This window comes from Gossypium arboreum, chromosome 2 (genome assembly GCF_025698485.1).
Source record: "Gossypium arboreum isolate Shixiya-1 chromosome 2, ASM2569848v2, whole genome shotgun sequence".
In the NCBI taxonomy this organism is placed as follows: Eukaryota; Viridiplantae; Streptophyta; class Magnoliopsida; order Malvales; family Malvaceae; genus Gossypium; species Gossypium arboreum.
In genome coordinates, this window is record NC_069071.1 from 15363599 (window position 1) to 15435687 (window position 72089).

Genomic DNA, 72089 nt, shown 5'->3' on the forward strand with positions numbered 1-72089 from the left:
TTGCCGAATACTTAACACAACTAAGTTGAAAATTTACTCAATCTCATCTTAATTTATTGCTACTTATTTATCAAAGTTTCCAATACAAGGTATTTAACACCTATGCCCATTTATACCCCATATGGTCAATGCTTCATTCCTTACCCAATTAACCATCCAACAATTTTTCAGCCTCATTACCACCCTTTTCATGTCTAATTGTTTAAATACTCTCAAGCTCATTCACAAGTACTATTATACATCTCATTAAGAATTAATCATTTTGCAACATAAATTCTATAGCATGGCCGAATACTCATGCACACACACACATAACAACAAGAACTCAATGGCACAAAATTTCCTTTTTGTTAAACATTCGAACTCACTCATCTCCATGCTTTCATCACAACAACATCAAAACACTCACCAAGGAAAACAACATGCATGGCCGAATGTTCTAGTCACCTCAAAATCACAATTTCTAACATGGGTCACCTTATTTATGGCTTAGAAACCACATGGTTGCTCTCTTTTTCTCCCTTAGAATCGGCCAAGAAGAATCAAGAACAAGGGCTTGTTTCTTTCACCCATTTCTAATTATTCCTTACATCATAAAGGCAACAACCATCTCCCTTAAACATCCTCCATGGCCGAACACTTGTATTACTACCACCTTCAAATTTTTTTTTTGACATGAGCAAGTAAAGGACTTAGTAACTAGCTTCATACATGCAAAGATTTCAAAGACTAACATGGATTCCATACCTTAGTTCAAGCTCAAGTGACCGAATGCTAAGTCTTCCTTTTCTTCTTGAAGGATCGGCTAAGCTAGGAGGAAGATGAGCCAATATTTTTTTTTTTCAATTTCCTTTCTTCTATTCGCCAAGGCACCCAAGGATGAGCAACAAATTTTTCTTCCCTTTTTCTTCTTTGTTTCTCACGGCAAAAGAGCATCCACACCCATTTTTTTGTTTCATCATTATCTTTTCTTTTTTTATTATTTTATTCTCCTTACATCATGCACTAGGCCAACATGTCTAGGACATGTTTTCCTTGCCCATCACCTAGTCATGGCTGGCCACTCACCTTAGGAAAAGGGGTTATTTGACATGCAAGGACAACCCTTTTCCCACATGTATTAATAGGCCACCTTACATTTGCCTAGCACATTTCTAAATTTTCTCACATAAGTCCTAATCACTAAAATTCACCTATAATTAGGCAAAAATTCAATAAAGAAATTATCACACATGCATATTCATATATTCGAGACAAGAACTATCATACTCAAATAATTTAGTGACTCGGTTTAGCGGTCCCGAAACCGGTTTCCGACTAGGGTCACTTTAGGGCTGTCACACATATGGTCAAAGTCATAATAATAATAATACATATCACAAACCAACTTCCTATACATGCCACTCACTTGATATTTCTAATATTTGAATTAATTCTCCCAAAAATGAGAGCTGAATAGTGTAATTTAGCCTCCGACAATCTCCAACCCCGAGCCGACCTGCCAAAACTGAAGAAGTACAGAGGAGGGGTAAGCTTTACGCTTAGTAAGTCCATATGAACTTAATAAGCAATTACCTACATGTTTTTTTTTAAGGTAAAACATCATAATTGTACAATTTACTCTTGTTTAGGTTAAGTTTTTTTACCGAGTTATAGTTACTAATTCATTTATATCAGGAGCTACGAGACTCAAAATTAAGTTTTGTAAATTTTTTGTGAAACTAGACTCATATGCCTTTCTCCCATAAAATTTCCAGAATTTTTGGTTTAGCCAATTAGTACAGTTTATTCATTAAAGTTTCCCCTATTTTGCTGTCCAACAGTTCTGACCTCTCTTCAGAAAAAAATATTTTTCTCATAGTAAAGAATTCGGATAATGCTCTCATCTATCTTTATAAAGAATAGACTCATTAAATATTTTAATAATATAAATTACAACCCATAATTATTTTTATACAATTTTTAATGATTTTCTCAAATCGAAACAGGGGATCACAAAGTCATTCAGACTCTATCTCACAACAACTTAAATATCTCATAATATAAATTTTTATTGCATATACCATTTATTCTATGTGAAACTAGACTCATTGAGCTTTAACCTCATATTTTATTCAGCCCCTAATTCAATTTCCACAATTTATGGTGAATTTCCAAAGTTGCACTACTGCAATAACCCAAAACTACCAAGGCTAAATTTACTCATTCATTACTATTATTCACAAAATCCATACAATATCATTTCATTCATAATGGTAAGAACACATAATTATGCTTCATAAGCATAAATCCATAATCTCAATGTCATCAAGTATCAAGGACTTATTCCAAATCATGTCATTTTCATAATATTCACCAAATACTATATACATCATAGATCATCACATGTCAAGGCATCACACATAAGTTTAGTGTACATACCTGTACAACTTGTAACATAACTCAAAGACATACTCACAAATGTCTTATCTCATTGGGATCATCAATGAATACTTTGCCAAATTACCCGTTGAACACTCAGAATATAATCGGATACACGGAATGCAAGCACATAAGTGCCATACCCACAACTAGACAAACTCAATAGCCTGCGGAATATATGTGTAGCCAAGCTACCATGTAACCCACCCATAAGTGAACTTGGACTCAACACGACGAGCTCGGGTGTTCGCATCCATAAGTGAACTCAGACTCAACTCAACGAGTTCGGATGCCTAGTTACATCTCACGAACTCAGACTCAACTCAACGAGTTCAGAACTCAAATATCCTAGTGACATGTCACTTGTATCCTAATCTATTCCCAAAGTTCAAACAAAATTTTCCTCAATCACACATCTTTGCCGTCTTCCACGGAATGTTGGAACCGATACTTGGTAGCATTTCATATTTATCAAGTAGCTCACATAATTTGCATATTACTAAATAATAATCCACAAAGTATAATATTTCATGATAATAATCATCATATCAAATAAATATCATTAAATTACTTAAAATGATAATTATGTTACCATATTTACACATGAACTTACATCTCATTTAATATCAAGGCAATAACATTAAATTACACATTGCATTATTAAAAATCATATGAACTTACCTCGTATGCGAAAATGGTCATTTTTACCATTTTGTCCACAACCTGATATTTTTCGATTTTAGCCCAAATTTCAATTTTTCCTTGCTAATCGAGCTTGGGAGTTTGAACAAACCTTAACCATGGTTGCTTCTGGTAGAAACGGTTGAATGAAGAAGGTGATAGCTAATTTGGCCTATTTCCCTTTTTTAATTCTTTTAATTATTAGTTTACCAAAATACCCCTAACTTAAAAATATTTTATTACACCCATTTCATGTCTATTTTTGTCCAGAAATTAACCAATGGTCTAATTACCATTTAAGGACCCTCAATTTGAAATTTCATAACAATTGGACACCTCTAGTATGTAGAACTCAACTTTTGCACTTTTTACGATTTAGTCCTTTTGGCTAAATTAAGTGCCCGAACGTCAAAATTTTCGAATGAAATTTTCACGAAATCGTAGACCATAAAAATATAATAAAAAATAAAATCTTCATCGTCAGATTTGTGGTCCCGAAACCACTATTCCGACTAGGCCCAAAATCAAGGTGTTACAACTCTCCCCCCTTTAGGGATTTTCGTCCCCGAAAATCTTACCGGAAAAGTGGTCTTCACTTAGATTCCTCAATCTCATACTCGATACCAAAGTTCCTTCACTCAGGGTGCCTCCAACACATTTCTTTAATTTCTCATATGATCTGAAAGCTTACGGACTCAACTCCCAATTGTTCTTAAATTTTCAAAGGCTTCTTAGTTTCCCATGATATCATGACATAAAACCCGGATCTCAATTTGGTTTATGGAGACTAGAATTCCAAGAAATCCAACAATCAAAGGGACCTGCACTCTTCCAAAATAATCATACAGATTTTCATCATCGATAAATCACAATCCAATAACATCTGAATCAAATTACAGTACACGTCATTACTCTTTGAATGAATAGGCAAATTTTCACTGTGAGCTTCATATAGTTCTTTCTGTATAAGTCTCGGAATGATAATACCATGAATCAGATCCAATCTAAAATTCAACACCAGAAGTCGATCCTCATTGTACTCTTTTAGTTTACTACTCACTATCACATTTTCCTCTTTCCGCTACGGAAATAATTCTGATATAGCCTCGAAAATAATCCTTCTCATTCTCATCCTAATATCAATACTGGCAGAGATAATTTTGGTAGATCCTGATGCTCGGCTTTAACCCCATCAACAACTCAAATTTTCTGTGACATCAAATGCTCCAAACTATCACATTACCTTATTTTCTTAAAACATATCACCTTTCATACAACAGTGTATTACTAAAAATTAGGAAATCTTTACTCAATGCAGACTAGTCCAATTCAGATGCTTTAGTTAGCAATATTCTCATCTGTCCAAACCTTGCTAACATGTAATAAACTTTTCAGCTTTCGCAAGATGAAAACTTTATCATTCTTAGTAGCTTTAACTCATATCAAAATTTTCTAAAAGATATACACTTCTCACTCAGACTATTTGCCTTTTACCCGTAAAGAAATGAAATTCTATTATTAGACTTGGGAAAAATGATCCTGACATAATTTTCATATGAAATCTTTCAAATAAATAATTCACACAGATTAAACACTTGAGCCGATCTAAACACTGTTGAATGACATTTCAAGTAATCCTTTCTTCTAGTTACTAAACAATTCATCATGCAGTCCTTTACTATTCATTCCTTACGCTAATCAAAACCATCTCAATTGCATTAGCTCAAGTAACCAAAATATCTCAATTGAAGTCATTAATTATAATTGACTTACTTGAGAGAAGTAATCCACCATACCGATTGAAACTCGCGCTTTTATCACTTATGCCTTTATTGTTGTTAAATCCTTACACGGAAATTTGAGAAATTCCAATACTAAAATCACCATATTACCAAAATCAAGTCGGAAGTATAGTCATGCTTGTCATGATTATCACGACTGAAGAACGCACTTCAAACATAAGTCATAATTGACAAATTATGGAATAAAGATAACAAGAAAACTGAATAAAGAAATCCAAGGTACGATACTATGCCGGAAAATTGAAAACCAAACTCATAGGAAAACATGGAAGATCTCAAAAATTCCTTAGAGAAAAGAAGTCCAGAAGAAAACATCATTTAATCTCATTGGAATCAAATATAACAAGAACAATGTATCTTCCCATACATATATATCAAATGGAGCATCAAGTAGAAGAAACAGTATCATAATATCATACATATCCTCTCATCAATTCTTATCAGACGAAATGTAATAAAATGCCTGATGAAATACAACAATACAAATTATAAATTAGTCAGACTATCAATGCTTCTATCTAACACCAGGATTAGAAATCATTCCCATATAACAAGAATTTCTTCAAAAGATCAACATCCATAGAAATTTTTCTGAGAACGGATAAATACATAGAACATCTCAGGAGAAACTGTTAAATCTGTTCAGCCGTAACTATCACACTCAGATATTACACATCTCAAATATCATTTCCCACAACTAGTTTTGCCATCACAAATTTCATGTTAGACCTTTTACTAAAGAAGACCAGTTCTGAATAAATTTTGATTTACACTTTTCTCGACCTTGTACCTGAGTAATTCAATTTACCAAAGTAAATTCATTCTCTAACTGGAACAGTGCATAGCTCCAATAATCTTTATGTCAACCTGATACTTTTCTAGCTCTGACTTTACTTATCAACTCATTCTCAATCTCTAATCATACTTATAATTATTCTATCATTGAACTCTTTGGTTTTTCAATTGGGAACTTATTCAGTACAAATCTCATGAAATTCCATTATAAGCGCCACTTCGATAAGGGGGAGGGGTTGTAGGGCCTCTGACTCAACTTTCTTATACATATACATATGACACAACTTTCATCATCATAGCAACATTGCCAAAATCATGTCATTCGTTTCAGGCAATGCAACATTCATGTTGGTTTACACCAATTTTCCAATTATCCCATTTAGATAAGTATACTTATGCATGCATCTTATGTTTTCTGGATAGCTTTACTTATCCATTCATTTAATCAAATAAGTCATGCTCATGACATCACATAAGGCCCAAACAAACATGAATATTTGCATCACAATCGCAACTTTCACTTTGTGTATCATCATATACATATCATCACAATCATATAATTCAGTCCAAACAATTTAACATAGATAAATTCATTTCGTTATAATTCTTTATCTCATAAAAATATCATTAACATTCATCAACATTCGATGTCCAATCAAGATAATGACATTTTCATTCGTATCATGATATTATGAACCCTTACTCATACCTCTACAAATTTCTATTTATCCCATTCAACTTGTTAAGTAAGCCAAGTGCACTACATCATATAAGCATTAAGTAAATATAAATATTTATCACAACATAAACTTTCATATCACGTGTTATCACATATATATCATAAACTTTTATTCATACTTTTTTGAACCGAGACTTATCATAATCATAATTTTACTCAAATACCTTCAATCACCTTGAACATGGTCGGTACAGCTTGGTTGGAGAATACCTTTGTCTAAATAAGACGGTGCTCTTACGCGTCGGAGACATCACACTATCACGGATCTGTGACATGTATAACTAGACTTTTACACATGCTAGGTTAGTCCGAGAATTGAGTAAACCATAGCTCTGATACCACCAATTGTAACACCTCTTACCCGTATCCAAGGTCGGAATAGGGTACGGGGCATTACCAGGCTTAACCATACACATAGACGAAAATCGAGCCATAAAATTTCATTTAATTTAAAATTTTTTGAACACATGCATAGACTCATATTTAAAGACATATAACATGTCATAAATGAGCACTTACACATGCATAATCATGAAATAATAAACAAAGCTAACTATATGATCACATCAAAACATAGGACATGGCATGATTAATTAAACTTACAAACCATAATGGATAAGGACCACATCTCATGATCATATACGATAACTCAATGCAGACCGATACGTATGGTCAAAGTCATAATAATAATACATATCACAAACCAACTTCCTATACATGTCACTCACTTGATATTTCTAATATTTGAATCAATTCTCCCAAAAATGATAGCTTAATAGTGTGATTTTGCCTCCGACGATCTCCAACCCCGAGCCGACCTGCCAAAACTGAAGAAGTAGAGAGGAGAGGTAAGCTTTACGCTTAGTAAGTCCATATGAAGTTAATAAGGAATTACCCACATGTTTTTTTTTAAGGTAAAACATCATAATTGTAAAATTTACTCTTGTTCAGGTTAAGTTGTTTTACCAAGTTACAGTTACTAATTCATTTATATCTGGAGCTACGAGACTCCAAATTAAGTTTCATGAATTTTTCTTGAAACTAGACTCATATACCTTTCTCCCATAAAATTTACAGAATTTTTGGTTTAGCAAATTAGTACAGTTTATTCATTAAATTTTCCCCTATTTTGCTGTCCAACAATTCTAACCTCTCTTCACTAAAAATTATTTTTCTCATAGTAAAGAATTCGGATAATGATCTCATCTATCTTTCTAGAGAATAAACTCATTAAGGATTTTAATAATATAAATTACAACCCATAATTATTTTTATACAATTTTTAATGATTTTCTCAAATCGAAATAGGGGATCACAAAGTCATTCAGACTCTGTCTCACAACAATTTAAATATCTCATAATATAAATTTTGATTGCATATACCGTTTCTTCTATGTGATACTAGACTCATTGGGCTTTAACCTCATATTTTATTCAGCCCCTAATTCAATTTCCACAATTTATGGTGAATTTCCAAATTTGCACTACTGCAGTAACCCAAAACTGCCAAGGTTAATTTTACTCATTCATTACTATTATTCACCAAATCCATACAATATCATTTCATTCATAATGGCAAGAACACATAATTATGTTTCATAAGCATAAATCCATAATCTCAATGTCATCAAGTATCAAGGACTTATTTCAAATCATGTCATTTTCATAATATTCACCAAATACTATATACATCATAGATCATCACATGTCAAGGCATCACACATAAGTTTAGTGTACATACCTGTACAACTTGTAACATAACTCAAAAACATACTTACCAATGGCTTATCTCATTGGGATCATCAATGAATACTTCACTAAATTACCCGTTGAACACTTAGAATATAATCGGATACACAGAATGCATGCACATAAGTGCCATACCCACAGCTAGACAAACTCAATAGCCTGCGGAATACATGTGTAGCCAAGCTACCATGTAACCCACCCATAAGTGAACTCGGACTCAACTCAAGGAGCTCGAGTGTTCGCATCCATAAGTGAACTTGGACTCAACTCAACGAGTTCGGAACTCAAATATCCTAGTGAAATGTCATTTGTATCCTAATCTATTCCCAAGGTTCAAACGGGATTTTCTTCAATCACACATCTTTGCCGTCTTCCACGGAATGTTGGAACCAACACTTGGTAGCATTTCATATTTATCAAATAGCTCACATAATTTGTATATTACTAAATAATAATCCACAAAGCATAATATTTTATGATAATAATCATCATATCAAATAAATATCATTAAATTATTTAAAATGACAACTATGTTACCACATTTACACATGAACTTACATCTCATTTAATATCAAGGAAATAACATTAAATTACACATTACATTATTAAAAATCATATGAACTTACCTTGTATGCTAAAATGACCATTTTTACCATTTTGTCCACGACCTGATATTTTTCGATTTTAGCCCGAATTTCGATTTTTCCTTGCTAATCGAGCTTTGGAGTTTGAACAAACCTTAACCATGGCTACTGCTGGTAGAAACGGTTGAATGAAGAAGATGATAGCTAATTTGGCTTATTTCCCTTTTTAATTCTTTTAATTATTAGTTTACCAAAATACCCCTAACTTAAAAATATTTTATTACGCCCATTTCATGTCTATTTTTGTCCAGCAATTAACCAATGGTCTAATTACCATTTAAGGACCCTCAATTTAAAATTTCATAACAATCGGACACCTCTAGTATGTAGAACTCAACTTTTGCACTTTTTACGATTTAGTCTTTTTGACTAAATTAAGTGCCCGAACGTCAAAATTTTCGAACGAAATTTTCACGAAATTATTCCGTAAAATCGTAGACCATAAAAATATAATAAAAAATAAAATTTTCATCGTCAGATTTGTGGTCCCGAAACCACTATTCTGACTAGGCCCAAAATCAGGGTGTTACAACTGTATTCTTCGAGGGAACGATATATGTGCTCACTATAGCTATACTATTAATTGATAGGTGCATTTGCCTTAGTCTATTTATTAGTTAGTTTAGTGGACATCAATATGATAATATGAAATTATCTATATCAAATTGAGCTTGATATGATTGGTTATGTATGAAAGTATGAATTGTGAATCATGTATATCTGCTTGAAAATAATTGTACCCTATTAATGGTCTCGGACAGAGTTGGATATAGTTGGTATACCATAGGATTAGTGTATGAGATTATAATCCAATTTAGATTGATGAGGCGTAGAGCACATATTATACTTCAAACATTTCAACAAGGTTCTAGGCACATTTATATGCTTTGGTTTATACCGATGAGATGCGGAGTGCATATTATACTTCAAATGTACCGATGAGGCACTAGGTGCCAGATATATTGGTGTGATGGTTGGATGATTTGCGTATTTATCTCAACCTGTGTCTGATTAATAGAGATTATGGAAATATTTATTCTGTTTAATGTCATTGGTTATTGAATTGCATAATGGTATCTTGATGACTTGATGTTTAAACAATAAATGATGGCATGTGTAATGACACATGATTTGGTTAATACAATCTTGAGTGTTGATCCAGTTGTAAAAATGAATTAGTGGATTTGATAAAGAAATGAGAAAATGAAAATGTAAGGCCTTTAACCCAACTCAATTCTCTGGGTCCGGATCTTGGGTGTTATTACACAATTCACTTAACAAATTTCTAAACAACTTTCTTAGACTTTTAACACAAGATATTTTCCTTAACGCTTACCATAAATCATTATAATTAAAGAAACAAGAAAATGTATTTAAACATAATGCATCATATATATAATAATTTATTACAATACATAAGTTTAATAAAACAGACTCATATGGCATAATTCTACAATACGCCACTTGTCCAACCAAGTCCACTGCATGCATAGTATCCCCGTTTGTAGCATCTTTAGTGCATTCCTAGCGTTGTCTCTCCTAGCACTCGCACTTAAAAAATAATACCTGAAACATGAACATAACACTAGTAAGTTCAGAGGAACTTAGTGAGTTTTGAACGCAACATACCTTTTAGCCTTTCTTGATAAATTCTTTATTCTTGAGTATTTGAATTTTCCCATATCTATCTTTGGTAGATACTTTCACATTGTCAGTTATATAATTTCATACTTATACGCCATCTATAATTCTTACCATATCATCATTCATCCAACTAATGGGCTCACTCTAGGTCTTGACAATTGATACTACCTTTTCTTTTCTCTTTAGGCAACTTTCAACAGTCATTCTAGAACAGTTAATCATAAGTACTATTCTTGGCAGATACCACTTACTGTTCATACTTTTGGTGAATACCCATACCGATCTCGCTAGATCAGAGCATAATTTAGACCATATCTTGATTCAACACAATACATACTCATACTAATAAGGAACACTCTAGATTGTTTAAAAGAATTATGCATATCTTTGTTACAAGCACAAGACATCTAATATTATGAACAGCTTAGATTCCATCAGAGTTTAGAACAAGACATGATACTATACAGATAAAATGAAGATCAGATAGCTCGGAATTCCACCTTAATAATACAGGTAACTCAAACTGACAAACTCTTATATCGAATACGCCCATATACTAAATTGATAGATAACCACGATAGATACCCTCTTTGAACATACTGAATCATACTTCTTTTCAAGAAACTTTCTTAAAGACTTATTCAATTTTATCACAAAATTATTCACTCAAAAACTTCAGATAGATTATATCCTTAACATAGACTTACCAGAATACGTCACCAAGGGTCAAATAGAATATGCCGTAAGGGCAACATACAAGATACACTAAAAAGGCAATTCGTAGAGCACATCAAAAAGGCTAACAAAATGCCACCCATGCACTCCATGAATTTTTGTGTTTGCGATATGGATTTGCTTAAACTCACATCGCATAGCCCATTATCGCCTCGTAACACGCAAAAACCCTAGTGGATAAACGCGGCTCATCCGCCCTTTTCGGAATGTGCCATGGCCATGGAATTTCTTCAAAAATGTCATATCATAACTCTTGTTTACTATCTCGATAAACTTCATCGAATTGCACCACGATGACAAGACTCACATCACAACTTCTCAATACTCAATTCACCCTATTTCATAAACCTTTTTACATACATACCTCGTATATCTACATAAGTATCCATTCAGATAGGCTCTACTCATCTTCTTTACCAAATTATACTTAATACACATTTCACACACATCGACACAATCACACATCATAGTATACATTTCAGGCACACATACATAGTCGTTTCACAAAATATTATACACCCATTCATACAGTTTATTACATACTGAACTCACAAGGATACTATACCAAGATTTCATATTTATTTTAAACAATCATTCAAGTACTCATACATCATTTCTGGAACATCACTCACAAGGACTTGTCTATAAAGATTTGTAGGAGTTGATACTAGAGACTCACTTGAAATTTACCTACTGCAGCTACCAACTCTAAATTTAGACATCCAGCTCAAACCAATTGCAACAACTGCTTAAAGGACATTAATTTACCATTAAATCCCATTTACAGACAGATTGCTAGCATTTCATCTACAAAAAATCCCTATGCAAGGCTTCTTAATCATAACCTAATGTCTATATACTTCATAGCATCCTTACTCTTAACAAGTAGAGTTACTAGACTTACTAGGAGATGGAACATCCTTTGGTTATTTCCAAGAATGCTTAGCTTCCAGTTAACTTAAGAAGAATAACTAGCAAATAACATTTAATATTTAAGAACTAAAGACTCACTTTGAAGGAAGAAGAAACTTTGTTACAAACCTTACACACATATATATAAATAATCCACTTCTGTTTAGTGGAATTTGACAAGTGTCAAGAATTTTTAGAATATGTCCTTCCAAATGACCTACAAAATTTGGAAGAAGCATAACTGACATCTTGCTCAAAAAACTATTTAACCAGGTAGTTGAATTAGTTTATAACCAAATCTAGTTGCCAAGACTTGTTCTTCACAGTGCTTGAACAAACTAGACGAACTATACCTTTGGTGGTAACCTACACAAAGCTTACTTTTTTCTTTTATCGAATTCTTTCTTTTATTGAAGAACACGTCAAAAACTAAATCTTGATATACTTCCATGGGTAGATACGTAATTCGCCAAAATAGTTCTCCAAAAGCTTATAATTTGGCAACCTGTTTACTAAAGTGCGCCAAAATAGACAACTTCACGTCTACGCACCTCTAGTTCAAATCAATCAGATTTGAGGTGTAATAGAAAATGAAAATGAAAATGAAATGAATTTTATAACATGCTATGATATATTTGTAATTGAGATATGATGATAAAATGATTATATAATCATTGTATGAAATGTCAAATGGAATATGGTAAGAAGTTAGGCACATGAGACATGAAATGTAAACTTGATATTATTTGATAGTTGATCACATTTTGATTGTATTTGTTTCTTATTTCTATTTGAATTATTGATTCAAAACACGTTAGCACCACTAAGCCCTATTGCTCAACGTACAGTTTATTTATTTCTATGTGTAGGTATTGTAGATCTCGAAGCTTCAAAGTGATCGATATTATCCAGGTTCAACTCTTGACTCAGCAAGTTTATATAGTTTTGTTATGTTAGTTTCAAGTGGCATGTACCTAATGTTTAAGTTTGTTTTTAGATTCAAGTTGTCACTTTGGTATTTAGGGTTGGAAATGTTAGCTTTGATGGTTATCATATAAAATAGTAGGTATGTGATGTTATAATTGCATTTGGAATGTTGTTCATATGCCAAGTAAATGATAAACATGTTTGAATTTAGTATGAATGTAAATATGTATATGATCACGAGTAAAATCTGTTTAAGTGTACCAAGAATGTAATTTGGCATTTGAATTAACGCTTAAAAATAAGATGTGTTGAGTTTTTGGTTATTTAGATCAGTAGGGTTGGTAGCAGGTTTGTGATAAATGATGTAATATTTGGGGGAACCTGTCTTCATGGTCATGGCATTCCCTTGTTGGTGTCACGACATTGAGCTATATCTTTTCAATGTTGCAACATTCCCCTACTAAAGCCGCAACGTCAAGTTTTTGTCTTCGATGTTGTGACTCGCCTTAATTGAAGTCACGGCATCATGCTTTTGCCCTTAGAGTTGCGACATGCCTCTCTCAATGTCACGACATTACCTCTGTATTTAGAAATTTTTACGTTTTAGTCCCTTGTTTATTATGGGTGTTTCATAAGAGCTTTCTTAAGTTCACTTATAACCTAAATCTAAATAAATAATGTGTTTTACTAAGTTTTGAAACTAAATTACTTGTGTGACTTGTCTATTAAATATTGAAATAAAATAGTAGTTGCTTTGGCAACAAATGTGATATTTTACATCTCAGATTGGATGATCAAGTCAGGAGTAGGTGTTACAAAGAGATTAACTCAGTAGGAAAATAGAGAATCATGGAAATAATGAGTGGCTCAAAATTATTGCTTCTTCGTCATCTCTACTATTATTTTTACGGTCTAAGCTTTGGCAATGACATTAATACTATGAGATCATCGACTCCCATTAAGGATCCTCAAACTTTAACTTCAAACAATGGGGTTTTCTGATTGGGATTCTTCAACCTTTCTAATTCAACTAATGGTTATGTTGGAATATGGTACAATAACTTTTAAATATTTTTAATAATTATAATTTTATATTTTAATAAAATTAATATTTTAATAAATTTTATACTTTTTTATATTTCTATATCTTTATTAATTTTATCTTTCTTTAAATTATAAAATGTAGTAAAGTACATTTAAAAGGAATTTTTTATTTATTATAATTTTTAATAAATTTTGTATATATTTTAAATAATTTTAAATAATTTTATTATATTATTTTTCTAAATTTTAATTAATTTTAATATATTTTTATATATTTTAAATTTTTAATAAATTTTATATTTTTCTAGATTTATTTTATAACTTTTATTTTTTCTGATTATTATTATTATTTTGAAAAAAATTTAAGAGTTAAAATTAATTTTAAGTAATATAATCAAACAAAATTTATATATTAAATTTAAATTAAATTTTCAATACTTAATTTATCCTAAATGTTTGTGTACCTTGTTATTATATTATATTTAGGCATGGTGATAAATTTAACTCTGAATATTTACATTTTCTTTAATTTACTTTTTATTATTTTTTGAGCTAAATTGAATTATTAATCTTTAAAAATAATCAAATTAATTTTATTATTTTTAATAATATTAGTGTAATAAATTAAATGCACTTCATTATAACATGATGCTATATATGCCTGGGTAATAAATAACCTAAATATTATAAAATATTCAAATAAAAATATAAAAATTCATAAAAATTAAAATTTAACATGAAATACATATAAATTATCATGTTTAAAAATTAATATTTTAATTAATTTTTCTGTTAAAAATAATTTAATTATTTTTCAAAAATAATGATTAAATTTGAAAATAAATTAAAAATAGAGATCAAATTAACAAAAATATATAAAGCTAAATTTTATATTATATATTATATATAATGGTATTGTCTCTTTCTAAAAGTACTCGTGTAAATATAAATATAAATATAGTTTACAGATTTATTACACCCTAATTTTTGGTTCATTTATTTGAACAGTCATTTCTCTTTCTTCTATCATCATCTTCCTCCTACCATCATCCCTCTTCTCTCTCTCTCTCTCATCGCTGCAAATCAGTGTTCTTTTCTTTTCTCTTCTCATCTCAGTTCTCACCCACCGCCGTGTCCGCTGGTTTTTTCCGGATCTACCCTGTATCCCGTGTCGGAATCCGTGTCGGATCGTGTCGACACGGGTGCTTCACCCCAAATTGCCGAGTCCGGGTAACGAAGATGAGAGGAGTCTTTATGGTAAAGTTTTAATATTAAGCACTATGTATGATGCTAGGTTGGAGAGTGTGTGATTGCAACTGCAAGTTGACTTAGAGGATGGGCTTTGCGTAAGGTTATATTTATTAATATATGTCATTGTTATTAGGACATGATATGAAGGGGAAGTCTTACTAAACGAAAGTTATGTTCCACAAAGTAAATCTAGGCTGCATATAATTTGATTGCTGAAGTTTGATAAAAACATATCAGAAAGTTAAACAGAAAACATGTAAAAGGACTGAAGGAAAAGATGAGGCAGAAATAATTTCTCAATACAGTCCTACAGAATGGCTTCTGCATGGTCTCATTGATGGGCCTGTCAAATAGCTTAAGATCATACGCTTCTTAGCCTGTCCGCCTCTTCAAGGGTCATACTCTTACATTTCTTGTCCAAAGAGGTATCAAATAAAAAATGATGCTTTGAGTAACAGTTAGATCGATGTTGGATTGCATTAATGTATGTAGTGATGTTCTCTGATTTCAAAACCTTCAAAAATCCATGTATTTAAAACCTATATATCAAGAGATATAAATGGACTGTGGAAATTATTATTTATTATATCTTATTTGTGACTGTCTTTTCTCTTTGTATTTTGATTATTGCTTGTTCTATTTGTATGCATCTCAAGTTGCCTGTTGTTTATCCAGAACCCATCCTTATCTTAAACGAACCCGCTATTTTAGATGGTTCTTAGAATCATTAGGGATTGGATTGGTGCTTTATTTTATTCCTTGTTTTACCTTTCTAGACAATCTCTAGCTATCGAGCTCATTTTCTTGCTAATACACCTCTTTCTTTTGCCAAATTAGAACTTTTGCTATTAGATTTGTTGGATGAAAAGTACATGTCTGTTTAAAGGCATAGATATCTAGCTTTCTGCTTATTTCTATTTTTTTTTTTTACTTAATTCTGCCTTTTTTTCATAGGTACCACCAAAAACTGTGAAAAGATTAGTTAGGCGTTCCCTGAGTCAAAAGGTTCATACAAACGCAGAATCTGGAACCTGCAACGTGTGCTCTGCTCCTTGTTCATCGTGTATGCATCTTAGTATATCTCAAATGGGATCGAAGAAGAATGAGTTTTCTGATGAAACTGATAGTGTTGCTGTGGCAACTCAATATTCTATCAATGACGATAAAACAAATGACAGCTTACAGAATACCCACAGTGAAGCAAGCAATTTACTGAGTGTCAATTCGAGTCATGATTCTTACTCTGAAAATATAGAAAGTAAAGCAACTACAAGGCCATCTGATGCATCAGAAGATGTTGGGATTCAGAGAAACTTCTCAAACAAGTACGATGGTTCCAAAGGTATTGAAGGCCATGATGATAGTTCTTTACTTGCTAGCAGAGCCAGCGGTGCAAACACAGCTTTCAGTTATTGTAACAAGGATTTAGACAGTAACAATTCATCTCGAAGTTCAGTGTCGGTTTGTAGTTTAGGATCTGGAAAAGTGCTTTCTTCCCAGAAGGTAGACTTGTCTGAACTTCCTTCTGTAAAGGAGGTAGATGACAGCAAAGTTTCACTGAGGATCCAAAGTCCATATTCACATTCTCAAAGTGACAAGAGTACTGTTGGAGGCAGTTCTGAGATTTCTACCAAAATCCATTTGAAGTCAGAAGCAGATACTGACAGGAAAGCACTGGATAAAGCTGATAAAAGCTTGAATGAAGATGAGCATGATGAGTCAAATGAGTTGGTCGAGTTGCCTGGCAAGCCGGAGTCTCCTTTGCAAGCAGCTTCTGGAGATGAGAGTTGTGAATCTGTTGCTACTGAACTCGATGTGAGTAAAAATATTTTTTTTTTCTGATTCTTGTAATGCAGAAATTATGGATGCATGACTGGTTATCATAGATTTTTTGGGACTTAGATTGTGGATGTCTTCTGTTTAGCTTAATGTAATGAGCCTAAGAGGAAAGATATTAAAGATGCCATATTTTAATTGGTTTTCCCTTTGCACTTGGAGGTGCTGTCACTAAGAAAGTGCAGGTCCTTCTCATGGTTTAAGAATATTAAGCTGGATTCCATCAAAATTATATCATTAAAGGGAAGCATTCCTTTTGCTTTTACCTTGTACGGCTGCTAGATCTGTTTACCATTTTTAAGAAACTATTAATACTTGTTTCTATATCAATAGTTTTATTGATTTATCTTTTCTTTGTTTGCTCAATTTGTACGGAATAGGTTAAGGTGTGTGATATTTGTGGGGATGCTGGACGAGAAGATTTGCTCGCTATATGTAGCAAGTGTGCTGATGGTGCAGAGCATACGTAAGAATAAACATCCCTTTATCCTTGTGATCCTTAGCAGGTTTTTATTACATTTCTATTTAATTTTTATCTGCATGCTCTATTCATTGGTAGATTTTACATTATTAATGCTATTGACCAGTTACTGTATGCGAGAAATGCTTCAAAAAGTTCCTGTAGGTGATTGGCTTTGTGAAGAATGTAAGCTGGCCGAGGAAACTGAAAGCCAAAAGCAAGGTTAGTTATGAAGCATATGTAATAACAAATGTCACTCTGGCCAGAGCATGTACTAACCTCCTTACACAATTGAATTTTCAAGGTCTGGATTCTGAGGGGAAAAAGGCAAAAAAACTTAGCTCAACTACACAGAACTTAGGTAAGAGACATGCAGAAAATTTAGAGGATGCTTCAGCTTCGAAAAGACAAGCTGTTGAACAAAAAATGGGATCACCAAAATCATTGAGCCCCAGTAAAGCATCTGCATTGTCTAGAGAGGGTTCTTTCAAGAACATGGACAAGGGGAAAGTGAGGCCATCTCCACAACTTTCTCTTGGCAGTCATTCTGGTAACGACATGTTGGAAACCACGTGCTCTCCTGCTTCTGGTCCAAGGCTGCAATCACCAAAAGGTAAGATGATTGATTTTATTGGCTAAATTGTTTACCTTATATATATTTTGACATCAGTATTGGTATACTTTTCTATTTGATACAGGTACCTTACTAAAATCCAATTCGTTTAATGCCTTAAATTCCAAACCGAAAGTGAAGCTTGTAGATGAAGTTGCTCTTCAAAAAGAGAAAATTTTTAGAAAACATGCGTCCCTTAATAGCAAGGAGGAAGCTTCTAGGGTGATGGGGAAATCTATGTCATTTAAATCCACAAACTCAGGACGATTAAGTACTGGGGAATCGAAGTTTAAAATGCTATCATCTAAATATGCTTATGTTCAAGACTTGAAAGGATTAAAGCAAGTTAAGGAGCAGATATCATTAGAAAGGAAGAATTTATCAAAACTAGACCGCTCAAGTTCTACTGTCTCCACACCTAAAGTTGATCAGAAGCTGACAACTCGCACAGATACAATTTCTCATTCGTCTGCAAGCAACAGCCGAGAAACTAAGGCTGTTCGGTCTGATGGAAAACCAAGTACTCTATCAAGATCAACCACCAATCTAGTTCGTAATGGCGTAGAAAATGCAGTTATTTCTGGTATGTTTTGACATTCTGATGGAGAGATTACTGAGTTTATGTTTTATTTTAGTGTTCACCTAAACTAGAATGTCATGTCGTATGTTCCATTTCTTACCTCATCTTTGTCATTGTTTTCTTTTGACTGATCCCAACCAATTAAGAGCATTCCTTTTTACTTTGTAGCTTCTGGAGTTTCAACCACCAATGGGGGCATTTCTTCTGAACAGAAGTTAAACCAAGTTAGCCTGAAGGAAGAACCCTCGTCAAGTACTTCATGGACAGTTGAGAGGCAACCTAGTAATAATAATGTAATTATATCAGATTGGCTGTCTTGGTCATTAGATTTGACAAATCAGAGTGAGAGAATGGGCCATACAGCTGAATATTGCTCAGTCTCTCAGGCATCTGGAGCTGATGAATCAGCTCCCAGGAATTTTAAAGGGGAGATAAACAAAGGCAATAAGTTAAAAGCTGCAATTGAAGCAGCTATCCGTTTGAGGCCTCGAATATGTGAAAGAACTTCTCAAGATCCATCATCAGTTTCTGTGAAGGCAAAGAATATGATTTCCGTTGAAGGTACACATGAAAGCCAAACCAATGTTCAAAATCAGACTTCCATCGGCAATATGAAGTTGCTTAATGCACATTGCACTGATGCTCTCTCTGTAGTTTCTTCTGTTGGCAATGCCCCTCCTTTAGTTGCAGAGTCTGCTGTCTCTGAGATGTCTGCGATCCCAGAACATGAATGCATCTGGCAGTAGGATTCTTCTTCTATTTAACTATTTTCCTTTCTTTTCTTGCATGTTCGTGTGATAAAGATGCTCCATTGTGCTGTATTTTCATTTATTGCTGTGTTCTGTGCCTTGAGATGTTTCTTACATGAGGATGATTCTCTTACTATTATGCAGGGGGGCTTTTCAGGTGCATAAAATGGGAAAACCTCCTGACTTTTGTGGTGGAATTCAGGCCCATCTCTCAACCCTTGCATCACCTAAAGTGATTGAAGTTGTCAACACTTTTCCCCTTGAAGTTCCCTTGAATGAAGTACCTCGCCTGAGCACTTGGCCTACACAGTTTCATAACAGTGGCCCTAAAGAAGATAATATTGCTCTATACTTCTTTGCCAAGGACCTTGAAAGGTAGATTCAAATACACTTTGTTTTTTCCCCTGTTCACACCTTCTGCACCTCTTCTTGTTTCTCTTATTGATTTGATCATTGATGCAATTTCTAATTGGTTTGTTCTTTTTCATAAAAATAAATTCTTCTGCTTATGTTGCAGTTATGAGAAGTATTACAAGGTCCTTTTGGATACCATGGTCAAGAATGATCTTGCCCTCAAAGGAAACTTTGAAGGTGTTGAATTCCTAATATTCCCATCCAACAAACTTCCTGAAAGTTGCCAGCGTAAGGCTTGTTACAAAACAGAGATATTTAAGCACTGTTTATTACCCTGTAATTTTCCTTTTGGGTTGGCTAAATTTTTTGACCAAATCATATTCAGAGTTCTGAGTTATGTCATCTCTTGGTGTTTCAAACATAGGATCCTTATGATGGAGAAAAGGAAGAAGAAATGGCTTTTGGTTATAATCTCTGCATAAGGCAACATTGAAATCCTCTTTAGCAACTAAGCGTTTTTTTTTTTTTTTTTTTTAATATTTGCCTCATCAACTTTGGTTCTGCATGCTTCATTAGAACATGTTTATGGTTGTATAAGTTTAATCAAAGCTTGGAATTCCTATTTAGATTATAGGTGTTTTGACGGATTGCAAGTGGTTACTTTTCTTTAGCACACTTTCCCTTGTTTCATTGGAGGTTTTGGCATTCTTTTTTGGAATTGGTATACTGCTAGTAGAGTTTTTATACTGCACAAGCAGGGTTATGGGAGTGACATGTGGCTGTAGGGTGTAGGGTGTAGTAAATAAATATATATATTTGAAGAATTGTCATCTTTTAACTTCACTTGTGGAGTTAAAAAACTCCATTGCCAGTGTACCAATACAAACCCTTTTGCTTTCTGGTTTTTATTAAATAACACTTACAGAAACGGTATGGAGTTAATAAAGTCTGTGTCGTGGTCTTCATTGCATGACTTCCTATTTCTGCATCAGTATAACCCAGAGTGAATAGCTTCTTAATCATAAAATAGTTGGATGCTGTATAAAACCTTCCATTCCACTTATATGATGTGACATTGTACAGAAATTCTTTGATATCAAATCAGTTTAATGTACTTAAACTCAGAACCATTTTAGAACTGTGATCTTTTATATATCAAATCATGGACCATTTCGTAATCTTAAATTTGCTGAGGTTTCTGTTGCATGGCTTCCTGACTCTGACATTGTATTTGACAGGATCTCACTTTCACCTTTTGAAAAAACTAGCTCATCTTATACCCTTCGAGAACTTTGAATCTTTTAGATCTATTTTGATTTCTTTCTCTTATTTTCAAAAGTCCTTTTTGTTAGTATTCTATTGTTTGCTGTTTTTACGTTTAATATGTTCTATTTTCTTACTGAGAGGGCAAAAAGGATGATAAAATTTGTGCTTTGTTTTTTGCAGGGTGGAATACCTTATCATTCCTCTGGGGTGTTTTCAAGGGTAGAAGAGCAAATTGTTCAGATACCTCAAAGAGTGCATACGTTCCTGATGCAAGTATGGTACATCTGGAGAGAGAGAAATCTACTGATGTCCCTCAGCCAGTGGAGAATGAATCCGCAGCATGTCACAGTTCATGCAATGTAGTAGTAACCAGTGCTGTTGAGAAGACTTGTATCTCAACAGAAAGAGTTTCTGATAGCAAGGTCTCTTCTTTTGGGAAGACATATGTGGGGATAAAAGCAAAGTTGGAGGAGCAAGATGGAAACATTGATAACAAATACTTGTCGAGGATTGCAACAAACAGCATAAAGGTTCATCCAGACATGAAATCCACTAGTCCTCTGGTAATGTGTTCTTCTGTCAATGTATATTACTTGAACAACGTCAAGTTCTTGTTGCTGTAGTTGATTTCTTCTTGCCATTATTTGCTAGTCAACCCTACAATCAGCTAGAGTGTCAGTGACATAATGAAGTCTAATGAATTAACTTACTCCAATACAAGAAATTAAGAATCCAGTTCTCTTCCTAGCTTTTCAATGAATGTGTGGTGCATTTTATGATGAAAATTGCTTATAGATTTACTCATCTTTCTGGAGAAATGTTGTTGGTTCTCTTTTCTAATGTTAATGCTGTTAAAATTTATCTTAAGGTTCTTTTGTGTAAAATCTAGCCTTCTAAATATTTCATAGGACTGAGCTGAAATTTCATGGGGTGCTGTTGCTTGTTATAACACATCCTTAGAAATCAACATGCAGTCAAAATTCCATGCATTCATCTATTATTGTTGCATATCTGATTTCTATGTTTATGTCTTCAATGTGAATCTTTCTTATACGATGGGCTGCAGGTTGCCTCAATTTTTATTGGTTAAATACAGAATGCTTGCCTTGCCTGTAAATAAGGCAGGTTTTTTCTAATGGATGGCGGTAGTCGCAGGACATAGGCGGTAGTTTTATCCTGTTGTCAGTGCATGGGTACAATATCTGGCTGTATATTTGTTCATTTTTCTTGAATCAATGTTTGGCTGTTTATTTGGACTTTGCATGTTTTGTCCCTTTGCTGTCATCCTGCTCCCCCAGAATGGGAAAAAGGGAGGAAATAATACAATATTCCTTTTTTTGGTGGTTTCTATCATGGGTAGTCTATTTCGACCTTCGTTAAATTGGATAAATGCTTCACAGGAATTGTTGAGCCACTTTGTACTGATCAGTGTTTCAACTTCAAATATTAATTATTTTCTTTCTTTTTTCATGGTATGTTGTTATCAATTATCTGCTTATTTTAAGACTTGTATCTGATATATTTTAAGCTAGTATTCTTATTATCTAATGTATTCTCTGTTCTGCTGGACAGCTAAAAACTGAGCCATAAATATGGGAGAAAATGATTTGGGTTGTAGTCCTGATTCTGAGTGATGTTACTGAGCAGATAATTTATGATTCTGACCTTCATCATAGGTTCAATAGTGTCTGAAGTCCATCTTTCCCACCTGAGAAGGACTAGTAATCATTAAAACTTTACTGTTTTTGGTTATTTGTTTCTTCTATTGTGAGGTGGGGAGGTGGGTTGATTGAAAGAAGTGTTAAAATTTGACGATTTTGCCTGTTGATTTGTTTATATTATATCGAACTCGTTGCTGTGGGTTTTAGGCAAACGGGAAAAGGACAAACTCTTTTCCATAAATGTTGACTTTGACATTATTTTGCAGGATGATGGCAAAGTTCCAGATTGTAGATTAGACACAGAACTCAAGCCTTGCCATCAAGCTACAGAAACCAATATCCGGTCGTTTGAAGTTAAGAAAGAGGAAATGCAAATGCCTGTAGAAGAAGATTATCCATCTTTAAAAGATCGCCCTACTGGAAAGCAAGAGGCAGTTATTGTGGGGAAGATTGATGGAGAGTATGTTAAAACTAGAGTGTCTAGGGATGATGGATATGCTGATGTAAATACCTATTCAAAGAGAGATGTTAGCAGTTGGCAGTTGAATCATCGGAAACGCCCATACTTGGATTTTACAGAAGCAGTTCCAGAAATCTCTACCGAGTCAAGTCAAAGAATGCCATGGAGTGAAGTAAGGAGAGTTTCCATAGATAGAGGAAGTGATAACAAAAAGCTGAAGACGGGTTTCACTGGAATATACAAATATAACGGTGCTAGAGATGAAGGCACATTTAGTGATAGTACCGCATCAGATAGACATGGTCTGGGTTCTGGCTCTTGTGTTAAAGAGAGGAGATGTAACATTGCTTGCGAAGAAAAAGGTGTCCCCAAGGACATGGGAAGTGGCGAAAGGTTCTTTCCCATGGGGTCAGATCGTGTTAGGGAAATTCGGATGGACTGGAGGGAAGAGCTTCTGGTAAAAGATGAGAACAGAGCTGGGGATGCCTCTCCAAATCTTGAGCTTGCTTTGGGGGCTGAGATGAGACCACCAAATAAGGGGATCCTGCCTTTCTTTGTTGGAACAGCAGACAAAAGTGAGAACCTGGATAAGGTAACAGGAAAGGAAGAGGCGGATGATGTGTCTGCCTCGCTTTCCCTTTCCCTGTCGTTCCCATTCCCAGAGACAGAAGGGAATGTGAAGTCTGTATCTAAAACTGAGCAGCTCTTGCCGGAAAGCCATGGTGTGAATACTTCCCTACTACTGTTTGGGGGATTCCCTAACAAATAGTATGATGGTGATCCTAGGTTTGTTTATAAGCGTTACTGTTGGCGGCCTTACATGAATGTTGTAATACTTTATACCAGGTCACTAGCTCATGTACCTTCTTCCATTGGGGCATTCTAGGAGAAACTCACATTCCATCTGTTCATAACCCATATAATTACAGAACTTAGCAATAAACCCTCTCCCCCACTCTCTCTTAACACTTAAAAAGGAACAATTATTATTAAATTATTATTAAACATAAAGTTTTGCTTAGTGTTGAAACCAAGGTAAGTTAGGTAATTCATAATTAAAATGTCATTTATTTAGATTAAAAGATTTAGTTGTTTGGACAATACAGAGTAATTGAATGAATGTATAATAATTAAGGTAGTAATTATGTTTTTTTTAATAATGATAAAATCTTCATAAAATAATACTCTTGGGGCTCGAAAAATTATTATTTTATCAATAAATTAATATTTTTTAATTTATCGATAAGTTAATATTTATTAATTTAGTAATTTTTATCAAAATTCAATATGCATGTAGGTTGAATGAATCGAGGTTAATTGGTTCATGTAACAAAAAAAAAAGAGTTAATTAATTGGTTTATGTAACCAAAAAGAAAAAAAAGAAATGATGGTTTCAAAATTCAATATATATATATATTCAGTAGATGGATTAAAAAATTATTATAAATTAATATATGTACGTATTAAAATATTGTAATTTATATGTTCTTTTTCTATGTGGCTTCTCATTTGAAATGTGTAAAAAGTCTACATTGATAGATGAGATGAGAAAAATATTATGTGAGTACAAAATGAGCATCCTTTTCAAGTAAAAAAGATTTACAGTAGTAGATTAACAAATATTTGATCTCTCTATTAACCAATCAATAATATCAAATACTCATAAAATGTCATCTAAATATTTATCAAAAGAGATAAAAGAATAGCAAAAAGGCACAAATAAGCCAAATATCCCAAATTAGAGAATATATTGCATGAGTGGTTCTCCAATATAAAGAGAAAGTAAACATGATTATGATTCAAACTAAAGCAAAAGGGTTTCTACAGAAAATGTATGGTGATGCAAATTTCGAATTTAACTTCTCAGCTAGAACGATTCAAGGCAAGACATGATATTAAGTCTTATAGAAAATTTGGTGAAAGTGATTCAATTGTTATGGAGAATATTGAAGATGTTTTACCTCAAATAAGAGCTAAATTGGAAAATTTTGATTAGAAGGATATCTATAATACAGATGAAAAAGACTTATGTTATCGTTTGCAAGCAGATCATTTACGGGATACAAAACAATTAGAAGGACGAAAAAAAGATAAGGAAAGACTTACTATTGTGGTTTGTTTTAATGGGGATAGTTTAGATAAAGTGTCTCTTTAGGTTATTGGTAAGTTTGCTAATCCTAGATGCTTTAAACATGTGAACATTGACAATCTTAACTGTCATCATCGAGCCAACAAAAAAGCATGGATGACTGGATTACTTTTTTCAAAATTTTGTTTGCTGGTTTGATGCTAGAATGATTGGTAGAAAGGTGTTGCTTATAGTAGACAATTGCCCATCCCATCCCAAGGTTATTGAAGGCTTGAGAAACATTGAATTATTCTTTTTACCTCCAAATTCAACATAAAAAATTCAACCATGTGATGCTAGAATAATTAGGGCAGTTAAGATTTATTATCGGCATCACTTTTATTCTAGCATCTTGGAAGGTTATGAGAAAGGAGAAATAAATCTTGAAAAGATTAATGTATTGGATGCAATCCATTTTATTAATGCTACTTGGATTATTGATGTGAAGCCTACAACTATTTCAAATTGTTTCTGACATTGCAAAATTCAATCTGAGGGGGATATGCCTCTCGAACAAGAAATTGGTGATGTTCAAGGTATTCATAAATTAAAAGAAGTAATTTCTGATTTATACTATAGAAATTCCATGGATGTTGAGCAAATTTTGAATTATTCAAGTGAAAATGAATATTTGATGGAGTCATCTACGAATGAAGAAATTATTCAAGGAATAATGGATGTGCTAGCTGATAACCAGTAAGATCCAGATGACAGTAGTGTTTTACCACGTGTTTCTCCAAAAGAGGCTTTTCTAGCTGTGGATATCTTGAAGAATTATTTAATACAACACGAGAGGAATATAACATATTTGGTTTATACCCTTCTAAATGTTAAAGATGAAATTGTATTTGATTCACATGGAAAGAAGAAACGGTTAATTATAGATGCATCTTTTAGCAAAGAATAAAATTGAAAAAAAAAAAGAGTTCTCTAGAAAACACTTTAGTTTTATGTATTGTATATAAAATTTTAGTATATTTAGTGAATTGTTATTTTATATTTTCATTGGGCCTTAAGGATTTTTTAAAAATTATTATCTTATGCATTTAACAAGGTTATTATTTTATTCCCTTGGCCCAAGTCAGGACCAAAAAATTATTATTTAACCGAGATTATTAATTTATCTTATATTCATTTATCGAGGTTTTACTGTATAAAGAGTTTTATTTTCTTTAGATGTATTTAGCTAACAAAATGTAACTAAATTACAATTTTTATGTTATGTTTGGTAATACAAATTATAATTATATAAGTTATATATTTTAAAAATATTAACTACTACAAAATAATATTAATACAATAATTTTTTCTAAAAGAGTAACAAAAATTGAAATTAAATCATTCTAAGTAATATGTTAGTTTATGAAAGTAATCGATGATACTATTATCTATATAAATAATCAGAAAAATTAACATCATATACAATTTTATTTAACTGCTTTAACATTTCTTATTTGGAGTATTATTTTCCTTTAACATTTAATATGTACTTATCATCGTTTGAATTTGAATTTATATCATTAAAATTATCAATATTTCTTTCTTTTATATACTATTTTACCTCCGAATGAAGTTATAAAGTATACAATATGTTAATATGATTTAACTTTTATTTTTGAGGTAATGTTAATATGAGAAATTTTTTTTTAAGAACACCAAATGTTTTCTCAACAACATTTCGAAGTTTTGAATGTCTTAAATTAAAGAGTTCGTAAGATATCTTTAGTACTTGTGTTTAGCTCAATTCTCTCAAATAGTATCATACTTCATAATACGGTGTAAGAAAACCTTTTTATTTGCATAACTAATATCTACTACATTATATTTGAATTCACAGTGCAAACAATCGTAGTTTTGATTATAGAAACTTATATACACTTAATTTGGAGAAAAATTATGATATGTTATAACACTTTTATAATAAGTAAATCAAGTTAAAAATATAAAATTATAATATATAACATTTATAAAAAAATGTTTTGTAAAGTGTCCAGAACTTTCAAAACACTTCTTATAAATAATATATATATTTTTTATAACTTTAGGAAATTATTTTTATCAATAAATTATGACAAAAATTATAACGGTTTTTATAAATAATTATATTATTTTTCATAATAAATAACATGAACATGTAAATAAGTTATGTCTATACTTTTTAACCATAAATTTTTATAAATAAGTATATATTAACACTTTTATAACATGTAAATTATTTTTATAATATTTTTATTATATTTTAGAAATTTTATGATTTAAATAATATTTTTATAGCTTTATAAAATATATATAAATTTTTTATAATATAATCTTTTAGGATTTATAATATAAAATTTAAATATTTTTGGTAATAATCATCCCAAATGCTCATATGTGCTTATGCTTATAATATAATTTTTATAATTTAAACTTGTATAAAAATAATTTTTAAAGTTAAATCATGTACACGTATTTGGAAAGCTATAGGGTAATTAAATTTTGGAGTAATTACTTGCAAAATTATTCCAATTCTCACTCTCCCTTAAGAATTATAAATTGTAATTGAGATGTTTCAATTACACCCAATTTAGTGAGATCTACAAATTATAATGATTACTCAAACATAAAATTCCTATGTAATTATAAGTAATAACACCCAAATCCAATTATTAGGTGACTTTCTAAATATTATGTTAGGGTTAAACATTAATTTGGCTCCAAAATAGTAAATTTAGAGTAAAAATTAAACATTTCTGTAAATATAAATATATATAAGGTTTTCTATTTTTCTTAATTTATATTTATATTTTTCCAAATATTTTGTAATTAATTTAGAGTTTTCTTCAAACAATCTTATATAAAAATATAAAAAGCTTTTAATTAATAAAATCATAAATTACTATATTAATTTTTAGGATAGAACATATTATATTAAAATATAAATTTTTTATTAAAGAATGTGTTATATTTTGCTAATTTATTTTGCAATTAGCGTCTATAAGTACTCCTACCATTGACATTATATGGGTGTATACAATTTCATTACAAATAAAAGTTCTACACATGCTAAAAAATTGGGAGTTGAGAGGCTTTCACTATGTTCCTTTGATAAACCTATGCTTAATTCATCAAATTTTTTTTTTTCCATAATTCGTATGTTGAATCATAAATGCTTGGTTTTATTCACTATTTTTTCAATATTTTTTCGGTAATGTCTATAAGAAAAATATGAGGTTTGTATAACTTTTTGGGGGCTTAGGAGTGAGATTTTACATGCTTGTTGTAACATCTCTAAAATCACTATAACAAATAAGGGTGCTATACCTACAACATACATAATGAATTCCTCGAGTAAATGAAATGAGATATATCGGTGTTAGTACTGAAGGGTATTGGATATCAAAGAAAGTTGAAACAATATTATATTGTCAGAATTAATCTGTGGTATAGACTAAATTGTAAAGATGTGAAAAGTAACAATGTCAAATTATAAATATTTAAAAGTTGAAGGTTAAATTAACAGTAAGAAAGGTTGAAGGACCATAAATAAATTTTATCAAAATTGTGAATGCCACAATTGTAAATATTAAAAATTGAAACGGGCAAATTGATCATTTTGTAAATGAGATAATCTTTGATCAAATTACAAAAATGCCTTTAGACATGTTAAATTTGAACCATTGAATTTGCTTAATGACGAAGGATTTGATATGAGCCATTGGATTAAAAAAAAAAACTATATTCCTTATTTTTAGTTCATGAAATTATTGGCAACATAATAACTATTGAATCTTATTGGGAAATGAGATGAAATATAAGTTCTTGGATTGAAATTATAATGTTGGATAATTTTATTATTTTTATTATTTATTATTAGATAATTATCAAGCAAATATAAAGAAAAACTTTTATATTTCCCATGTTACCAAAATGTAAGAGAAAAAGAAGAAAAGAGAAACTTTCATTTCCTTGCAATGTGATCTATCTTCATCAAATTTCACTATTTCAACCCAAAACCTTAAGAATTTCCATAGAAACCAAATAGAAAAGGTTAGAAAAGGTTATGTTGAGACCTTAGTGAACTTATGTTGAAGAGGCTAGCTATTTTTAAGAAGTGAAAGCCTTAAAATTCTCTCTCCTATGACCAACCCTTTGTGTTAAGGAAGGATGGTGGATGACTTTGCTAAATATAGCTAGTTTCATGCTTGATTCATGGGAGAATGCACCTTGAAATGGGGAGGGGAGTTCAACGGACACATGGAAAACTTTTGTGGCTTATTTTGTATATTTTACAAAGTCTTGGGTGCCTAAATTAAACATCTCTATGGACGGTTGGACCGCCTATGGCCAAATTGGGCTCTTTCCTCCCTTAGTGGACGGTTTGAACTTTATACTTGGCAACAGGCTTGTCCACTTTAATGGCCCATTTGAGAGCTGGGTCAAAATGATTTGAAAGTCCAACAAATGAATTTAGGACGTCCCATGTTGATCAGCTACCATCCTACGTCTGTACCGAATTGGAAAAAATATGTAAAATTAACATGTAAATAAGTAATATTACAAATTTAACTTTAATTATGTCCTGCTTTACAGATTTGTAATACAAGTACAAAATTTGCTATCAAAATACTCAAATTTTGTATGAATTACTAGTCAGAAGGGGTTGAATGTTTATATAATTTAGAGTTATCACACCCCTAAATTTAATTCATTGTTCATCTTGAGTGATGAGATAATGCTAACTTACATTAGAACTCAATGAGTAACTTTTGCAAAAATCCATTCAAATGAAATTAGTCCTTCTCATTGATAAGTTATAAAAGTAATATATTTTAATCTCATTCTTAATGCATTTTTGGATGATTAATTATAAAAATTAGTGAACTTGATGTTCCTAATCCTTTAAATTCATGTTTCTATACTTAAGAGAACATTTGGGAGCGAAAGGAGTGAAAAACGAGCCAAAATCGGACAAAAAGAGTTGTTTTCAGGATCCACACGGGCAGGCCACACGCCCGTGTGAGCCATACGAGCTGGCCACACGCTCATGTGCCAGCCCATATCAATTTCGCAACCTGCTTCCCAAATACACTGAAAAACCTAATTTTTAGGTTTTCTGAGCATTCTAAAGTCTATAAATACCTCAAAGAAAACACTCAAAGAACACCATCGGAATCAACTTGGAAGCAGATCTCCCTCAAGATCAAAGATCTCCATTTAATTTCTTTCAAAATTTTATTGAGTTTCATTATGTCTTGTGGTTATCCTAAATTTGAAACGTTTCTATTCTAGATTATGAACTAAATTCTCTAAATACCTAGGGAAGATGAAACCTATGATGAATCTTATTATTTGATTTCTAATTTACATGATAAATACTTGTTTCTTGTTCTCAATTATGTATGCTTATTTCTTGTTTTAATATTTTCGGAATATTAAATTCATGTTTAATGCGCTTATTTTAGTGGAGCAAAAGTCCCTGTTTAAGAGTATATCTAGCAAATCTATCAGATTAGAGTCAAATCTAATAGGGGAATCCATAGATCGAGTAATAGAACAATAGGGGTTTTAATTAGAAAGAGATTTTAATTAATCAACCTAGAGTTAGTTGTTCTTACTCTCGAAAGAGGTATTAACATAATTTATGGATTTCTACAAATCAAAACACAAGTGAATAAATCGTTTAATTTAGATTCATGATAATAGGTGAAGTCTAGGCGGATTCTTTCCTGTGTATTGTCTATCTTATTGGTTATCTTCGATTATTTTCCTATTTCATTCTCTATTGCGTTCTTAGTTAGATTTGTTTAGTAATTTTAGCTTAAAAAAATCACTCCAATTTGTCGGCTAAATAATGGAAAAAGGGTAATTACTAGTACTTTTAGTCCTCATGGATACAATATAACACCCCTAACCCATATCTATCGCCGGAACAGGGTTATGAAGTATTACCAGAGTTTACAGAATATTTACAAATATTTCATATCAATTACTATTCATTTTCTGAGATTATTCTTAACGTCCCTTAAATGGACCCTCGAAGCCCAAATGGACCCTCGAAGCCCAAAACGAGTATTAGAATCAAGTCAGGACTTAATTAAGAACTCAAAGAATTTTTTGCAAAATTTCTAAAATTTTTCCTAGGTACAGGGCTCACACGCCCGTGTTCGACCCCATGTAACTCTCTGACTTGTGCCACACGGCCAGCCACACGCCCATGTGGGTAAGCCGTGTGATCAATTTAATTTTTAAAAATTAGGTGCAGGGTTCACACGGCCAAGACACGCGCCCATGTTCTAGGCTGTGAAGCACATACAGTTCAGACACACGCCTGTGTCTCTACCTGTGTGCTAAATTTTGGGCATTCTATTTCTCGAATTTAAGATGCAGAGGACACACGGCCTAACCACACGCCCATGTACCAGGCCATGTGTCACACACGGTCTAGACATACACTCGTGTGTCTGCTCGTGTGGACAAAATAAAGCCATTTCTAGCTTCATTTCTCACCCAAAATTTTACCAATAACTTGCACCAAAACTTATAACCAAATACCAACCAATTCAAGAATTATATCAGGACCAATTCAAACATCTAAAACAATATATCATTAATTTATGATTTTATTTTTAATAATCGTATTCATTTAGCATAGCTCAATCAAATCATAATATATATACTCATGATAATACCATAAGATTACCTTAATAAATATCCCAAAATATAAATCATTACTAGCCATCTCAAATAGCTAGATCATAAACAACATTTATATGCCAACATTTGTCTAAGTTACCTATGCATGCCATTATACCAAAATAAGGTTACTATTTATACCAAAACAAGCTAGCGGATAATGTGATGATGCTCCAACTGTTCACCAACCTTCGCAAGCTTCCAAGCACTATAAAACAAAGAAAAGTAAACTTAATAAGCATATTATGCTTAGTAAGTTCGTATAACTGGAATTAAACTTACCAATCTCATTTATTAAAATTAAGCTTATAATAACATGTTTCCATCAACTTGGAAAAATTGCCTAAACACACGCATTCAATCAAACAAGTGAGTAACTTAATTATCATATACATTAAGTAAACATAGATGAGCTCATCATGATATATTCTTTCAAGACATTATTCATTTCGTCTCATAATTCTCATAACATGTCAAGTATTTTATCCGTTGAATCATTGAAATTCCGATGGATACTCAAATAGTACACTCAAGGTGTACAATTCAATAACCAGTCATTTCATATTCAAGAGTACCCATTAGGGCACATAAACAGTGAGCACACTCTCGAGCCACATATCACATAACAGGGTTACTTGTACAAGCTAAATCTTATTTCCAACATATGCTCACAAGAGCTTAATCAGGATTACCCGTTCGGGTTAAATCCTATCTATAACATATGCTCAAGAGGGCTTATATCAGGATTACCAGTCCAGACTAAATCCTTTCTGTAATGAGGTCAATAGGATTACTCGTCCGAGCTAAATCCCATCAGCAACAAATGTCGGACCTCATTCAATAAGGGAAATCACATTTATCTATTGAATTTCAATATTCAAACGGAACTTAATCCTTTTCAAACAATTTCAAGTATGCATTCATTTCTTATATTGTAACATCCAAACAATTTACATACAAATAAACTATATTCTATACAAATACAACTTCCAATTCAACATATTTACGTGCTCAATTAAGTTACACGAACTTACCTCGACACTTGTTCGCGTATATAAATCTACTAATCTGAAACTTTCTCCTTTCCTCGTTCTAACTTTGAATTTGAGTTATCGTGATCTATATAAATGAATTTAATCATCAATTTATCACATTTCAGATTCATTTGGACTCAATTTACATCCTAGGCAAAATTACCATTTTGCCTTTAAATTTTCAATAAATTCCAATTTTGTCCTTAGGCTCGGAAAATGAAATTCATGCAATTTACTCTTTTTTCTAAACCTAACCAAAATTTCAATATAAAATTTAGCACATACATTCTATAAAATTTAGAATTTTTCTTCAATTTTCATAACTTTACAAATTAGTCCCTAAATCATGTTTTCATCAAAAATCACTTTGTAAAAGTTGTTTATCTATCAACAACCTTTCATTTTCTACCATAAATTTCTAATTTTCAGCATATTCATCCATGACATAACTTCTATACTTTGATAAATTTTCAAATTAACCCCCCAAATAGATAGATTAAACTATCCCGGTTTCAAAAATATCAAAATTATTAAAAACGAGACAAGAAAACTTACCCAATTAAGCCAAGAAAGATTGTTTTCTCTTTCCTAGGGTTTTTATAGAATATTTGGGGGAATAAGATGATATAAAATGATTTTAATTCTATTTTAATTATTTATCATATTTAATTATTTTTATTTCCAATTTAGTCCTTGCTCTTTTGCTAAATTTCCACGGATGAATTATCAAAAATATCTACTAAATTTTGATTAATGGTCTAATTACCATATAAGGACCTCAAGTTTTGAATTTCATAGTTATTTAATCCTTCTAGCTACTAGAATTTAATTTTTGCATTTTATGCAATTTGGTCCTTTCCGTAATTAAGCACATAATCGGTAAAATTTTCTTATCAAAATTTTCACATGACATCTCTATCATAATATGAACCATGCAATAAAAATAAAATAAAATTTATTTTCGGCTCGGATTTGTGGTCCCGAAACCACTATTTTGATTTCACTGAAAATGGGCTATTACATGCGATATTCCCTACACATCATAACTATATTATTGTTCGATAGGTGCGTTTGGCTTAGACGTATTTATAGTTAGTTTAGTGACCATCAAGTTTTTGGCACCGTTTTCGGGGACTAAAATATTAGGAACACTTGATTTTTATTAATTTAGTCATATATTTTTATTGAATTTTATTTTTGCTTTTGTTTAATTTTTGTTTTCTAATTTTTCTTCTATATGCTTCTGGCAGGTTCCTCCAGTTTATGACTAAAAGAAACCTGTTAGGACCATTACTATTTGACAGTGAAATTGAAAGTATTGCTTGCATAAACTGTAGAGAAGCAAGGCAGAGTCGACATAATATAGTAGACGGGCAAGATGACATTATTATTATTACTGAGGAGATGGGTGATAATCAGAATAATCAACTACCTCCTGCAGTTGCTGCAAATCCCGCAAATCTAGATCTTGTTCCTTGTACTATGTACGATTATGCCAAGCCCACTCTGACTGGGGCTAAATTGAGTATTCTGCGTGTAACACCCTAAACCCGGCCTAGACGTTTCGACTGGATCTGACATGTTGCATCAAAGTGTTGTTCAAAAACCGAGCTTGTCGATTAAAGATCGTTATTGAATTTTCAATCCATTTTAATTAATTGCTACTGAAAACGTTAATGTTGTAAAATCAGAACATGTTGTCCAATTACTGGTCATATCAATTGTTATAAGTTTGTTAATCTGATTTAAATCGCAGAAAATTTTCTAATTGAAAACCTTAAAGTTTTAAAATTTTGAATCTTGTTGAAAACAGTTATTAACTTGGAAAAAAAAACCTGTTTCTCCTAATCTAGCAGTTTAAAGGAAGAAATCAAAATTCAACTAAAAGTTAAATCCTCAAATAGCCTTATTACATAAGTAAAACCCAAATATAAAATCTTTAAATAAATAAAGTCATAAGTAAATCATTTGCAATCGTATGGCTACCTCTGAGTCCCTCGCAGCTCTAAATTGTCTAAGGCTGGGGATTACCTGTATAATTAAAAGAAAGGGTGAATTTGCAAAAACTCAGTGTGTAATCCCCCAAACAGTTAGACAGTAAACGGTACATGCAGAACAATCTGGGCCGTATCCCTATTTAGTAATTGAACAGTCTAGGCTTTAGCCCTATACAGTAACGGTGTGGGCTTAAGCCCAATTCAGTATCAGTACAGTGTAGTCATGTAATCCATCCCAATCCAACCAACACACCACCCGTACCAACCAACACACTATGTGGGGATTAAATCAACCCACCCAACCAACACACCAATATTGCAGTGAAGCTGCTAACAATAATGCAACAAAGCTGCTAATATTAGTAAACGTGGCAAAGCCACCAGAGCAGTAATTACGTGGCAAAGCCACTAATACAGTACTTCCTCCAAATCAGAAACCCAACCCCATGCAGTATGTCGTGTCATAAATATTACATGTATGCAGTATGTCATATTCAAAACCATTCATACAAATGTCATACACACATCAATTAACCTACCACTAGGGGTATAATGGTCATTTTGTCGGTTAGGGGTAAAACAGTAATTTTACCCCTTAGAGGTATTTCGATCATTTAACTAATTTTTGGGTGTTGGTACAGATAATGACCCTTCAAAAGGTCTACAGTTGTCTCGAACGACTTAGATAACCCATATGGCTAAAACAGTGTGAATGGGCCCAAGGCCCACTCGGCCCAGGCCGGCCCACACGCTCGTGTGGCCCATTTAGCCGAATTTTAGTCGTGACTATGCAATCCCCATAGCCCACTCCATTATTTGTCACTTACGGTAAATTTTATCCATGTAGGGCCCACGAGCCCATTGGGCCCACACGACCCATCTTGGCCCAACGAGGTCCATAACGACCTAAGCCCACGAGAACACTCGTGGCGGCTTCTACAGTCTATCGCTCATGATTTTTGGGCTTGATTTACCGCACGAGCGTTCGCATGCTCGTGAGGCCTCAAATGCCGAAGTTTTGGCTTTTCTGCTCTTGCTGATTCACAATAACATAGTGGTACGAATACACACCTTTATCCAACGTTTTGAAAGTAGCAAAATTGGGTGTACGACTACACACTTTCTAGAGACCCCTTATGAAATACCAAAAGCACCAACCTAGATTCAATCCAAATATTCAATCAGCCTTAAATCGGTAATAATAAGATTCACAAACCCTGAATCTCTATACTATCCATACCACTAACCTTGATAAACAGGAATGTAGCCTTAAACCCTTAAATTGCTTGGCTAGACTCCCACAATTGTTGATTGACCACTAACTGCATAACAACAGATCTCGTTAGAGTGTTGATTAAGGATATAGTTTACACCCATCAACAATAACTTGAGCAAGATAGAGGATAACTTACCGTATCCTTCAGAACCGAATACTGACTTAAGAGGCGGCACATGTGAGTAGAGTATTGCGTTCGATCTAAGAGAGTAAACTGAAGGAAGATCATTAGATAGAAGTAACGATAATCCTAGAAAGGAAAATTGCAAAGTAACAAAAACAAAACTTAATTACCTACCACCAATATTCGGCTTGGTAACAAAGAGAAAGGGTAATGATAGATTCGCAACAGAAGTAGAGTGACAAAATGAAAGTATGAGGTGGTCTATGCTGTGATCGGCTTGTCAGAGTTTTAGAAGGTGTGAGGAGAAAATAAGATATTCAGCTATTACTTAGGAAGAAAGGGAGAGACAGAAGCAGAGATGATCCAGAGATAGCATTTTCAGTCAAACACCAAGAGCGGGATTGAAGTTCTAAGGTATTCGATTTAGAAAAGAGGAGAAGAAGAATGCCAATTCAGTAGAGAGAAAATGTGAAGAAGAAAGGGAAAGGTTTCAAAAGAGAGTTTGGCACATGCTATCTTGTATTCGGCAAAACAATCGAGAAATAAAGTTGAAAGAAGAAAGACCTGAATGGTCAGAAGCATACCAAAAACAAAATGAGGAAACAAAAGCTCAAGAGGAATGCTACTGAAAACAAAATGAAAAACCCTATTGTTCCTATACCAATTCGCCACAACCAAAGGAAAAGAGAAGTTCCCAAAGTGCCAAATACACATCCTAAAGAGTCTCAAATTCGGCCAACACCTTCTCACCCAAACTCCACGATTTTCTCCCTCTTCTCTCTCCACCTTTTCCTCCTCCAAATCTCTACCAACCTTCATCCAAATCTCTTTTGACCAAGTCTCCAACCACCTCTTCAGAGTTTGACTCAAACTCTACCTCTCACACTACAGAGACATAAAATAAAATCCCTTTTGCATTACCTGGGATTCGAACCCATGCCCTCTCAGATGCTCCACATGCTACTTGCCACTAAGCCACAAGGCTTTTTGTGACATAAAACAAACACAATTATTTATAAAGCCCATGTGCCAGTATCCAGATTCTTTTAAGAGTAAAATCAAAAATTTTGCAAAAGCTGGAGCTTGAACCCAGGACTTCCCAGACACTCCCAAACATACCCAAATCACCTAGCCATTAAAGTAAACATGGAATTTATGCCAAATCACGCAAAATTGCAGACCTTATATTTTTGGGGCGTTACAGTGCGACCCACTATGCTGCAAATAATTTCGAACTAAAGCCAAACACTATTCAGATGATACAAGAATTTGTTCAGTTCGATGGTTTGGAAGATGAAGATCTAAATACTCATTTGACTAATTTTCTAGAAGTCTGTGATACTTTCAAGATAAATGGCATTTCTGATGATGACATTCACCTACGGTTATACCCTTTCTCATTGAGAAACAGAGCTAAACAGTGGTTGAATTCTTTACCATGAGGTTCTATCACTACATGGGATCAAATGACCGAGAAATTCCTACTAAAGTACTTCCCACCGGCTAAGACAGTCAGTTTGAGGAATGATATATTTTCCTTCATTCAGATAATGATTTATTGAGAAGGTGCCCTCACCATAGGTTACCTCTATGGTTACAGGTTTAAACCTTTTAGAACGGTTTAAATCCCTTAACTACATAGTTGATCGATGCAGCAGCCAGTGGTACAGTTAACAATAAAACACCCGAAGTGACTTATGAATTTATAGAGAAGATTACACTGAATAATTATTAATGACAAGTCATGACGACGAAGCCGATAAAAGCAACCGGTGTCTTTAATTTAGATATAGTCACTATGTTATCAAATTAGGTAGAAAAATTAAATAAGAAAATTGGTGGTTTATATGCTTCTACACAGGCACATCCGATGATGCAATGCGATACAAATGGAGGAGGAATGAACAATCCATAATGTTTACCCTACGGTCCTAGCACAAAGAATAAACAAATCAATTTTATGGGTAATAATTCTATGCCTCAAAATAACCCTTATAGTAATACCTATAATGCAGGTTGGAGGAGCCATCCCAATTTTTCTTGGGGTGGTCAAGGAAATCAGAGAGCATAACCCCCTCTGGGCTTCCAACAATAACCTTACCAATAAGAGAAGAAGCTGTCCCTTGAGGTGATGTTAACCAAGTTTATCTCGGTGTCAGAAACCTATTTTCAGAACACTGAAGTAGAGCTTAAAAATAAACAAGCATCAATTCAAGGGCTCGAGAACCAAATAGTCCAACTTGCTCAGTTAATCTCAAAACGACCATAAGGTAGTTTGCCTAGAAATACCGAAAGTAACCCAATGGAGCAACTTCATGCAATTACTATTTGAGATGAAAAAGGGTTAGTTGAATCTGAATTAGAACCAAGGTAAGAAAGTGTGGTAAGTAACGGTAAGGTTGAGGCAAACCAGAATGAGCAAAAGCCAGTTGCTATAGAATATAAATGTAATGCCCTCACGCCCGAGACTGTCTCCAGAGTCGAGCTTGAAGTGTTACTAAACTTAATTTATCATTTAAAGAATTTTAAATCAATTATTCCAACTTTTGCAATAAACTGTCAATCTGCGACACTGTAGCTTAAATTTCGAGTTTCGAAACTTGAAATTAAGATCCGTAAATTTTCCCTGAAACTATACTCATATATCTATCTATTAACTTTTTTCTAGAATTTTTGGTCTGACCAATTAGTACAGTTTATTAGTTAAAGTCTCCCCTGTTACAGGGTTTGACTACTCTGACCCCTGTGTATTACGAATCAGATATCTCCCTGTATAGAGTTTTAATGATTATGCCATTTATTTCTCATAAAACTAGACTCAATAAGGATTTCATAAATGTAAGGTAAAACTCCTAATTATTTTTGTAAAATTTATGGTAGATTTTTAAATTCAGAATAGGGGATTCAGAGATCACTCTGACCCTGTTCCACCAAAACTTAAATATCTCATAAAATATAACTCATTTACCTGTTTTGTTTCATACATATGAAAATAGACTCATCAAGATTCGATTTCATACTTATTCATATTTAATTCTATTTCTTACTATTTTTAGTGATTTTTCAAATTCACATCATTGCTGCGGCAATATTCTGTTTTATAGCAAATTTTACTTTACTATAGATTTTCATGGACTAAATAGCATTTTAAATATACATGACATCAAATATGATTTAGATTGGCCATTCCAATGGCTAATCATTTACAAACCCTTTTCTTACCAAACCATAACCATATCATAAGATCATTTACACAAAGTGAGTATAGTGCTATACATGCCACATTCAAAATATACAAGCCATTTTACCAATTTAGGCCTTCAGATAATGTCAACGAGCCTTCGACCTATCCCGATTCTCAAGCCGGCTTGTCAAAACTACAATGAGTGAAAAGAAGGGAGTAAGCATAAATGCTTAGTAAGTTCACATGCAAATAACAAGTAACATGATCATGCAATCCAACATAAACATCATTAAGATACTCATGTCATAAGAATACTTACTATCTTACCACAATTTTGTCTTACCAAATTCTCAACCAAGGATTAAATTCATACCTGTTCATTTTCACTTCTTCAACACGTTCCTCATCGAATCACTTTCATTTTAAGTACTCTCTCTATTCTCTTATGATTCTTCCGTTGAACACATTGGAATATAATTTTGGATAAGCGGATAGTGTGCACGTAAGTGCTATACTCATAGCTAAACAAGCTCAATAGCTTCTGAAATCTATGTAGTCAAGCTACCATGTAACCCGCCCATAAACGAACTCGGACTCAACTCAACGAGCTCGGATGCCTAGTTACATCTCACGAACTCGGAACTCAACCATCTTAGTGACATGTCACTTGTACCCTAATATATTCCCAAGGTCCAAATGGGATTCTTCTCAATTTTACATTTTGATCACCTTCTTCGAAATGTAAAAACCGATACTTGCTAACATCTCATACTTATCAAGTTGTTCACATAATTTGCATATTACCAAATAATAATTCACAAAGCATAATATTTCATGATAATAAATATCATATCATACAAATATCATTAAATAACTTAAAATAAAAATTACGTTACCTTATTTACACATGAACTTACTTCGATACAAAATATTAGCAATCGAGCCTATTCCTCGTAAACTTTATTTTTCCCTCGATCACGACTTGAATCTTGTTTCTATTGATCTATAATACCAAATTAATTTTATTTAATACATACATTCATCAAAACAGCCCCTAATATGAACTTTGGAAAAATCACCATTTTGCCCCTAAACTTTCACATATTTACACTTTTGCCCCAAGGCTCGTAAATTAAACCTCATCCTATTTTATTATGTTTTATGACATGATGATCATTTTTCCCTTCTATAGAAACATCAAATTCACACTCTAACATGTACTTATGAATATTAGGTATTTTTACCGATTAAGTCCTTTTACTCGTTTTCACTTAAAACCGAGTAGCACAAGTTGTCTAACATAATTTAAAACCTCATATTCTATCATAAAACACCAAAATACACAAATTTCACCTATGGGTGTTTTTCCAAATATGAACCCTAGGTTGACTTATTGCTAGCATAAGCTAAATCGAGCTACCGGGATTTCAAAAACATAAAAATCATTAAAAACGGGGCTTGAAATCACTTACTCTGAAGCTTGGAAGTTGAAGAAACCCTAGCTATGGAGAGAGGTAAGGTTCGGCCAAGGCTTGATGAAGATGAACACATTTTGGCCTTAATTTCCCTTTTAATTAATTTTAATTACAAAATGACTAAAATACCCTTAATACATTTCTTTGAAAATTTTGATGTACAAGCCCATTTTTGTCCAAAATTTTAGAAATTGGTCAAACAACCATTATGTGCTTCATGCAAAATCTTTTGAATCAACTTATCATTTTTCGGTACACCAATCCGGTTTTTAAACATCAAGCAACCATCAGAACTGATTCTGAAATCTGACCCTGTATCAACCTCACATTGTTTTCTTTTGGCTTGCAAATCTTCATCGATTTTCTAAGCTTCACAAATCTATTGTAAAAACATCGGTCTTGCTCTTAACTCTGCTAAAATCGAACGATCATCTGATACCTTTAACTGAGTGTTCATAGCTCTCAAAGCAAATAGCAACTTTCTGCTTAAAGCATCGGCAACCACATTCGCTTTTCCCGGATGGTAGTCAATAACAAACTTGTAATCTTTCAATAACTCCAACCATCTTCGTTGTCTCAAATTCAAGTCTTTTTGTGACATCAAGTACATAAGACTTTTCTGGTCGGTATATACTCGACACTTTTCACCATACAGATAATGTCGCCAAATCTTCAGAGCAAACACTATAGCAGCCAATTCCAAATCATGAGTCGGATAATTCCTTTCGTGAGATTTTAACTGCCTCGAAGCATAAGCCACCACTTTTCCTTCTTGCATAAGTACACATCCTAAGCCATTTCGAGAAGCATCACTATACACCACAAATTCTTTACCTGATTCGGGTTGTACCAACACTGGTGCTTCAGTTAATAACTTTTTCAATTCTTCAAAACTCTGTTGACATTCTTCCGTCCACTCAAATTTAGCATCCTTTCGGAGTAGTCTAGTCATAGGAGCAGCAATTATAGAAAATCCATTTACAAACCACCGATAATACCCAGCTAGCCCCAAGAAACTTCTAACCTCGGTTACATTTTTTGGTGGTTTCCAATCAACAATGGCCGAAATTTTTCTAAGATCAACCCGTATACCATCGCCTGAAACAACAAGACCCAAAAATCCAACTTTCCGAAGCCAAAATTCACTTTTACTAAACTTGGCATATAATTGCTTATTTCTCAAAGTTTGCAAAACTATCTTCAAGTGTTCGGCATGTGCTGTCTCATATTTCGAATAAATTAAGATGTCATCTATAAATACCACAACAAATTTATCCAAATATGGCTGAAATATGCGATTCATCAGATCCATAAACACAGCAAGAGCATCTGTTAACCCGAATGGCATAACTAAAAATTCATAATGACCGTACCTTGTTCTAAAAGCAATTTTAGGCACATTCGACTCTTTTACTAGTAGCTGGTAGTACCCAGATCTCAAGTCAATCTTTGAAAACCATGTCGCTCCTTTCAGCTGATCAAACAAATCATCAATTCTCGGTAATGGATACTTGTTCTTGATTTTCACCTTGTTTAATTGCCGATAGTCAACACACAATCTCATAGAACCATCTTTCTTTTTCACAAATAATACGGGAGCACCCCAAGGTGAAAAACTCGGTCTCACAAAGCCTTTATCAGTCAACTCTTGCAATTGCAACTTTAGTTCTTTCAACTCTGCTGGTGCCATTCTACTGAGCAATCGAAATCGGAGTTGTTCCCGGTATCAACTCAATACCAAATTCTATTTCCCTGACTGGAGGCAAACCCGACAACTCTTCTGGAAATACATCCGCGAACTCACACACAATCGGCACTGATTCAACTTTCTTTTCAATTTCTTTTGTATTAAGTACATACGCCAAAAAAGCTTCATAACCCTTCCTCAAATATCTCTGAGCCAACATCGAAGAAATCACACTAGATAATGCCTCTGATTTGCCTGGTTCAACCCGCAGAATTTTACCACTTTCACACTTTAATTCTATAACCTTTTCTTTGCAATGTACTATAGCATCGTGCAATGTTAATGTGATAGCCCAAAATTGACCCTAGTCGGGAAGTGGTTTCGGGACCGCTAAACCGAGTCACCGAAATGTTTGAATGTAATATTTATTGTCTAGAATATGTAATTATGAATGTGTGAAAATTTCAAGTTCCGATTTAGCCGATTGCATGTGAATTCAGTTAGTAGGACTTGTGTGACACTTTTGAAAAGTGAAAGGCTAATCTATAAGGACCTAATAGTGCATGTAGTCAAAGGGAGGACTTGCATGTCAAATCCCCCAAGTTGTAGTGGCGCCATGACAAGGAATCATGGGCTAAACATGTCATGAAACATGTTTTGTTGGTGCATTAGGGAGAAACAATAAACAAATAAGTACGGGTAATAAAGAAAGAAAAAAATGTGTGTGTGTGAGTGAAACCCCCATTGCCGTGCATTGTGGAAGAGAAAAGAAAAAATTGTTCATCCATCTTTTCATTCTCTCTTGATCGAAAATACTAGAGGAAGGAAGGAATTTTGCTTCATGTTTGTTTTGGAAGAGGATTAGGAAGAGGTTGGCTATACTTGCATCAAGATTAAGGTATGTTTGAGGTTGTGCCATGAGATTCATGCATGTTTTAGTTGCTAGCTTGATGTTCTTGGTAGCCCATGGTTCAAATCTTTGCTATGTCATGGGAATGAAATTCGCCAAAGTAAATGTGGTGTTAATGCCATTGCATGCTAAATATCAAGCTTGATAATGATACATGTGATGGGGATTGAGGACTCTTAGATTTTCTTTTAGCATTTTGAATGAGATACTAAGTTCTTTGTTTAATCATGACCAAAATTATGGTGTTGTGATGTATTCGCCATGGTACATCCATAAGTGTGATTTATGCTCATTGCATGGAAAGTAAGATTTGTGTATTGAAATTTTGTTCATGTTTAGTTACAATCAACTTGAGATTCGGCTCTAGCATATATATATGTATATACGCTTGCACACGATGTATTGGTATGACATATATGCTATTTCAAGGTGTATATTTGCTTGTGATGATGTCTCGATTATGAAGTAAATGAGAGATGTGTATTGAGCTACGATATGTAATGCGTTAGTAGTAAAATGTATGCTGTTTTTGTGTGGTATTAAGTGTATAATTGGCCTCAACATGGACATGTATATTCGGCCACATGAGGGGAAATTGGTGTGCATGCATTCGGTTAGAGGCAAGCATATTGATGCCTATTCTTGGCTTAGAAAATTGCTAAGAGGAATATTAACTAATGTGTTGAGTTCGATTCATGATTTCGCATATATGCGACTTTGATGCCTAATGAGTATATATATTGGCTAAGTATCTTGAATTCTCTTCGATGCTCAAATGATAAAACCAATTTATTTGTTAAATTAAGCTCAAGAGCAAAGGGAGCTAAATTCGATAAGGGAAGGAAAAGTCGTCGGATAGTCGTCGAAATCGCTCGACCACGTCCGAGGTAAGTTCTTGAGTAATAGAGCTTAAATTCGAATTGATTAGATCATGTTTAAAGCAAATTAAAATCATGCTCTTTGTGTGTGGCTATTGAGCCGAAATTGCAAGTGTAAAAAGTGCCTTGTGTTTGAGTTTTGCTATTGAAAATGAAATACTGAATGTGTCATAATTTATTGATAATTGTGCTCGGTTATTCAATGATGTCCGGCTAAGTCCCGAAGGCTTTGTGCTAAGTGACTATATCCGGACTAGGATCCAAGGCATTCGTATGAAGTTAATAAATCGGGCTAAGCCCAAGGCATTGTGCAAGTTACTAAACCCGGTTAAGTCCCGAAGGCATTCGTGCGAAGTCGCTATAACCGGCTTCGTCCCAAGGCATTTGAGCGAGTCGTTATATCCGGTTAAATTTCGAAGGTACGTGATTCTAGAATAAGCGATCTTGCTGTAAAATTTCAGTTAATGCGCTTGAAAAAAATTCCAGCAATGAGGTATGTTCATATGAGCTTGAATTAGTTGATTCCTTCAATAATATTCGCCATCGAGTAATGAGTTTCCGGTATTTGACTAAGGTGATCCCTTATGTATGAACATAGGGGTTGGAATGTGAAATGAGTATGATATTGAGAATTTGTGCATATGAAATTATCCGTTAGCTTTATGAATGCTATGCTTTTGTTGTGCTGGAATTTCTTGCTCAAACTTACTAAGCATAAATTGCTTACTCCGCTTTCTCTGCTTTCTCTGCTTTTATAGATTTTGCTCGTTAGCTATCGGATTCGGGATTATTGAAGTCAAGTCATCCACACTATCAAAGCCTCCATTTTGGTATAATTTTGGTTGAACTTTGAAATGGCATGTATAGGACTACCCTTTTGTTGAAGGTCATGTACCTTTCGGTTTTGTGTAAACTTGGATAGCCATGCGAAAATGGCTTATATACGCTTTTTAGTATAGTACTATAATCGCTTGTATGTCGATCATTATGAGGTATGGAATTGTTTTGAAACGATTAGCCATTGGAATGGTTAATCATGATCACACTTTGTGCTATGTATGCAAAAGGGCAATTGAATCATGGAAATCATGAAACAGTAAAGCCTACCTTAAAGACAGATGCTGACTGCAGCAGTGATGTGGATGTGAAAAATCACTAAAAATAGTAAGAATGGTATTAAATAGTGAATAAATTATTTAAATGAACCTTGATGAGTCTACTTTCATATGGAAGAAACGAAACGGTCATAGGAGTTACATGTTAAGAGATATTAAAGTTCTCGTGAAACAGGGCCAGAACGGTTTCTGGATCCCCTGTTCCGACTTTGGAAATTCATTGTAAATTAACCAGAGATAATTAGGAGTCATGCCATATATGTATAGATTCCTCTCTGAGTATAGTTTCTATAGAAATAAACGGCATCAGTATTAAAGCCCTGTACAAGGAGATATTCAATTCGTAACGCACAAAGGTCAGTGTAGTCGAACCCTGGGATAGGGGAGACTTTAACAAATAAACTGTACCAATTGGCTTGACCAAAAATTCTAGAAAAAAATATGTAGATGGACATATGAGTCTAGTTTCAGGGAAAAATTATGAAACAAATTTTCGAGCTCTGAAACTCAAGATATGATTTTTAAGGCGACAGTGATGCAGTAACCAGCTTGTCTGGAAATTTCTAAATGGACTGTGAAAATAGTTAAGTCTGTGTGCACCTTGTGTTCGATTCCGGTAACGGACTCGGGTACGGGGTGTTACAGTTAACCAATCCATACCCAAAATAACATCAAATTCATCAAACAGCAACAACATCAAGTCAGCCAGAAAGTAATGACCCCGAATCATTAAAGGGCATTTCTTGCATACTTTATCAACTATCACACATTTGCCTAATGGATTCGACACTCTGATCATAAATTATGTGTACTCAATAGGTATATTCATACTAGACACCAATTTCATGCACACATATGAATGAGTAGAATCGGGATGAATCAAAGCAATAACATGAACATCATAAAGAGAAAATATAACAGTAATCACGTCGGGTGATGAAACATCTTCACGTGCCTTTATGGCATAAGTTCTAGCTGGAGTCCTTGCTTCAGGATTAGCTGCTGAATCTCTGATTACGTTCTTGCTGCTTGCTTCATTTCCAGCTTTTCTCGAATATCTTCCCTTCAAGTCTGCACCACTAGCTTTTACACTCTGAAATTTTTCTTTTTCAACTCTCTCTAGGTAGTCTCTAATAAAATGATCCGGAGAACCATACTGAAAACATTCATTCGCTCTACATGGGCCAAAATGATTTCCGCCACACCGCTGGCACTCGGGATTAACAAATCTCGAATTCCCCATACTAGCCATGGAAGTAGTCTGAGATTTAAGACCCACATTTTGCTTCTTAAAACTTCCATATGATTGTCCGGCCGAAACCTGAGAACGAGGATTCATATTTCTAGATTTTCTAGATTGCTGTGAGAATGAACTGCTCGTCGATCTTTTCTTCCAATTTCTAGTCTCAGCCTCTACTTTTTTCTTCTCTTTAAGTAGTTTTTCAGCCTTATAAGCCCGATCAACAAGTACTACCATTTCTTTTAATTCAAGAATCCCGACAAATACTTTGATGTCTTCATTAAGTCCGTCTTCAAATCGTCTACACATTTTAGCCTCTGTAGGAACATATTCTCTAGCATACTTACTCAACCTGACGAACTTCCTTTCATATTCAATAACTGTCATGTTGCCCTGCTTCAACTCAAGAAATTCTTTACGCTTTTGATCAACAAATCTTTTACTAATGTATTTCTTCTGAAATTCTTCTTGAAAGAACTCCCAAGTTACTTTCTCTTTCGGTACTACTGAAATCAATGTCTTCCACCAATGATAGGCTGAATCCCTCAACAATGATATAGCACATTTCAAGCATTCCTCAGGTGTACAAGACAATTCATCAAATACCTAAATAGAATTCTCAAGCCAAAACTCTACTTTCTCAGCATCATCATCAACATTTGCCCTGAATTCTTCGGCCCCTTGCTTACGAATTCTGTCAACTGGAGTTCTGTGAAATTTTATCAGATCTACACCTTGAGGCATCGGGGGTAAAGGTTGAGGAATTGGCGGAGGTGGGGGAAGTTGTGCATTCGGGCTCGTACGAACGAACTCAGTATACGAGGCATTCATCATCTGGAGAAAGGCTTCCCGAGCCCCTTACCCTCCTCCTTGACCAACAGTAGGAGGTGGATTTTCAGTTGGCACCACCTATTCACTGGTTCTCCAACTACGACGAGGGGATACATAGCTCCAGGTTAGAGGGATAGACTCATATACCAGCACTAGGGGTTAGAACGTAGCCTGACTCTATACTTTTGGGTTATAGGGTTTGAGCTTGGGATTACTTAAGAACTACACCTACAAGGTGATTATCTGTCTTCCTTTCCTTTAACGGTAACTATAGCCGGAGCTGGTGCATTACTCTCTACATCATCAGCCACAGCTGGATCAGGATCCATTTACTATAAAAAAAATCATTTAAAAGGTCAGAAGTCGTCACACTATCACAATATATATATGGCATGTATAGCAAAAACCGTACATACAATACGTTAGTCCGAGAACAGACTAAACCTGCTCTGATACCACTAAATGTAACACCCTCACGCTCGAGACCGTCGACAGAGTCGAGCTTGAGGTGTTACTAAACTTAATTTATCATTTAAAGAATTTTAAATCAATTATTCCAACTTTCGCAATAAACTATCAATCTGCGACATAGTAGCTTAAAAATTCATATCTCGAGTTCCGAAACTCGAAATTAAGATCCGTAAATTTTTCCTGAAACTATACTCATATATCTATCTAATAATTTTTTTCTAGAAATTTTTTTTGGACCAATTAGTACAGTTTATTAGTTAAAGTCTCCCCTATTACAGGGTTTGACTACTCTGACCCCTGTGTATTACGAATCAGATATCTCCCTGTATAGAGTTTTAATGATTATGCCATTTGTTTCTCATAAAAATAGACTCAATAAGAATTTCATAAATGTAAGGTAAAACTCCTAATTATTTTTTTAAAATTTATGGTAGATTTTTAAATTCAGAACAGGGGATTTAGAGATCACTCTGACCTTGTTCCACCAAAACATAAATATCTCCTAAAATAAAACTCATTTACCTATTATTTTTCATCCATATGAAAATAGACTCATCAAGCTTCAATTTCACAACTTATTCATCATTTAATTCCATTTCTTACTATTTTTAGTGATTTTTAAAATTCACGTCATTGCTGCGGTAATATTCTGTTTTATAGCAAATTTTACTTTACTATAGATTTTCATGGACTAAATAGCATTTTAAATATACATGAAATCAAATATGATTTAGATTGGCCATTCCAATGGCTAATCATTTACAAACCCTTTTCTTACCAAACCATAACCATATCATAAGATCATTTACACAAAGTGAGTATAGTGCTATACATGCCACATTCAAAATATACAAGCCATTTTACCAATTTAGGTCTTCGGATAGTGTCAACGAGCCTTCGACCTATCCCGATTCTCAAGCCGGCTTGTCAAAACTACAATGAGTGAAAAGGAGGGAGTAAGTATAAATGCTTTGTAAGTTCACATGCAAATAACAAGTAACATGATCATGCAATCCAACATAAACATCATTAAGACACTCATGTCATAAGAATACTTACTATCTTACCACAATTTTGTCTTACCAAATTCTCAACCAAGGATTAAATTCATACCTGTTCATTTTCACTTCTTCAACACGTTCCTCATCGAATCACTTTCGTTTTAAGTACTCTCTCTATTCTCTTATGATTCTCCCGTTGAACACATTGGAATATAATTTCGGATAAGTGGATAGTGTGCACGTAAGTGCTATACTCATAGCTAAACAAGCTCAATAGCTTTTGAAATCTATGTAGTCAAGCTACCATGTAACCCGCCCATAAACTAACTCAGACTCAACTCAACAAGCTCGGGCGTTCGCATCCATAAGTGATCTCGGACTCAACTCAACGAGCTCGGATGCCTAGTTACATCTCACGAACTCGGAACTCAACCATCCTAGTGACATGTCACTTGTACCCTAATCTATTCCCAAGGTCCAAACGGGATTCTTCTCAATTTTACATTTTGATCACCTTCTTCGAAATGTAAAAACCGATACTTGCTAACATCTCATACTTATCAAGTTGTTCACATAATTTGCATATTACCAAATAATAATTCACAAAGCATAATATTTCATGATAATAAATATCATATCATACAAATATCATTAAATCACTTAAAATAAAAATTATGTTACCTTATTTATACATGAACTTACCTCGATACAAAATATTAGCAATCGAGCCTATTCCTCGTAAACTTTGTTTTTCCCTCGATCACAACTTGAATCTTGTTTCTCTTGATCTATAATACCAAATTAATTTTATTTAATACATACATTCATCAAAACAGCCCCTAATACGAACTTTGAAAAAATTACCATTTTGCCCCTAAACTTTTACATATTTACACTTTTTCCCCAAGGCTCGTAAATTAAACCTCATCCTATTTTCTTATGTTTTATGACATGCTGATCATTTTTCCCTTCTATGGCAACATCAAATTCACACTCTAACATGTACTTATGAATATTAGGTATTTTTACCGATTAAGCCCTTTTACTCGTTTTCACTTAAAACCGAGTAGCACAAGTTGTCTAACATAATTTAAAACCTCATATTATATCATAAAACACCAAAATACACAAATTTCACCTATGGGTATTTTTCCAAATATGAACCCTAGGTTGACTTATTGCTAGCATAAGCTAAATCGAGCTACCGGGATTTCAAAAACATAAAAATCATTAAAAACGGGGCTTGAAATCACTTACTCTAAAGCTTGGAAGTTTAAGAAACCTAGCTATGGAGAGAGGTAAGGTTCGACCAAGGCTTGATGAAGATGAACACATTTTGGCCTTAATTTCCCTTTTAATTAATTTTAATTACAAAATGACTAAAATACCCTTAATACCTTTCTTTGAAAATTTTCATGTACAAGCCCATTTTTGTCCAAAATTTTAGAAATTGGTCAATTTTCTATTTAAGACCTCCTCATTAATATTCCAAAGTAATTTCATACTAAAAACTTCTAGAATACAAGTTTTGCAAATTATTCTATTTAGTCCCTAATCTCAACTTAAGCACTTTATGCATCGAATTTCATCACGAAAGTTTCAAACAATCATGCAATCATATCATAAACCTTAAAATAATTATAAAATAATTATTTCTATCTCATATTTGTGGTCATGAAACCACTATTTTGATTAGGCCATAATTCGGGATATTACAATAAACCTCGAGTGCCATATCTTAACGTGATGAAGAAAGACCACACGAATGAACAATTTGGTAAATTTCTTAAACTTCTGAAAAAATTACATATTAACTTACTGTTTGTTAAAGCTTTTTCACAGATGCCCAATTCTGTTAAATTTTTAAAGGAGCTTTCGGCAAACAAAAGGAAGTTAGATGATTTGTCGCATATGGAACTAAATGTAGTTTGCTCGACCATATTGAAAAATAAACTACCCAACAAGTTGAAAGATCCAGGGAGTTTTTCTATTCCTTGTTTAATTGGTAGTTTGAATATTAACAATGCTTTGGCTAATTTAGGGGCTAGTATTGATGTCATGCCCTATAAAATGTAACACCCCTAACCCGTGTCCGTCGTCAGAATAGGGTTTTGGAGTATTACCGAAACATTCAGAATATTTTTCTATTAATTTACATAAATTACTATTCATTATCCGAGATTATACATATCATCCCATATATAGACCCTCGAGGCCCAACATGAGTGTTGGAATCAAATCGGGGCTAAATCGGGAACTCAGAGAATTTTCACAAAATTCCAAAATTTTTCCTAGGTGCAAGACTCACATGCTTGTGTGTGGTCTAGGGACACATTCGTGTGGTCAGGCCATGTACTACACACGCCCGTGTCCCTACCCCATGTAACTCTTTAACTTTTAAAGCATGAAGAAATTGAAGTCACACGGCCAAGTCACATGCCCGTGTGGTAGACCATGTGGCAAATTTTTATTTTCAAAATTTAGGTGCAGTTTTCTCATGGCCGGTGTAACACGCCTGTGTTCAAGGCTGTGTCAACTACACGGCTGAGACACATGCTCGTAAGATAGGGAAAAATATACGGAGTAAGCATTTTTGCTTAGTAAGTTCGTATAACGGAAAATAAACTTACCGGTCTTATTTATTAACACAAGCACACATAAATATATATTCCATCAATTTTGGGTAAGTTACCTAAACACATACATTTATTCAAACAAGTTAGTCACGTAATCTCATATGAATATTAAGTAAACATAGATGACTCATCACATTACGAGTTCCATAAAATTTTCACCTTTCCTTGATTCAAGATTCCTTTTTCTGTTGAACTATTGAAATACTGATGGGCTTCCGGTTAGTATACTCAAAAGTACCCTTTTGGGCACAAATTTAAAAGCATACTATCGAGCCACATGTAACACCCCTAACCCGTAACCGTTGTCTGACTAGGTTAAAGGTGTTACTAGATAAATCAAAATATTTTACGAACAATTCATAAACATTATCTACAATCATAGTCAAACATTATCATAGAGTCCCTTATATAGGTCATCAAGACCTTAAACATGCATTAGAAAGTGGTCAGGACTAAACCAAGTTCATACAAAAATTTTTGAAACTTAAACAAGTTTTCAAAGTTGTACAGGTCACACGCCCGTGTGAACAGGCTGTGTGCCTTACACGACTTTAGACACGCCCATGTGTCTAGGTCGTGTCAAAACAGGGCATACATACTGACTTGTCCGCACAGCCACATGACACGCCCGTGTGCCAGGCCGTGCAAAAATTAGGGAGGCCAATGACTTGGCCACACGGCTGACCACATGCCTGTGTGTCTAGTGTCATGGGTTGTGAAGGACAAGGAGCAACCATGACGGACTTGTGCGATCCATCGCATTTGAGGGAGGTCATTTGGCCCAATCAGACTGGTCCAGTGCTTGGAGAGATTGAAAGCCCATCTCCAGAGCTTGGCAAATATGGAAAGTAATCTTCAAAGATATGCTTGGCAAATATGGAAGGAGATCTTCAAAGATATGTGATCCTAGACTTTAATGTAATCTTTAGAAGATACGATTTTGTAATCTTGGAGATTTGATATCTAGTTAGCTTTGAATCTTAGCCATTGATGTATTTCGATCTGTACCGTTGATATTGGGAAGGCTCAACTAAAAATAGAGGCCTCTCCCCCTTATTGTAATTCATTCAGTGATCAATAGAATTTTGAGAGTATTCACTCAAACTTTTCTCTCAACTGTTCTTTTTTTTTGGTGACTTTTGTTCATCTTTCGAGATCGTTCTTACTTCGTTCTTCTGCTATTCTTCGTGGGTTCTGGAGAGGAGTTTTGTTGAATCCTCAATTGTTGCGAGATAGGCTGACTTAGGCATTTTTGAAGCGAAGAAATGCTTAAGGCCGCACAGATTGGTTGTGAAAACTCTAAGTCCATGACACTAGCCCATGGTAGAAAACTGACTTGGCCACATGGCCGAGCACATGCCCGTGTGTACGACCGTGTGGTCTACCCAGGCTCATTTCGAAGTTTTATTGAGTTTCTTTATATCTTATGGTTATCCTAACTGTGAGCTGTTTTTATTCTTATTATTTGTTTTCTAATTTACATGATAAATACTTGATTCTTGTTCTCAATTGTATGCTTATTTCTTGTTTTAATATTTTCAGAATATTAATTCATGTTTAATGTGCTTATTTCAGTTGAGCAAAAGTACCTGTTTAAGAGTAGCTCTAGCATAATTAAGTGGAGTTGCATGCAACCCTAGAAATAGGATGACATAAATCTACTGGATTAGAGTTAAATCTAATAGGGGAATCCATAGATCGAGTTAATGTGACAATAGGGGTTTTAATTAGAAAAATATTTCAATTAATTAACTTAGAGTCAGTTGTTCTTACTCTCGAAAGAGATATTAACATGATTTAGGGATTTCTACGGATCAAGACACAAGTGAATAAATCATTTAATTCAGATTCATAATAAAGGTGAAGTCTAGGTGGATTCTTTCCTGGGTATTGTCTATCTCATTGGTTATCTTTGATTATTTTCTGATTTCATTCTCTGTTCCATTCTTAGTTAGATTAGTTTAATAATTTTAGATTAAAAACAATCACTCTAATTTGTTAGCTAAATAATAGAAAAACGATAATTACTAGTACTTTTAGTCCTCGTGGATATGATATTCCCTACTCACCATAACTGTACTATTGTTTGATAGGTGCGCTTGCCTTAGTAGTATTTATAGTTAGTTTAGTAGCGATCACCCATAGTCATGTGTTTAGCAAAATTATGCTCAAAAAATAATAAATTTGTGAACATACAACTTGAGTAGATATATCACTCAGTTATTTTCAAATATTAATATGCTAACAAAAATATGTACTAAATGTCTTCCCTTAATAGGTTTGTACTTAAAATTTTCCAATCAAATTTTATTTTCCTTGATTGAACTAAGTAGCAATCCTAAAGTTTAATTATGTCTTCATATGTTGTGTTCAATGATTCCTCTCCACTAATGTAGTCGGCATAAAAATCTAAATCAATAGGTCTTTAATATAGTTGTAAAATGGCTTAGGTTAAGGTAGGAAAAAGATAGATAATTTTTAGGCTAAACCTTAGACTCAGCTTGCCTCAAACCTTCCAATACAATTATTCCCAAGAACACCAACTCTTTTGAGTTTGAGTACACACGCTCTCTGTACATTTTTCTTCAATGACTGGATTTCTTTTAGCAATCATAGATGGTTTCTTGAGTATACAACTCAATATTTTGTCCTTGAGCATTCCAATACTTCTCTCTAACTCCCCCAAACTTAATCACAAAAAAATATTTTAGATGAACTGATTCTAAGATTTGGGACAAGTAGAGATAAATTTTAAGGAAGGGATGTCTTATTAATGTATGGTTCAGAAAAAAATTAGGCCATATAGCTCAAGGTAGGGTTTCAAGGGATAATTATTTACTAAGGTTGGCTTAAAAGGCTCAAATGATCCAACAAAAATTTTTCCTAAATCATTTTCAAACTACCATGCCTCTTAGGATTTCGCCTTTAAGGAAATTACTAAGTCAATTTTAAAGGCTTAAACTTTCATGCATGCTTAGTTTTTCTAAGGAATTAAAAATTCTCATGATTTAACTTATACACATTTACTAAGTTCAGTATTTTTGTCATAATTAAGCTAACATAAAAATAATTGAAACAATAGAATTTTATACATACTAAAGCTAACAAAATTAAGCAAAAATTAAATTTTCGAGCAATATTTTCTATAACATAAATTGATGGAAAGAAAATAATTTTCATTAAAAAAATCTCAGAAAAATTTCTAGTCCCCACTAAAGAGAATCAATGTCCTCGTTGTTTAAAACATAAAATTAAAGGGACAAAGTTAAAATAGTAAATGGAAACTGTGCAGCAGGTAGGATCGCAAGAAAGAGAGATGAGTCAAATTTGACTACTTAAATGCCAAGCCTTTCCTTGACAGATCCAATCCTAAACATGCATGTATCCATTACCACACTTCTCATTTTTCATGGAAAAAATAATGTGCAAGCTAGCTCAATTTTATTCATAATTGTAACTCAATATTTATTGAACTAAAAATGTAAAATAGCAGTAGAGAAAAACAATGAAATAAATGACAGCTGAAAATATAAAATAACGATAGAGAAAAGTTAAGAGAACTCCCTCAATGTTATTTGGAATTGTTATTGACTGAAACTGTGTTAAAAGACCACCTATCATACTAACCATACTCATGAACAAAGTAATTATACTTTTTCCCAGCAAATCTGTCTAACATATGATTAGGGAAAGAAAATTGGAAATGATCTTTCTTAGTGGCCTCATTTAACTTCCTGTAATTCATGCAAATCCTCCAACTTGTGACTCGAATATATGAAATAATCTATCTGATAGTCTTCTTGTGCCTTTCCAAAACCACAAGTGACTCTTATTCTTGATTCTTGGTGAACTCAACTAAAATAATGATAGTTAAATTTGAAGATAGACCTAAATAATCATATTCCAAATGAGGAGGCAAAATCTTCAGTTCCAATTCAACTAGCTTTTCAATCAACGCTTTTGGTTATGTGTACTCACGAGATGATAACTTTAATGATTCGAGTGGAACTTCTTGAATGAATCCCTTCGAATTAGCTTTTAACAAAGGCAAAAATTCTTCATCTTCATCATCACTTGGCGAATCCACTAGTAGAATATGTTCTAATGGATCATTTAGAGAATTGAGTTCTAATTTTGTATAAGCCAACGATTCTATCTCAGAATTAGCAAAGCAATCTTCAACTACATCTGGGGATTTAGTAGCATTGAAGTCATTAATAGTTACCTTGTCCTCCAAAAGTTTCTTAAATTGAGTATCCTACTGCTACTTCAGGAATCGTTGAGGATATAAGCAATGTAGAATTTTAAATCTATCTAGACTACTCTGTTGCGGTACAGCTACAACCTTGGTCTTCGGTGTGGAACTCTTAAGATTAAATTGTTGCACAAATGTTTTGGTAGAGGTCGTGGGAACAACCTTTTAAAATGTGGGGATTTTTTCTTTGATTGGAATTTTCTCTTTGCTTTGAGAAACAAATGGTTCACTTTCAGCTTCAACATCCTTGGTTTCTAATTTCTTCCCACTCCTCAAGGTTACGGCTTTGAAATTCTCCTTACTCGTATTTCTTGGGTCTTTTGTATCACTTAACAAAGCACCTTGGGGTCTATTTCGAAGTCCATTAGCTAGCTAACCTGCTTGATTCTCCAAATTCCTTAAAGTGGCATCATTCTTTTCCATGTATGCTTTCAACAAGTTTTCCAAAATATTGGATGATTCAACTTGCATTGTATTTTGAACTTGTTGAGCGAACGCTAGCAGTTGATTGGATTGAATGTAATTGTTGCTAGGACCGACTCCTTGGTTACTCCATGAGAAATTTGGATGATTTTTCCATTAAGGATTGTAATAGTTCAACTGTAGTCTCGACCCATTTCTGTTCTAATTCTAATTACCCATGTAGTAAATAGACTCTGGGTTTGATAGGAAATTCTCGAAAACATGGCCGTCTCCATAATAGACATAAGAAACATTCTGAAATTAACTTGACTTCTATCCTGTTAGATTACCATTGAATCCATTAGTAGTAAAGTTCTTAAGCATAGAAGACATGAATGATACTTGAGATTCGAAAGAGTAACTGCATTAACTTCATGTACTCCTATCACTCTTCTTCCTATGGTTGTTTGGTTGGTTGGCCACTAATAATTATTGCTAGAAATTCTTTCAATAATCTCATACGTTTCATTGTAGGACTTTGAAAGAAGTGCCCTATTTGCAGAGGCATCTACCACCATTCTTGTGTGTGCATTAAGACCAGTATAGAATGTCTCCATTTGAATGTAATAAGGAATACCATGGTGAGGACACCTTAGCAATAACTCTTTAAACTTCTCCCATGCCTCGTGTAACATTCTTCATCGAATTGTTGGAATGTAGTGATCTCATTTTAAAGTTTGGCATCCTTACTGGGAGGGAAATACTTTATCAAGAATCGTTTGGCCAATTCTTGCCATGTACTTATGGAACTGGATGGTAGAGAGTTCAACCACACTCGTGCTTTATCTCTCAAAGAGTATAGGAATAATTTCAATCTCAAGGCATCTTCTGTAACTCCGATCAATTTGAACAAGTCACTTAGTTCCATGAAAAAGTGAAGATGAATATGTGGATCTTCAGTAGGCATCCCATTAAATTGACCCACAATTTGAAACATTTAGGATATGATTAGATTTAGTTCAAATTGTTGTGCCTCAATTTTGGGCCTCATGATACTCGGATTGAGCTCATCGAAGAGAGGAATAACATATTGTCAAAAGACAAAGTTTTTGTCATCGGCAACAATGATCGAACTGCGAGCATTATAGGCAAAACTATTAAAGTAAAAACAATGATCGGATTGAGCTCCTCCTTGAACATGTTGTAGAGGATCCATTGTCACTTGAATAATAACCAAAACTATTAAAGTAAAAAAAAAAAATTGAACCATATTGCAAGATAATTAATTTCACAACTATTTGAACAAAATAACAGTCCCTAGCAATGACACCAAAAACTTGTCTCAAAATTGTTCGGTTGATTTGCAAGTAAACACAGTCACTGACAAGTAATAAAGTAGTAAGTAAGAGTTATTGTCCATAGGGACTATTTAAGCAAATCATGTTGGAAAAAATCCGGTTTCAAAAACGGGTTTCTTGCATAGTGAAAAATTAAAAATTTGAAAATTGAACCGACTTGTGATATTTATAACAATAAATCTTAAACTGAAATCATACATGTGTTTTCGGATTAGTGGATTCTTGATGTTTTCTAACTTTCAACCAAACAATTTTCCCCGTTATTTTTGGACCGCAAACTACTTTGAGTGTGGGCTTGAACTAATTGAATCAAAACACAGAATTAGAAAAAGTTTTTTTTTTATCTTTGGGGTGAAAACAAAAATTCTCTCTTCTTTAATAGAAATCGATAGAATTGTTATTCTGGAAAAATATATTTAATAGTCGAGAATAAATTCTCTCTATGTTTCGACAGAGTAACAATATCTCTGAGTTATGTAAATAGCTCTATCAATGCCATCTATTTATAGGGAGAAAAGATAGAACCCTTGTTGAATTGTAGAGATTTATTCCAAATAGAAAAAACAATTTCCTAGTCCAACTAAGAAAAGGAAGTAGGGCTAATAGGGTGTGCTTCTCCTCATATGTATTGTGATGGGGATTCGGGCCTCTCATTGTATTGTGCCCAATTATATGCGTTTTCTAGACTTTTAATCCTGCACTTTATAATTTAATCCAACCTAATACATATTTTTCTATTTTCCAAAATAAACATTAATTTTACAATTAAATGATTTTCTCATCCCAATTTTACCCCCGTTAAAATTATAATTATTTTACCCTTGGTAAAATTTCCAAGAAAATATATTTAATATTTCACAACTCAATTTGTTCACTATGACTGAATGGTTTATTTTCATTTTCGGGCTTTAAAACTACTCAAAAACATAAACTCATTCTCCTGATCATTTCTCTGTTTCATTTCCATTTCCATTTTGAGAAAACCATATTCATTCCCAAATGATTCCATTTCTCCATTTTGGAGAAAATCGTAATCATTTATAAATGTTTTTCATTTCTCTATTTCTATTTATTCTGTTTATTTTCGATTCAAACAAGCAATTCATTTCTGATTTCAACAGGCTAGCAGAGAGACCGATTGGACATATGCAATTAGGGCTCAAATAATTTATAATTAAGTTTCAACTTTTCGCCTATTAATTATAAACTCATTTAGTCATGAAGTCATTCCACTATAGTATCGTGACTGAGCTCTCTCTAACGACATACCATTACGAAAGTAACTATTCAGTACTCGTCCAATGGCCTTTCGTAATTGTGTTACCTTCATAGTATATCATTGATCTCTTTTGGATAATATTCATTCTGTAACACCCTTAACCCATTTTTGTCACCGAAATAGGGTTATGAAGTATTACCTTACAAAATGAAACATTCAATTTCAAAACATAAAAAATTATGTAATTTAAATATTATCTTTTAATAACTTAATTTATGTAACAGCCCGATTTTAGCTAAATCGGAATAGTGGTTTCAGAACCACAAATACAAAGTCATAAAAATTATTTTAATATTATTTTTGGTATTTACAGCATGTGATTATATATGTGTGAAAATTTCGTGAGCTAATTTTATCGTTTCATAGCTCAATTTGATGAAAGGACTAAATCGCGTAAAATGCAAAAGTAGCATGCTATAAGTTAAGAGTGGCTAATTGCTATGGCTACTTAAATTAAAGGTACTTATGATGTAATTAGACCATTTATGGTAGAATTTGACATAAATGGGCATAAAATGGATGTTTTTAATGGTTTTTACTAAGGTTAATTTTGTAAAATGTTAAATAACTTAACATCAATTAAAACATAATAAAAATTAAGCTTCATTTCATCTTTCTTGGCCGATTATGAAGGGGAAAGAATACCGTTGATGGCGTTTTAGGTTTCAGCACTTATTAAGCTTGATTAAGGTATGGTTTTGACTCGGTTTTTGATGATTGTTATGTTTTTGTGATCGTTGCTTTGAGTACTAGCTAGCCTAGGGATTAATTTGCGAAATTTCTTAATGTTTTGAATGTTTCAATTGATGAATTCATGTGTTTTTTGAATTTTTTATGATGAATTATGAAAGCTTAGTGATGGATATCTATGTTTTGTAAAGTGATTTTGAGTAAAAATGCATATTAGGGATTAAATTGTGAAAAGATGAAAATGTGGGGTTAAAAGTGTGAATAAATGAAAAAATGGGATACTAGGGACTAATATGAAATTTTTATAGGCTTGGGTTTAATGAAATTTCATGAATTCTGTGTATTTGTGAAATAGGGACTAAACTGTAAAAATGTGAAACTTAGGGGCTAAAGTGTAAAAATGCCCAAATATGTGTTTGTGGATTAAATTGAATGTGTTGATGAATAAAAGAGTTAATTTTGAATGAATATAGATCAAGAAAGAAAGAAATCAGATTTAGATCGGGAAAAATCGAAGGTTATCGATTAGTCGATCCAGTCCCTCTATTCCGACTATGAGGTAATTTCATATGCAAATAAATGTATTTAAATTGAATTATACATGTTTAATTGTCATTGAATCATTATGAATGTTGAACGAGCAAATACAAGCAAGAATCGACAGAGTTACGACATCCGAAAGTCCCGTACGAACCTGAGGAATAGTATAGGATACAAATGTCATGACATTAGGTTACCGAGATGTGATTACATGTAAGATCATATCTGGGACATTGGCATTGTATTGTGATTACGTGTAAGACCATGTCTGGGACATTGGCGTCGTTATTCGATTTTGTGTAAGACCCTGTCTGGGACAATGGTATCGATATGTGATAACATGTAATACCATATCTGGGATATGGCATTGTATGAGCTTTATGTGATTTCTGAGTATCCTTAACGATTCTTAATGGTTCAATGGGAAAAGTGAAGTTAAGAAAGAATGTGTGAATGAAGATAAATGACTCAGGTACGTACGAGATTCATACGAGTAATGAAAAGTAAGTATTTGATGAATTCAATTGTGATACTGAATATGTGTACAAAGAGAAAGGTTTGTGTATTTATATATGCTTACTCATACTTTGCCTATTGATGGAACTAATATTGATTCATGTGGAAGATTATTTGTGTATGGCTTACTAAGCTTTTAAAGCTTTCTTTGTGTGTTATTTCCTTGTTTTATAGATAAATCGAAACTAGCTCAGACTCTGGGATCATCAGGAACATTGTCACACTATCGATCATCTTGTTGGTACTTTTGAAGCTTTGTATATATGATATATGGCATGTATAAGCTAGTGTCATTTTGATATGTTTTGAGTTATGATATTAGTCATGAGATTTGGCTTGTAAATGGTGATGTGTATGGCAATTTAAGTTGGCTTGAATTATGTGTTTGATAAGTGATATATGTGGTGTATATATATATGGCCTTATGTTTTGGCATATTTTGTGATGGTTATATATTTGCTTGTGTATCTAGTTGATAATTGGTGTATTAATGTTTGGAAGATAGCATGTTGTGGCTTGATTTTGAGATAATGAAATGGTATATTTTGTGACAAGAATTAGTAATTGAAATGATGCAGATATGCATTTAGAAATTATGCAAATTTTATGATTTGGACATATTAATTTGGTATGTTTTGGCCATGTATTTGAGTAGTGTAATGGTTGTTGATAATAGCATGAATTGTATACAAATTGGCATGTTTTGGTTGCCTATGAATGTATTGAAATGGTACCATTTTAGTTGCTAGGTGTGCATGAGAAAAGGGTGGCAAATTAGCTTTGCAAATAGCCTATTTTTGTCCACACGGGCAGAGACACGAGCGTGTGTGACACACGGTCATGCTACACGGTCGTGTGTCCCCTGGGGTAGCCCTTTGAATTAAGTTAGTATACATTACAGGTTTGGCACAGCCTCAACACACGGGCGGGTCTATTGGCCGTGTGTGGCACACGGGCTGGCGCATGGGCGTGTGGCTGGCCGTGTGACCTAAGTCAGTAACCCCTCCAGATTTCCCACAGCCATGGCACACGTGCATGTCCTCAGCTGTGTGCTGCAAGTCAGTATGTATGCCCTATTTTCACACGGTCTGTGACACAAGCATGTCTGGTGGCCGTGTGAGGCACACGGCCTGTTCACAAGGGCGTGTGACCCTTGAATGATTAAAAATTTTATAAGTTTCTCAAAGTTTGCAAATGTTATCGGTTTAGTCCCGAGTCACTTCTAACCATGTTTTAAGGTCTTGTAAAACCTTATAAGGGACATTGAGATTATATTTAATTGATGTTTATGTGAAAATGTATGAGTTATGTTGTGATTGATTGGTAATGCCTCGTAACCTTATTCATGCTATGAATACGGGTTAGGGGTGTTACAATTTAAATATAACAAAAATATGGTTATTGGCCTTAAATCGAGCCTACGAGGCCCTAAAGATAGCTTAGAACATTATAGGATCAATTTGAAACAAAACATAAAATTTTGGAAAAAGTTGGAAACAGGGGTTACACGGCCGTGTGCTAAGCCGTGTGACATAGCCCTGACCGTGTGGACATTCAAAGTCTAGACACATGGTCATGTCCCAGCCTGTGTGTCCGTTCATGTGGGTATTCGAAATAGGGCAACACGGCCGTGTGCTAAATTGTGTGTGCATTCGATGTTGGGTCACATAGTCATGTTGTAGGCCGTGTGCCAGACCATGTTACATATGGACTTGTGACACACGGCTGTGTCACAGATCGTGTGAAACCTGCACCTAAAATACTATTGACACACAACCGTTTGAGGTGGTCGTGTGTGGCACACAGCCGTGTGACTACCCGTGTCCCAAGCTGTGTATAGCATAAGTTGCCCCTAAATCAAGTTATTTCAATCCCAATTATTACACACCAAGACTCATGATTTCCACAAACATTTATATGACCAAAACACATTTTAAACACACTTAAAACATACCAATTCCATCAACTTATAAAACTAAACAATGTACCAACAAAATGTACCACAATCACAAATCAAACATAATTCCATTCAACATTACAAGTTCATTCAATAAACTTAGATCAAACATACCAACAACCATTTCAAAAACAAACCATTCAACCATGACTCACTTAATATAAGGTAGAACATACACAAGTGCAACTTCACCTATTTACATTATTATTTACAACACAACACCTCCTAAGCACTTGATCATAATAAGCTTATCACAAACTCAAAACATCAAAGGAATCAAGATTCCATTTAAGCCCTTTACATTCCATTTATAACCATAAGCCAAAAATAACCAAAAGATACCAAAATGATCAATGGATAGTGTGATAGAGCTCTAACAAGAATCAGTCAAACTTTCTGATGATATACAAGTTAGAGAAAAATAACTACGTAAGCAACTAGTTCTTAGTAAGCTCATGTAAAAGAAACTTAACTTACCATAATAAAATGATAAACCATTCAACAATGCTCATTAAATCATATGGATATTTTACTTTCCTATCCATAACAAATCACATCGTAACTAAACTTAAACATATATTATAAAACATGACACATATCATGAAATGAATTTCCATATAATACCATTCATCATATGTTTAATTAGTTCCCTTTTCAATCATTTGCACATACAAAACTTTCCATTTCATAAACTCATTAACATAAACCAACTTATATACATGCCTTTCCATTAAACCTTAATTACTTGTTGAACCATATAGAATAACATTGGATACTCGGGAAATGCTCACACAAAGTGTGCGTTTACATGTAACTGTATCCATATCCATAATGCTCACACAAGCTGTGAAAAGGGTCTGCACACACGAGCTGTGGGTTGGGATGTTAGCTACACGATGTTGCTCACACGAGCTATGGAGAGTTCGCAATAAATGCATGACCTCATCCATCAGTAGGACATATCAGTCTTTCAGTAGAAGACACCACTACAAATATTTATGAGCAATAAATATTTATTGGACTTGATAGAAGACATATCAGTCTTTCAGTAGATTTTCTCATTTTTTATTAGACTAAAGACATGCTTAGGTCAGTCTACTAATATAAGTTATCTTTTTGCATTAAGATTCAACCACATAATACCACTTAGTATTAGTTTAAACATTATAGAACCAATGAGAAAAATTTGTTTTCATTTTGCTTTGCGTGCAAAAATCATATGAGGAAAATTATACAAAGCATATTAATGTGATCAATGAAATTTTTTTATTAACCAATTTGTTTGAAAAAATTACAAGTGTAAATTGACGAAAATATTGCACTTAAGGCACCAGATCTAACAAAACAAGAATTGCAAAATTAGTACTTAGAAAATTGGATAGTGATGCTATAAATTAAAGTGTGATAAATTTCTAATTAAACTAAAAGTAACCTAGGTATGATCAAAATACAAAAGAAATAAGTATGCAAGTTTTTAAGTGTTAATCACAATAACATGCATGTGTAAGAATAATTTTCCTTCCTAACTCAAACTTATTTAAATAATGTTAAGAGATGTTCGTGACAAATTGATAATTTACTAACCTTATCTAATTAAGTTATAATGTTAGACTTATTTAATTACCAAGTCTATCTAGCATATTTCTATGTTTAATAAACTTACAACTTCATAAGCAACATCATACAAAGGTTATGTAAAGTAATAACATTGTTAGTATTATTACTAATTTAATCACTAAATGATCAAACATACACCATAAAAATACTGTCTTGATTAATTAAAATATTGATCGGATTAGTTAATTAATTCAATTGTTTCCCTTCATTCATAATGCATGAGAAACATGTTCACAATTTTACTTGCATAAGTAAATAGATCAAATGCATAGAACACTTTTAACAAAGTTAAATAATTTAAGCTAAAAAATTTAAATCATTCTAACCCAAACAAAATTAAGCTATCATGATTATATTTAAAGAAAAAAAATTAGTTGTAATCATGTTTCCTGAATTGAACAAAAATAAAAGATTGAAGGGGAAGAAAAATGTTAAGCCGTTTCTGGTGGATCTCCGTGGCATAGCTCACTTTGCTCCTCCTTCGTTCTTCTCTTCTTGCCGTGACTACCAAGCTTATAAGCTCTCAATAATTCCAAAAATGGTTGCTCTCAAAACCTTGCAAACACTCTCTCAAGTGGGAAGTGAAAGAAGAGAGAAATGGGAGAAAATATGATGAGTGAGGGATGAGTAAAATGGGTGAATGGCTAGGGGTATTTATACTTGAAGAGGCTAGCTATTCTTAGGAAATGAGAGCCTAGTAATTCTCTCTCCTATGGTCGGCCCCTTGTATTAAGGAAGGAGGGTGGATGGCTGTGCTAAATCTAACTAGTTTCATGCTTGATTCATGGGAGAAGGCACATTGAAATGGGGAGGGGAGTTCAACGGACACATGGAAAACTTTTGTGTCTTATTTTTTATATTTTAAAAAGTCTTGGGTGACTAAATTAAACACCTCTATGGACGATTGGACCCCCATGGGTGAATTGTCTATTTCATCCCTTAGTGGACGGTTTGGGCTTCATACTTGGTAGCAGGCTTGTCCACTTTATTGGCCCATTTGAGAGCTGGATCAAAACGAAATTGAAAGTCCAAAAATTGAATTTAGGATGTATCATGCTAATTAGCTACCATCCCACATCTGCATGGCCTCTGCTATAGGAATGTTACAACATCGAGCATCGAATAAATGAGCTTTAAGACTAAGTTTTCTTCTATTGCACCAAACCACGTCAAATTGGAAAAATAAATATGTAAAATTAGCATGTAAATAAGTAATATTAAAATTTGAAATCTAATTATGTGCTACTTCACAAATTTATAATAAAACTACAAAATTTTCTATCAAAATACTCAAAATTTGCATGAATTACTATAACAAGTAGGTTTGTGCAAGTGTACACAGTCGTTATCAAGTAATAAGTAAGTATAAGAGTTATCGTCTCCACAGGGACTATGTCTATTAATCAAATAATTGAAGAATTATGAATTTACAAGTTGGTAAAGAAAACACAATAATTTGGGGTTATAGATGTTAAAATTAATTTAGTTAACTAAATGCAAATTAACCTAATGTAACAGCCTGATTTTGGGCCTAGTCGGAACAGTGGTTTCATAACCACTATTCTGAGGCCAGAGAAAATTATTTTGATGTTATTTTATGTGATATAGCATGTTTATAAAGGTGCATGAAAATTTTGGTATATTAATTTTAGAGATTTCTAGTCCAATTTCGAAAAAGGACTAAATCGCGTAAAAGGTAAAAGTTGTGTTTTGATGCCAAAAGGTGTTAAATTGTTTTGTATCTTAAATTAGGGGTCTTTAATGTGAAATTAGGCCATTGAAAGTGTGATGGCCGGCCAAGGGAGACAAGATTGGTCAAAAATCCATATTTTATGGGATTTAAAGTGACTTTTTGGATAATAAAATAAAATAAAGAAAAAGTTTTCATTTTTCTTTCATTTTCTTCTTCTCTTTCACCGAAAATGGAAGCAAAGAAAGGGTTTAGAAGCTGGAAAATTTCAGCAAAGAAACTCCCATGCTAGTAAGTGATTTTTAATGTCTTTCTTGATGATTTTTACATTTTTGGAACCCCTAAAGCATGAGCTTTCAAAAGAGGAGACTATTTTGCAAAATGATTAAGAGTCTAGGGTTTTTCCATAAAATCATATGTGTTGTTTTCTGAGTTTTTATGGAAAAATATGAGTCTTAGACGTTTTATAAACAACTTTTATGAAAGAAGTTTGCATGAAAACACCTAAAATGGGGTATTTTGCAAAGTTGTAAAACAAGTTGTAAATGTGTGAAATAATTGAATTTGTGAGTTGCTATAGCTATGAAAGTGGTTTTTCTAGGCTTAATGAGTAAGAAAATGTGATACAAATCATTTTACGAGCCTAGGGACAATTTAGTAATTATGGCAAAGTATAGGGGCAAAATTAGAAATTTTGCCAAAATGTGTCATTGGACTAATTTGGTTAATATATTGTGTTAATTAGTTAAATGTGATGTTATAGATGATGAAAAATGAGATTCGGGCTTAGAACGAGGAAAAATGAGAAATTGATGTTTAGGCCTCTTTTACCAATTTGGTGTCGAGGTAAGTTGTATGGCAATAATAATGCAATATCATGCTTGAATTAAAATTATTTATTGTTATGGCATTAAGTGTATGATTTAAAATATAAGAAGTTTGATGGAGTATGATGTTTCTTTAAAACGAGTAAGTTGGTATGAAAGTAATTTATCGACTTCATTATCATGTGCTTAATACTTGATATTGTACGAAATATGGATATATGCCTTTATTGGAATTAACTTGTGTTGATTCAATGAAAATGTGATGATATCTGTGCTAATATAAGACCATGTCTGGGACATGGCATCGACACTGACATGAGGCCTTGTATAATACCATATCCGGGATATGGCAATGATATGTGGATCCATGTAAGACCATGTATGAGACATGGCTTTGGTATTCTATTTAGTGTATGATAATTCCAAACATCCTTTAGCATCCCGAGTGTTCAACGGGTAATGTAATAGATGATGTGATGAAAGCCCTAAGGAGAGCATGTTAAAGAAGGTATGATTATATACTTTATTACGAGTTGGTATAGGTATGTACACTAAGCTTATGAGTAATGCCTTGATATGTGATAATCTATGATGTATATAGTATTTGGTGAATAATATGAAAATGGCATGATTTGGAATAAGTCTTTGATACTTGATGACATTGAGATTATGGGTCCATTCTTATGATGCATAGCTATGTGTTCTCGCCATGATAAATGAGATGATGTTGTATTAATTTCGTGAACAACAATTGTGAGTGAGTAAATTAGCCTGGACAGTTTTGGGCTATTGCAGTGGTGTAATTTTGAAAATACACAAAAAAGTAGTATAAAGTGAATTAGAGGCTGAATAAAATATGAAGTTAAATCTTGTTGAGTCTAGTTTCTTATAAAAGAAACCATGTAAGCAAAAGAATTTCCTATAATGAGATATTTGAAGTTGTGTGAGATAGAGTCAGAATGACTTTGAAATCCCCTGTTCTGATTTGATAAAATCATTATAAATTTTAAAAAAAATAGTTAGGAAACATAATTTATATTTTTATAATCCTTAATGAGTCTATTTTCAAGAGAAATAGATAGGAACATTATTCGAGTTCTGTGCTATGAGATAATTGAACTTTAGTGCAGAAGGGTTGGAACTGTTAGACAGTGAATCAAGGGTAACTTTGAGGAATAAACTGTACTATTTGGCTAAACCAAAAATTCTAGAAATTTTATGGTAGAAAGGTAAATGAGTCTAGTTTCAATTAAAATTAATAGAAATTAATTTCGAGTTTTGTAGCTCCAGATATAAATATTTTATTGAATGTTGTACAAGAAGACAGCTTATCATGAACTTTAGAATATGATGAGAACATTGATGAAACATGTTAATGAGTTGCTTATAATTTTCATATGAACTTACTAAGCGTAAAGCTTACCTCCCCTTCCTTTTCCATGTTCTCTAGTGTTTCAAGGTTAGCTCGGGTTGGAGTTCGTTGGAGATATTATCACACTGTCAAGCTATCACTATTGGTGTAAGTGATTTCAAGTACTTTGAGTCTATGGCATGTATAGGAGTTTAAATATTTGAGTATGTGATATTGCTTTAGCAAAATGTATTGGCTTATTTTGATTATAGGGTTGGTAAACCTATTTGTTTATGAAGAGTCTTTAATGGCTTGGTATGAATGGTATGTGGATGTGATCATGAATGCTTAGTGATGAAAATGAGGTTTGATGACATGTTGATAGCTATAGAATTAATGTGGAAAAGATGAAGGTAAAATCTATGATATTGGTTGCATGTGAAATTGCCATGATCATAACATGTTTATGGATGTTTAAATGCCTAATTTTTCCATGTTGTATGCTATGGTATAAGTATGCGTGCATGTGTTGTGAGGGCCACAAAATGGCTTGGAAAATAGCCTTGTATTTGTCCACACGGGTAGACACACGGGCGTGTGTCTAGGCCGTGTGTGACACACGATCTACCCCCATGGGCATATTGTCCAAGCGTGTGTCCCCTGCACCTAAGTTTTTCAAGTCAGTATGTATGAATGTAAGCACACGAGTAAGAGACATGACCATGTGTCTCAGCCGTGTGAAGGACATGGCCATAGGACACGGGCGTGTACTTTGGCCGTGTGGCTTCAATTTGTTCAAGACCAAATTGGTAGAATGTCTAAGTTTATAAACACGGGTCCGGGACACGGGTGTGTCCCTAGCACACGGGCATGTGCTCTATACTCACACGGGCGTGTGAAGCCTTAAAGCATGAAAATTTTCCAAGTTTTTTCTTAAGTTCTTGGTTTAGTCCCAAACCGTCTCAAATGCATGTTTTGGACCTCATGAGCCCGTTTTAGGGACAAAATGTATGTGAAATGAAACGTTTTAAATTGATCAAAATTTTATGGCCCAGTTTTATGTAGTTGGTTGAGTTTAAGTTCGGTAACACCTCGAACCCTGTCCCGGCGTTGGATACGGGTGAGGGGTGTTACACCTAAATGCAAATGAGATGAAATATGCGAGGTGATGGTTTAGCAATGATTTTCACAAGTTAGCAACAATAACATGAATAGCTAGAATAATTATAACATTTGACTCAATTCATTTTTCATCATGTTTAATAATGTTCGAAAAATATTCCATGGCAACTTGATCGTTCATTAACTGGGAATCTCATATAAGTTCAGCTGAATCTTATACTTAGAAAAATATGCACAAACCAAAGTCATAATTTAACTAAGGATTTCGTCGAATTTATCTAAAGTAACAGGGATGGATTAGGTTTGAAACAATTTAATCACATAAACCTAAAGTTATGCAAGGTAATAAGTTCTCTTAGTCTATTACGAACCCCTAATTTATTCTAATTAGGATATAAATTAAGCATACACCTTCCAATTATCATGTCCATTAGTTGTCATCTGATTAGGATTGACTAACTAATTCTAATGCATTCAAACATATTTTAATGTATGAAATACATAAGGATTTTAATTGGAAGCATGAACAACTGAGGCACAAAACAATATAAACATGAATTAAATGAATTTTATCCAGTAATTGCAATTATTCTAGCCAAAATAAAATTAAGTCATCATTGTTAATGGAAAAACATCAAAACAATTTGCAAATATGTTGAATAACTAAAAAAAAAATTAAAGAATGGGGAAGAAGAATCTCTTGATGATTTCGACGATTCTTTGAAGATTGATCGTGGTGGCTTCCTCCAATTCTCGTGATTGCTCCTCCGTAAACTACTCCTCTAGGTGGCCGGCCAAGAGAGGTTTTTCTCAAGGAAAATACTAGCTAAAAGGAAGAGGGGAAATAGAAGGCTTATGCGTGGAAGAGATGGAAGAAAGATGAGAGGAATGTGAGTTGAGGGATAAGGGATGAAAAGTGAGGGTTGGTATTTATAGTAGAGGGATGACATAGGAGTTTGCTAAAAATAGCTTAAAGATCCATTGGTTCTCTCCTTTGCTTGGCTGGCCTTAAAGTGTGAAGAAAGAGGTTGATAGTTGCTTGATTCATGCTTGATTCCATGTATGAATCATGTAAGGGGTTAGATAGTTTCTTGGTTATTAGTTGGGAGTTGATTTCTGATTCTTTCAAAAGTGCAAGGACCTCCAAAATAATTTTCCCAAAGCTGATTTTGGCTGCTCTTCATAGCTTTTCGGTGATTATCCCCCTTGTTGAACGGTTTTGACAATCCAATTAAGAGCAGACTTCAGTCTTTTCAATAACCATCTTCCAAATTGGGTTGAATTAAATTGTTGAGTCCAATTTAATGAGATTTCCATCCACATGGAGTAAAAATTAATTTGTGTCGATGTGATATTAATTACCTCTCATACTTATTAATTCAATGCTTCATCTGCAACAATTTGAGCCCAAAAATTAGCATGTAGCATAAGATAGTTAAATTATGCAAAATTAATACATAAATTAATAAAATTGTATATTTTACTAAAATTATGCCCATTGTCTCAATATGAACAAAAATCACTCAATTAAATATCCAAATACACGGGATTAACATAATTTCTAAGTAAAAAGATGATATAAACAACTATAAAAAATCTATATAATTTAGAGTTTACAATTACTAGTTAGAAAATGTTGTAAATGTCTACATAATTTAAGTTATCAACAAAAAGGTTGGAATTCTAAACCGATATAGCCAATGACTCATTGGCACGGCTCCACGAAGCTTCAGTAGACTTGGAACCCTTGACTTCTTATCGTAACTCTAACTTAAGGGTTGTTATTTGTTTTGCAGTGGAAGCTACCTTTCTATGGGTCCCTTGATACAGATGGTTGGCAGATTGACCTACTGTCAAATGTAGTAGTTAATTCAGTCAATTTCACACTTAGGAGCTTGTTTTCTATGTAATTTAGAAATTTCACACATTTTATAAGTGTTGTGACCCAATAGGCAGACACAGGCCTTATGTTGTGCTAATATGTTCAATTGAGCATGTAGGATGAAGAATTAAAGTCCCAATTGACGCGGAAGAAAGGGACAAGTGATGCACAAGTGTCTCGAGCTGTCAAAGCACAAAATAAATGATACAAGACATATTTTTCATGTTGTGTCATGCCATGCAAGGGGTGTGGCACAACATAGGTTGACGTGCTACCCAAGAATATCAATGTTATTTTCGTTCACACAATCAACTCTATATAAAGACCTAGGATATGTCAAAGACCTACTTTGGGCTGCCAACATATCTATAAATAAGACATTAGGGGTTTGAGGTAACTAAGTCATTGTAGGCACCTTCAAAAACCCTAGTAGTTGAGGAGTAGGATTAGATTAATTTTCTTTCGGCTTTTCATAACTCTTTTGTTTTTCCTTTTGGAATCAATTTTGATCCAAGAGTTTATTTTTATTATCGAAGTATTTTAGTTATATTTTCTTTACATTCAATTTATCTCTTTATTCCAATCAATCAATTTGCTACTCCATTCCTCATTCGATAT

The 72089-nt window shown here is 33.5% G+C and overlaps 1 protein-coding gene and 1 non-coding gene across 3 annotated transcripts; both read left to right on the forward strand.

The window, feature by feature from the left end:
• The first annotated feature begins 15026 nt into the window (after positions 1 to 15026).
• Positions 15027 to 24266, forward strand: LOC108466963 (uncharacterized). 2 transcript variants are annotated; one of them, XM_017767367.2, is made up of 12 exons: positions 15027 to 15350; positions 16299 to 17159; positions 17561 to 17646; positions 17768 to 17862; positions 17945 to 18253; positions 18339 to 18836; positions 19002 to 19394; positions 19488 to 19575; positions 19727 to 19957; positions 20100 to 20224; positions 21383 to 21765; positions 23130 to 24266. In XM_017767367.2, the coding sequence occupies exons 1-12, from the start codon at positions 15333 to 15335 to the stop codon at positions 24090 to 24092; spliced, it is 4050 nt and encodes a 1349-aa protein (XP_017622856.1). In that variant the 5' UTR covers positions 15027 to 15332; the 3' UTR covers positions 24093 to 24266. The 2 variants fall into 2 exon arrangements, with proteins under 2 accessions (XP_017622856.1, XP_017622855.1); XM_017767366.2 differs by having other exon boundaries at positions 19002 to 19575.
• A 33009-nt stretch (positions 24267 to 57275) lies between these two features.
• On the forward strand, positions 57276 to 57381 carry LOC128289705 (small nucleolar RNA R71). The gene has a single exon (XR_008279350.1). It is a non-coding gene; the product is annotated as a small nucleolar RNA R71 (small nucleolar RNA).
• Positions 57382 to 72089: the final 14708 nt, after the last annotated feature.

Excerpts from the sequence above, each read along its gene's own strand:
- LOC108466963 (XM_017767366.2), top strand. Across the intron at positions 18,254-18,338 it reads AAGGCTGCAATCACCAAAAG|GTACCTTACTAAAATCCAAT; the intron begins GTAAGATGATTG and ends TATTTGATACAG. Across the intron at positions 19,576-19,726 it reads GAACATGAATGCATCTGGCA|GGGGGCTTTTCAGGTGCATA; the intron begins GTAGGATTCTTC and ends ACTATTATGCAG.